This window comes from Bos javanicus, chromosome 3 (assembly GCF_032452875.1).
Source record: "Bos javanicus breed banteng chromosome 3, ARS-OSU_banteng_1.0, whole genome shotgun sequence".
Lineage (NCBI taxonomy): Eukaryota > Metazoa > Chordata > Mammalia > Artiodactyla > Bovidae > Bos > Bos javanicus.
The window spans coordinates 33,177,088-33,248,852 of record NC_083870.1 but is presented as its reverse complement, the minus strand read 5'-3'; the positions used below and the strand labels follow the sequence as shown (position 1 = coordinate 33,248,852).

Sequence of the window (71,765 nt, the reverse complement as noted above, 5' to 3'; positions counted from 1 at the left end):
CCTCCTCCCCTCGCCATCCTAGCAGAAGGCAATGGGTGGAAATGGGAGCCTGGGAGGCATCAGAGGGGTAAAGCTGGAAGCTGAGGCCAGCATCCTGCTGGGAGACCTGAACCCAATAGGGAAGGTGGAGTCAGCAGGTTGGGGTGAGGGTCTGCAGGGGGTTGGCTCCCTGGGAGCCGGAAACACTCTTCAGCTGAGTTAAAACACAAGGCTCTGGGCAGATGGGAGAGCCTGCTCTCAAGCCTGACTTGGCCACTTACTGTCTTGTGTGACGGAGGACAAGTGGCCTTGCTGGCACCTGCTTCACTAAGGGTGTCATGAGGAAGGGACGCCACACAGAAGCACACAGCAAGCGACAGATGCTCAGCAAAGGCTGGTGGCTGTGCCAGCGGGGCCACGAGTCAGGGGTAGGGGTGCGATGGCCCTTCTCTGTTCCCGCACTGTTAAAATGTGTGCGTCACGACCCCACTGCTGCAGTAGTTGGGCCCTTTTGGAGGCTGTCCCTACTCAGGCCAAGCCTGCAGGTGCGGGCAGGCTTATCAGGGAAGGGGCGGCCTGAGGGCAAGCGGCTCTGGGACCATCTGAGGGGAACTGCGTGTATGGCCCGAATTCAAAGCCCCTCACCAGTGGTGAAGGTACTCTCTCCTGTCCAGTCCCATCACCTTTGCTCCTGCTGATCAAGCGTTTCTACACAGGATTTGAGTCCCATGATGGTCCTACGATAATAAGGTATAGGTCATCCCCATTTAACAAATAGTGGGGGACTTGCCTGGCGGTCCAGTGGTTAAAACTTCATCAAGGGGTGTGGGTTTGATCCCTGGCCAGGAAATAAGATCTCGCATGCCTCAAGATCACCCCCCCACCCTATAAATACAGAAGCAGTATTGTAACAAATTCAATAAAGATTTTAAAAAATGGTCCACATTGAAAAGAAATCTTAAAAAAAAAAAAAATAGGGGCACTGAGATCTAGAAAAGCATGCGTGCATGCTAAGTCGCTTCAGTCATATCCAGCTCTTTGTGACCCTATAGACTGTAGCCCGCCAGGTTCCTTGTCCATGGGATTTCCCAGGCAAGAATACTGGAGTGGCCCTCCACCAGGGAATCTTCCCAATTCAGGGATCGAACCTGGGTTTCTTACTTATCCTGCTTGGCAGGCGGGTTCTTTACCACTAACACCACCTGGGAAGCCCACTAGAAAAGCATGTGACTGGTCAAAAGTCCTTTGGTCACTAAGTTATGGAGCTGTGACTTACACGCAAGTGTTCTAGCTGCAAAGCCAACACTTCCCCGTCTACACTGTAGTGCCACAATAGCAGATCCACTGCTGTCTGTGACCTAGTCTCATTCAGCCTGGGATGCTGCCCAGGACACAGACACACGGAGACATAGATCTATACACTGCCACAGTCACACACAGGCGCTCACTGCCACAGACCCTCGTAGACATACTCAGACACACACATCAACATGGCTACGTGAGCCTTCTCATCCAAATAGTCACAGATATGTGCTTACTACAAGGAAGATCACCAAGACACCTGTGCACACTGACAGACATCTGCTCATGTGCAAATATGCAGAGACCCACGAGTGGGCTGCCATGTACAAACCTGCAGCTGTACAGACTACCCACGTCCACAGATGTTTCTGTTCCAGGTATGCCCTGACACCTCCGCCCCTGTCTAGTCTGTCTACCTCTTAGAACAGGAGGATGTCCTGTTATTTAAAGTCACCGAAAGAAGACAAGGAGGGCTGGAGGGGCTTGGGAGCCAGTCACGTGGCTCTCTTCCTTGCCAGGGCGGGGTGGGCCCTGCATGGGCAGTGCGTCTCTCTCCCTGCAGGGACTGCTCAAGGACAGAGCTATCTTTTGAAAGAGACAGAACAACATCTTCATTCATTGAAATCCTGAGCAACAGCAGCAATGCTGAAAAGAGTGATCACAGGATAATTCCTTCTGGCAGGAATGTAAGGGCTTACAAGGTAACTGCTATTGACCATGAGACTGGAATTTTCCCCCTTGACACTGGCGAAAATACTTCTGCAGCCTTGTTCAAGGTTAGGGATGCACCTGATTTTCTCAGTAACATGTTACAATTCATCATTATAAATTTATTTAAAATCATCTCATCCCCTTTGCCACCCGCCCAGAAGGCAGCTTGAACAGCAGTTAGAAGCCTGGATTCTGAAGTCAGTGGGCCTAGGTTTGCAACTATGACCAACTAGTCCTATGCAAGTCACGTATTCTCCTTGCCTCAGTTTCTTTATCTGTAAAATGGGGACACTACCTATATCTTAGTTCTGTCAAACTGATTAAAGGAATAATCTGTTTGTAAAACACACAGGTTAGAATAGCACCAGACAGATGGTGAGTTCTACATAAAGGTTATATTATAAAGTGTTCAGGAGCCTGGGCCTGCCTGCCCCAGGGACTAGCTGCCTTGTCTTGGCCTGGTTTTGAGCGTAACTGGGGTCTTTCTTCAGTGCCCCAGCGTTGTCCGAGTGCACAGGCTTTCTCCTTCTCCCAGACTGTGCTCCCGTCTGGGTCTTTGTTCAGGTAAAGCCTTCCTTCTCCTTGATCTTCATACTCCATCAATTTCTAGACCATGAGGGATTTGCTTTCTTTAGGTCACATCTTGCTGTTCCCACTACCCTATCCACCTGTTCAGACCTCCCCTCTTGCCTGATTGCCATCATGGCCTCCCCATGTGGTTACTTCACACAGATGGACCCAGTCTCCCCTGCACAAGGCCTCTAGCAGACTCCTCCATACCCAGATCAACTCCCACCTTCCTCAGCCTGGCACGCATCCTGGGCCTTTTTTCTCCTGCTCTGTGGTGGGACCCCACCCTCATCTGGTCTCTGCAGCCTGTCCTGGGGCCTGTGGACACTTGTACCCTCCAGAGAACTAGAGAGGAGGGACCAGCTTGACCCCGCTCCACCTGGCAGTCACCCATCACCCCTGCCTGCTTCTCACTGTCCTCTCCCTGCCCCTAGGGCTGGGGAAGCAGGTCCTGGGGCTAAGTGTGGACACTGAACAACAAAATGCCAAATGCTAGCCTCTCCTTTTTGCTAGAACTCTCAATCTTGAGTTATTTTCTTGGGATCACTTCCCTAAAGAACCATCCCATAGCTGTGTTTCCAGGATGTATTAAGCAGTATGACCTTGGGCAAGTTATTTAATATCTCTGTGTCTTAACTGCTTTATCTACAAAGCAAGGATAGTAATAACATACATTATTATTATTCGAGAGATTTGGGGGAAGGATTCATATCCTCAGATTACCCCAATACCTAGAATGTTGCCTTGCACATAGAAGAAGCTTTGTAAATATTGGTTGAATAATTCATTGATCGGCACACAAAGGCGTGAGCTAGTGGCACGAAGCACTTGTGGTGAGGTGCACACATCTGGCTGCGTGGGGTGGGCTGGGTGGTGGAAGCTGCCCATGCGCCTGACGAAATACCACAGAGGCCATTGTCGGTCCTACTAGACCAAAGTTCTTCTGTTTCTGGATCTGTTCTTCTATTGGCTCCTATGTGGGACACTGAGCAGTGGGGCTCTGGGGCCTCCTTAAGCCCCAAGAAAGCTCTGGAATTTCTGGAGCAGGAATGAACATAATGGGTGGGGATCCCAGGACAGCTCGGCTTTCTTCTGGGGCAAAGACAAGGCTCAGTTTTAGCTGAGGGATTGAAACTGCTGTTCTTGGAAGGTTCTGAACTAAACAACCTAGGAATGTGGACCATCAGAGTGATGCATCTCCCTAAGAACACGCTGGGAAACAAGCCCCTCTGGAGAGCTCATGCTTGCAATTTCCCAAAAATGCTTCAGGAGCTCTAAGAGCTCCTGATGTGGCGGGTAAGATCCAGGGGCAGAAATTGACGTGTGGATCAAAGAGGAAAATGTGGCCAAGAACTCACCAGCAGGAGCAGTGGGTGAGGAGGTGCTTCTGGTTCGGCCTGAGTAGGCTTGGATGCTCCGCTAAGTCAGCTCTCCATGGCTGAGGGGATCTGCTGGTCTCCGGGCAGACGGGCAGACTGGCAGGAGGAGCCTGCCCAGCTGATGCCTGGGATTCAGAAATCCTATCCTATGAAATAGGATCACCCTGGCTGTCTGTGCCTCTGGAGGAAGCTTGAGAGAGGATCCAGGAGGGTTAGCGGGCAGGGTGCAAAGTGCAGGGCACCAGGGGCAAACCTGGCGAAATAATGGCCCTCACCTGACAGTGCGCGGATCAGATGCTGACCCCAGAGGCTGGATTAGTTCGACCCAGTGTCCTAAGAGCAAATGATAACATGTAGGCACAGAGGGGGATGGCGGTGAGTTTGTGTCTCCCCATATTATTCCCAGCTTGTAGGATATTTTGCCCATAAATGGGTGATCGAGTCAGGATGGTTTTGCTCAGTGACTGATCCTTGGCGTTGAGATTCTTCGACACGGCCCTGGACTCCATCTGGGCCTCCCCACACGTGGCCACCTGTGAGAAAGGCAAGGGTAAGGGCATAGCTGGGGGCTTGTCTCAGTACCACTGGGCTTGAGGAACAGAACCCTGACCTGACCAACAAGGGAAGGCTCCTTTCTCCAACTCCAACCAGAAGTGCAGGCACCTAGGAGGGCCCTGGCCTGGAGGAGAGAGAAGGTCTCACCCTCAAGGGGCCAATGCAGAGAGAGGGAACTGTCCCAGCTATTTGCCCTCATCACCTAAATAGGTGATCTATTTGCATAACAGCACGAAGAAGAGACAGAAAGGTGGAACAGGCCTGCACTGGTGTTAGAAGGCTTGGTGTCCAGTTTACATTTACCAGCTTGTCATTTTGAGCCTATCCCTTAATCTTTCTGAGGGACCACAGCACAGTGACTCAGCACACAGGCTCTGGAGCCCACTGCCTGGGTCCAAATCCAGGCTCAGCTACAAGTTGTGTGACCTTGGGCAAACTACCTAACCTCTCTGAACCTCCATTTCTTCATCCATAAATAGTTCATCTGTCACAACCCTGCTGTGAGATTCAGCTAAATTAATACACATAAAACAATGTCTGGCATGTAGTAGCCCAGGTGAAGTCCACCTTTTGGTTTCAGGCATTGGTGGATGCACAGTGCCTTTACTGCCCAAGAGGCTCTGCTGGTGGGTCTTTTGGGTGATCTTGGGATGGCAGATCTTTTTGTTATTTCTCATGGGGGGGCTGGCATAATGCTTTCTGAGCCTCCATTTTGGAGGAAAGTTGGTGCTTCATGGATCCTGGTGCTCTAAGGAACCTTACCAGTTCCTTGAATCAAGGTCTGAGTTCTGGCTCAGGAAGTGTTTGTGGCCCACCAGAAATGCCCTGGCCCCATCCCAGCTCAGCACCCCGAGACAGGGAGCTGAGGCCTTTCTCATCACCAAGGCCTTTCTCATCAATAGCTAATGAGTGCATCAATAAAGGATGCCCTTCCCACCGCACCCCGCACCTGGCCCCGCTGCAGCCTCTCTCTTCCTGTTATTGCTTCCCCTTCAGGGGTACCCAGGTGGCCTTGCCCTGTGAGGAGTGGACGAGAGCGTAGTCTCAGAGGGTAAGGGACTCCGCATGCCTGGCATTTATCCTGCTGCCCAGGGCTGTGCCTGCCCTCTCTGCCCCAGATATGCCCCTCCTGGAGATGGAGATGGGCTGCCAAGGAATACTGGGGTACCTCTTCCCCCAGGTAGCTGGGCTCAACCTGGGTGGGCTCACATCCCTTCCCCTGCGGGCTCTGACAAGTCGCTTCCGGACACCTGAATCCTGTCTAAGAGGGATGGGGAGTAGGGGCCACAGCTTCTCAGTTCCTCTAGTGACATGTCAGTTGGTTACACTGTTCACTTACTCCACAGCCAGTTATTGGTCACAGAACCTGTGCTGGGTGCTTGGATTGTGGGAGAACAAATGTGAACACCTTCCAAGGTGGTCATGGTCTAGGGGGCAGCCCAAGGGGACAGAAACGGTGGATCATATCCCAAAAAGAAGTGCTACTTTGCAGACAAGATCCAGGCCATGGAGAGGCTCACCATCCCTGAGGGTCTGATTCCTCTGAGCAGGGGGAGGGGTCTTGACAGGGGAAGACCGGGCTGCATGTGTTGGGACCCAGCGCGTGTATGAGTCAAGCAGCCCCGAGTCCTGCTGTGTGTGGGCAGATGGCTGCCGCCTAGGGTGCTTCTCAGAGGGGACTGCTCCCTCCACCTCCACCTGCCAGGTGAACAAGGAGGTTAGGTGCCAACAGGGTGATTGGGGTCACAGCTAAAGAACACAATGCCATAAACGCTGGGTAAGAAACAGGACTTTCTATGGGGAGAAAAAATGAGACTCCTGATTGCTATAAAACTATAAATAAACTATCTTTCTCATTTATTTTCTCTTCCTGACATTGCTTCTCTGCTCTATTCTCATTGGCATGAGAATCTGTCATTCTTGTCAAAAGAGTTACTTGGGAACAAAATGCAAACACATTTCAGATGCGTGTGCAAAAGTCATGGCGGGGAAAAGGTGCAGGAGATAGAACTTGGAATGGCTCACAAAAACTCTGGACAATGAGAAATATTTACGGCAGTTATCATTTATTGAGCACTTTGTGCCAGGTATAGGGCCTAGAAATGAAAATCGCTCAGTCATGTCCCACTCTTTTCGTCCCCAAGGACTGTAGCCCACCAGGCTCCTCTGTCCATGGGGATTCTCTAGGCAAGAATACTAGAGTGGGTTGCCATACCCTCCTCCAGGGGATCTTCCCAACCCAAGGATTGGGCCCAGGCTAGTGCTTTAGGTTTATCATCTCATTTGAATACCCCTCCCTAGCCCCCAGCAATGGCAGCAGGTACTATTATTATCTTAAGTAGGGAAACTGAGTCACCAGGAAGGTTTGCTTGCAGAGCTGAAATGTGAATCTAGAGTCCTGACTTCACTTCTGCAGAAGGTATGTGGATGTGCAGTGCAGCCGGTAGGTAGGTATGTGGGACTAACTTTGCCTGAAGAAGTCAGTGAGGTTCCCCAGGGAGGTAGCACCTGAGCTTATAAAGGAAAGGGGCTCCAGGCTGAGAAAAGATGCAGTTGATGACGTCATCCCATGGAGAGGGGACCTGCAGTGTGATGGCGGGAGTGATCCTCTGACAACTGGAGTGCAGGGCTTAGGAAGAGAGTGACCACACAAGGTAGTGTCTACAGGAGCCAGCCAGGCCCTCCAGTGATGGTGGGGACCGTTCACCAACCCGGGCGCCTGCTGGTGGTTTCCACACTCAGCTGAACCTGAGACTGGGCGACAGGAGCTGAGGACCAAATCCAGGGCATTTAACATCCAGGGCACGGTGAGTCCTCTTCCTCTTCATCTGCATCACAGCACAATCCTTTCTTTCTTCAAAGGAAGTTTTGTCTGCAGGCCCAGTATAAAACAGATAAAGAGAGGCTGTTCTGCTTGAGGTAGGGAAGTGGTGGGGGTCCTGAATTCTGCCTATTGGACCCCTTTATCCCTGCTCTGTGGAACCTCCCCAGCTCCCTGGAACATGATCTGACACCCACGAGCTAAGTCCTTACTGTTTCCAATGCTGCCCTCTTGAGGTTTGATGTCCCAGTCACCCTGCCCCTCCCCCACCTGGATGTGTCTGTGACCCTTTTCTCCCTGTGTGCAGGCCCAGTGATGCAGTCCAGTTTGGTTCTTGCCAAGAACCTGATCTCCTTGCTCTCTACTCTGACCTCTGGCTCTATTACCACCACCTGCTGGAGCAGGGCCAGGGGCCGGTTGCCCCCAGCTGTTTTACCAATTGGACATAGAGCCATGAAAAATGAACCCCCTATCAGATCCTGGGGCCTCTCAGGCTTCAGTCTGCACCCATCCTTGTGACCTAACCCCCTGTGCTCCAGTTTCTGGGGAAAAAGGATGAGCAGGGCTGCATGCATTTCAAGGGAACATCCGTCACCAACTATACACTTTCATACCATACTTGGCAGTGAGAGAGAGGGGCGGCCTGGGCAGGGGGAGAGGGAGTCAAGGCTGGAAGCAAAAAAGGAGTTGTTTTCTGCAGGTGGGAGAACAAGCCACCATCAGATCTGAATGGCTCAGGCTCAGGGTTCCAAAGGGCAGACCTGCTTCATCTCAGCATCTGAAAACGTTAGTGGTACAAGCAGGTTCTTGTCATCGGAGCACAGGATTGCTCAGCACCTAATGAATGCCCTGGCTCTGTGCTCAGTGCTGGAGACAGAGATGTGGTGGGGGAAACCGGGAAGAGCAAAAGGGTGCAGATCCATGACTGTAAAACGGAAATAGCAAGCAGTGCTTCATGTGATATGGAGAGGACTGGATAGATGCTGCATGAGCCAGCACTCAGCTCTGAGCCTGCTGCCTGGGGCAATAAAAGGAGCGTCTTTGCTAGGGGATCACAAGAGGTGGGAGCACTTAGATTGGGGTAGAGGAGGGAGAAAAGCAAAAAGAGGAGGGCAAGGTCTCATCTCTCAGGAGCAGCCTGAGCTGAGCCTTGTAAAATAATCAGGATCTCCCACAGCAGAGAAGAGGTTTGGTTTGTGGAGTAAAAGGAGGGATAGGGAGAAGGGCATTCCATGCATGCACAAAATAGCATGTGCCGAGGAAGGCACTGGTGCCTGTGAAAGCCTGGCTTACCTTACAAACTCCAAGCTCAGGAACGTCCTGCCTGCATGATGCCAAGGTCCCTTCCATGCAGTGCTATGTAGTGGAGGGCTGCTCTGGACTCAGACACACCTGGGTTCAGGCTCTAGTAGTGTGGCCTTGTGGGCATTTCTTAACCTTTCTGTGTCTCAGTTCTTCAACTGTCAAAGGGAGTTTGCAGTTTACCTTGCCAGGCTGTTGTGACATAAGGGTGAAACGATAACATGCCGTCATTGGACATGGTCCATGGGACTTTGTGCCTTTTCTATGAGATGCAGAACCTGAGACTTGGAATTCTGAAGTCGGGAGGTATCAGGAGTGGTCTGCTCCAGCCTCTTCTGAATGTGGGGAATGTGCTGCTCTAGCAGCCCTGCCGGGGGTCGACCAGACTGTGTGACACTTCTAGGCTTGTGCAAAGGTCACTGGCCCAGCATAACTCTGGCCATAACCATTTACTGCATCTCATGTTGACCCTATCCTAGAGGAGAATTAAAAAGGGAAAGAGTGGTTAGGAGTAGTGACCACTGGTTCATAGATGCAGAGACTTAGAGGGCACCTTGGAAGTCACTGATCCCAACTTCTGAGTTATCCAGATGCAGAAGCCCATGACTTACCCAAGGTCCCTGGATGAGTTAGCCACAGGTCTCCCAGTTTCCCTGCGTAGGGCCATTCTACAGCAGCCTTTGGCTGAGCTGGCTCCAGCCTAGTGACATCACAGGGAATTGAGCCATCCCTGCAGGCTCTGCCCTAGGATCTAGAGCTGCGTGCTTGGACGGTCCCACCCTAAGTGTCACTCTTATCACCATGGCTACCAGGCAGGACAGAAGGTTGTGAATAGGGTCTGGTCCCTTCGTGGTCAGAGACACTGGGGAGAATGGGCATATAGGAGCTGGCTGGTAGGACAAAACCCACTCACTGGGGTGGGATAGAGTGGCAGCAAGGTTAGGAAGGATGTCATGCTGAGTAATTCCAAGGGTGTGCGACTCCAGCTTAGAAGTTGGCATTGGAGTATGGGCACAGGTGGCTTGGTACCTCCACAGGGCAGAGCCCAGAGATCCCACGGTATTCTGCCACCAGGTAGGAGTCAACATTGGGGTATCTCTTACTCATGATTCTGAAGGGCAAGAACATGTTAAGAGCAAGGCAGCTAGGGGAAGCGGCCACTGGATAGGTTCCTGGACATGGGTTCAAGCCCTGGGAACCAGGCAAGGGTTAGTCGTGGCCTGGCTGAGGTTGCTAGCGGGGTCTGGTGGCCCAGCTGTGGGGACAGAAGCTGCGGAAGCTAAAACCATGCAGACCATGGGCAAAGCCTCCAGAGCACGGCTCATAGAGCTATTAGCTTCAAGGTGCAGCTGAAGGACGGGAGGGCACTCTGGGCCAGCTCTGCTACTCAACCTGCTGGGTGATCTTGGGCAAGTCCTTTGGTCTCCCTGAATTTCGGTTTTTCATCTGCAAACTGGGGATGTGATGCCTGCCTTACAGTACTGAAGTGACGAACTGCCTTCCATCTCATCATTGAAGTCTTTCATCTGTGGGTCCCCCAGTGTGGTCACCTGGCCTCTGGTGTCCTCTGAGTCCCCCAGTGTTCAGGACAGGACTGTGGCCCACCGTGCAGAGGGAGCAAGAGAGGAGAGCACAGCTGAGGCCAATCTGTGGGGGCCCTGGCAGCTAGTGAGGTTTCAGGGAGGGAACAGCCCAGTGATAGATGATGCTGCCAGTTCTTGCCCATCTGGCAGCCCAAGCAATTTGCATAAACACAAAGACAGCTCCAGTGGTATGAAATATTGATGTCCTGAGATTTCTAGAGTGGCATTTCCGACTAGCTCAGAGAGGGCCCAGATCCAGGCCCTCATGGTAATGGCGCCTCCTGCCTGTTGAGGTTGGTTCCAAGGGGCTGCAGGGAGGGCGAGTGCTCGGCTGAGAGGGCCGCCTTGTGGTCATCCATTAGTCTTGGGTTTCAGATGACCACCACTTTAATCAAACTGGGTTGGAAAAAAACACATTGGATCAGGTTGTAAGTAGCTCAGTTTCTAGTCGGCTGAAGGCAGATGGGAGCTCAGTCCCCTCAGCAGGTTCCGGCCTCCCTCCTTGACCCTCACAAAACAACCCCACCGACCAACTGGCAACCTTTCAAGAGTGACCGGGTGGGGAACGCGGTGTGCCCCAGCCTTACGGAAGCTCTAGGACGCGAAGGGGTGATTGCGGGGATGAATTCTCATCAGCGTCCTGCAGGTGGCGCACTAACGAAGAAACTCGCCCACACAGTCCAGCTGAGGTCTTGTAGGTCAGCCTCTGTCCCCATAATTCACAAAGCCCTCTCCTAACAAAGCAGTAGTGAGCAAGGCTGGAGGCCGGATCCCCCTGAATCCTAAGATGGAAAGGGGACGGTTGTTTAGGCACAGACACAGAATTTTGGGGGCCAGGGCTCTGTTTATTTCTAGTTTGGCTTCTCCCAGAAGATGGGGGTGGTAGCAGAAAATCTGAGCTCCCAACTCAGCTCTGTCTCCGCAGGCAGTGCCTTCTGGTCCAGACCCCTCCATCTCCATCTGCCAAAAGAGCGCGAATATGCAGCTCCAGCCAGATTCTGACCGCCAGAGCAGGCCAGTCCTAATAGGTCTCTCCGTGTGAGCGACTCCAGGCCGCGGGCCAAAGCTTAGTCATCTTTATGTCCTCAGCTGCTGGCACACAGGAGGCACCTGAAAAATGTTTGATGAAATTAAGTCTCCAAGTGGGGCGGGGCAAGGCCCAGAGGGCTGACCAATAGGATGAAAGGAGCATCCTCGGGCCAATAGCAAAGTCAGTTAGCCCCTGGCAGAGAGGTTTAATGGGGAGAGGGGTCTTCCGCTCCATGATGGTTGGTTGATGAGAATCAGTAAGCTTCCTCTTTGGCCAGGGATCCCACCTTTCCTCAGAGCTACAGCAGGCCAGCACTTTGAGCTGGCGTGTGTGTGTGTGTGTGTGTGTGTGTGTGTGTGTGTGTGAGCATGCGCACACACAAGAGCGTCTGCACACGCATGTGAAATTTTATTTTCCTCCTCTTTAAAAATACACAGTCTCAATAGAAAAATCGTAAAAAATAGAAGAGTATGAAGAAAATAGCTACGATGTTCTCAACTAGTTGAGTCATTTCTTAAGGAATATTTTAATTCTAAATATGGTTGACTTGGTTGAGGTAGGGGCTGGGAAGTACACGCCCCCCCCACCCGCCCCATCATTCTGTGAATATGTGCTCACATAATCTGCACCCAACTGCCTACCCCCTTGGCTCACAGACCAAATCCCTTGACCTGGTATTTCCCACTCCTCTGATTTAAAATTAGAACTGCCTGGCTGTTCTGAGTGGGTTCCGAAAGGTCTTTGTGAATGGACTGAAAAACCCGGGTCCCTTTGGGTCATTCTCTTTAGCTTTGTTTGGTGACCCAGCACTGGCAGTGCCCTGCCTGTTCACGGCCAGGGTGCCGACACCTCCTCACTCAATCTGGAGTGTGGAGGAGGAGAGGAGGAGAGAGGGGAGACAGGGTTACATAGAAGGTCATTCATCCTTCAATGTAGGATCCAGTAAGAAAGACTGTTAACCTAGGGCCTTTTCTTATACCAGAGATTTAAGGATCTCTTTCTGAGTGCTTATATGTGCTTGACACTGTTCTAGCGTTTTACAAATGTTATTGTCTTTAATCCTACATAACAACTCTTCATTTTAAAAAATTTAACTATTGAGCATTACTGTTGTCTTAAGTTAGAAACTTGGGTTATTTTTGACTCCCTCCCATGTTGCATCCTCTATGCTAAGTGATCACTTACTCCTATCATTTCCACCTCCCTGGCATCTCTCCTTTCTGCCCCACCTCCTTGTCTGCCTGGCTGTAGATGCTTTGAAGTGGTCTTTGTACAGGTCCCTTTTCTTTTCCCTTTCAGTTTTTCCTCCACAGAGCATCCTGAGTTATTGTTCTAGGAGGCAAATCAGATCTGACACTCCTTTCTTCAGAATTCTTCAATGACTCATCATCTGCCGTGGTGCAAAATTTAAACTCCTTTCATAACGTATGTGGCTTATTGTCCCTGAATGGGTTGGTACTTTCTTCTTGCTTAGCCCCGTCATTTTGGGGCTGGGTGAGAGTTTGCAAGAACAAAGACCACATTTCCCAGGCTCCCTTGTAGCTGGGTGTGGTCAACTGACTAAGGAAGGAGTAAGTGAGGTATTAGCTGGTAGCGTCCTACGAGTCCTGTTTTAAGAGTCAGCACTCGCACACTCTCTGCTCTTTTGTGTCAAATGGAATAAGATGTCCCTTCTTGACCCTAAGGTCAAGTCTACACACAGGGAAGCAAGATAGAAAGATCCTGGCTCCCTGCTGGCAGAATCCATACTAGTCCTGGATCATATATCTGGCCTTTATGTAAGAAAGAAATAATATTCTATTTTGTTTTTGTTCCTTTCATCAAACCTAATGCAACTAAGCCCACAAGACCAGTCCCACCTCATCATGCTCCCTGACCTTTCTGCGTGAGTTCTTCAACAATGCCAGGATGACGTGCTCCTTGGGCTCTGCCCATGCTGTCCCTTGACCTGGGGTGCTTCCCTCAGTTCATTCCTCTGAATCCTGTGCACTTGGCAAACACTTGTGTATCCTTCAAGTCCTGGCTGGAGCATCACCTTGTTTTCAGAGCTTTCTCCAGGTCTTACATACAAGCTCGCTCAGGCCCTCTTTCCCTTGTGCTCCTATAGTACCAGGTCTAGTCCTCTGCGTGGCAGTGGTCATGTTGTAATTGATTGTGCCTCCTCTTCCTATGTCCAAGGACACTATCTAGCTCATCTTTGCATTATCTCTGTCTAGCACAGTGTTAATAAACAGTATGCACCTGATCAATTCTTGTTGAATAAATGATCTCAGGTTTCAGGAAAGCTCCAAACAGAGTTGGTGGGACCCTGGGGAAGTCACAAGTTCTTGGCTTCTGGTAATTCTTCCCCTTGAGTTTGAATTATCTTCAAGCAGCTTCTGAAACTGCAGCCTGAGAGGTCAGTTTCAAATTTCCTGCATTTTAGGACAGCACTCCCAGTTTACCCTGGGCCATTCAATCTGTGGCCTGCAGGCCAAGTCCCTTCAGCACTGGCCGCTTTTAGAATAAGCTGCAACAAAAGGGATGGAGCAGAAAGCCCACTGCCAGGACATCCCCGCCCCCCGGGATGGTGAATTAAGGCAGGGAGCATGCTGCTTTCCCAGATCAGCCATGAGTGCTGGCTGCTGGCTGTGGTGGAGGGGCAGGTGGGGCAGGGCGGGGAGGTGCCAGACAAGGACCTCAAGGAGTCAGCCAGGGCAGGGGCGGGGGCTTACTGCTCACTGAGACAGGCAGAGGTCTGGGTTCTGATGGTGCAGGAGCATGAGGACCAACCAACCACAGGGTCCGAGAGGCAGAGAAGATGCCGACTCTGTATCAAGGTTCTGCTGGGGCAGGAGGAGTCAGAGCAGTTGAGGGGGGAGAGCGTGCATCTGGAGACAGAGGAATCGGAGTCCATTTTCCAAAATCCTTCAGAGTTTCAGGTTTGCTTGTTTGTGAAATAGATGCATAAGACCACACCAACTACCAATGTATGAAGTTTCTTTGAAGTTTCTCCTAGCCCTTGACTTTGGGTTCAACCATGTGCCTTTTTGGCCAGTAGAGGAACGTGAACGTTTCAGTGTGCCAGTTCCCAGCCTGGGCCTCAGGAGGTCACGGGGGTTTCTGGCTCGTTTCCTGCAGCTGTCACTGCCTTCAGAAAACCATGCCTTAGCTACCTTGCTGGTCCAAAGAGGGTGACAGCTGTGAAGACCAGAGCCTCCTCAACTGAGTACAGTTCAGAGCAGATGATTCTCAGCACACCCCCCAGATATAGGAGCAGGTCTGGCTGAGATCAGCTTACCCACAGATGCAGCAAAAGTCATAAATGATTGTGGTTTTAAACCACTGAGTTTGAGAGTTGTCTGTGATCTTACAAATCTAACTGATATAGTGTCCCTCCTCTAATCCCTAAACTTGGCAAATGAGTAGTAAACACCAACATACAATGGGTCAGAGTAGAGCTACAAAGATAAACTTCCAGAAAGAAAATGCCAATGAGACCAGAAAGACTTGATGGTAAATGAATTTACACACACACACACACACACACACACACATACAGGAAGTACCAGTCAGAAGGGAAATTAGAAACTGAAGCAGAAGGGGAATTAGCCAGGTAAAAGCAACAGAGTTCATCTAACACCCTGTAGTTATTGGGAGGAACTTTCCTGTCGTCAGGTGAAGCCCAATTGTTGAGACGAGTATGGCAGGATAAGAGAGCCTGATGCCATTAAACAAAGAAATGACTTAGTTAACTTGTCTTGGCCAGTTCCTCAATGTTTCTATAATTTGACTCCCATGGAGAGACTGGTCAGCTTGAGTAAGTTTCCAATTCACTTGACAGTTATATTTCTCATTGTGATTTAATTGGCATTCTGGTCTTATTCATTGGTCTTCTTCATGTAAGATTTGTTAGTGTATATCAGTATCCCCAAATCTGATCAAATTTTGTTTGGAATCTTGATAGAGTTTGAGTTTATCAATCTGTAAGGATGAGGGCTGGAATCTTGTCAGCAGAGAGCTCATCAAAATAAAAAGCTGCCTTTGATGTTCAGCCAGCCGGCCTCATGTAACCTCTGCATTAATATCCACCTTCCTTTCCAATTCTATGGCCGATGTTGTTATCCCGGCATTTATAAGTCTAGGGCAAGGTCAGGGGAGTGACTGCTCCTGACTGGTAGGGGAAGCTGGGGGAGAGAGGCGCTGAGCTTAGTCTACAGATGCAGGGACTCACTGCCTAACGGTATCCTCCTAGTCCCATATAGCTTGCTTAGAAAGACAATCATGGGATAGTGATTCAGGAAGTGTACTTCCAGATCATTTAATCGAAACTTTCACTCTATAGAAATGAATGCTCAGGCTCAGAGAGTTTGGATAAGTTGTCCAGATTCACACAGCCCCTCCCCATGGGTGGATTCACATTTGGGGGTCATGGATTTGTTCTCACTGGTATAGCTGGTTCCACAGAGATATGGCATGCCAGCCTGAGTGCACCTCTGAGGTCAGGAACAATGCTTGTGTTGGACTCCAAGAACCTGGTGTTGTGTATGTCTATTGGGGTCTCAACCTGTGCTGCTGACTGGCTGACATTTGGGGTTGGGGGAATAGTCTCTAAACCTTGTTCCCCAGTCCTGGGTTTGGCCTGCTGGGGCTTCCCGTCTGCCATCCACTCTTCCAAGCTGTGACCTTGGCAGCAGCAATTCACTTACGTGTGCTTCATTATCTGTACTCTCTTTCCAACTGGTCACACTCCCAGAAGGTAATAAGAAAAGCTTTCCCTATTGGGGAGTCATGGAGCTTTCTCTTTCCTTTGTTTTTTTCCTACATTTCCCTGTCACCCCAAATATTCTCTCTTGGCACTAATGTTAACTGAACACTGAAAGATCATGGAAGCTTTCTGGAGAGGAGCATGGTAATAATCTGTATGTGATTCCAGGTCTCAGAATCATGCAGTGAGAGCACAGAGCTGGGAATTAGAAAACCTGAGTTCTAGTGCCCTGGCTCTAGGATGTTAAGCAGGTCATTTGATTCTTCATCTGTAAAGTGAAAAAATGTTGAGCTACTTAATTGCTTTTAACACTAATACTCTGTGGTTTCATCTTGAACTCACAGAAATTTCTCATCTGCAGAGTTAATAAACAGCGCATTATTCCCTGATATAGTGAGCTCTGTCCTTGGTGCTGAGATTTGAGGTATTGCATCATTGGCCAGCTTTAGGAAACAAAAATTAGCTTCACAGAATGGAGGCTCTGTTGAAAATTTTTGAAAACTTTTAGGATTTAGATTCTAAAATATTGCTTCAATTAGCAGGCCATAGACCTGGGGCTCAAAGATTTTTCTTAAATCTACTGTTACAGAATTTGACTTGTATCGCCTAAGCCTGCAGAATGGTTTGGCAAAGTATCTTTGATAAGCACTCTATATTTTGCTGATATGACCATATATAGCCTGGGTTTTCTGGTATGGTCCCAATTTTCAGATACACTATAACATTGTTTTCATGAATCACTGCAATGTTCCTGAAATTCTAATATTTTGCCACTTCGACAATATCTCCAGGGTGTCTCTCGGTTATGGAAATAGTTTAATAACCTCTTGTCCAACCATGTGTCTAGGTTTCTGGTTGTTAGGAAAACTTGGAAGAAGGGGACACTGAGCCTGACCTACAGATTCAGAGATGCACCAGCTAAGGTATCTTTCCAGTCTCCTGTGTCTCACTTAGAAAGACAATCCTGGTCTGGGGTAGTGACTCAGAACCTGTGCTCCCAGTTCATTTAGTCCAACTTTATCACTTTATGATATGTCTTCTGTTGACATTAGAAAGCCATGGCAAGAAATTTCCATGATTGTTCTTTTTCACCAAAGAACTTTTGTGATTAGAGACCATTCCTAGGTTATGATACAACCTTTCATTCTAGGGACAAAAAGGCAAAGGAATACACATTTCTGTGTGGGTCATGCCTACTAAATATCACATAAGAGTTAACAAGGGTAAAACATAAGACAAGTGATATTTAGATGTCTGCATAGCACTAAAGGGCCCTCTGGCCCCACTTAAATGACCTGTTGCTTTGACACAATAGTGGTGGCAGAATGGGGATTGTCACACAGTGAATGAGCTGGTCATCAGTCTCCTGACGCTGGTGGAGAAGCTGGATAATGGCAGGAAGCCAGTAATGGCCCAAAAGCAATCTATGGACTCATGTGGAGGGTTTCTCAAAGTTACATGGAAAAGGGTCCCATCTCAGCTTGCTTCTGCTTTCATCAAAGGCTTTGTTTCTCTGCCTCCCTAGAGATTGAGTTTCATCACTCTGCATACTAGAGAACCCAGATCAAAGTTGATACTGGATATTTAATTCAGGAAGTGTTTATTGAGTACTTACCATGTGCTTATCATTGTGTCTGACCAGGAGGTAGGTACAAGCCTAGGACTGACTGGCAGTGAAGAGTAGTAGGTGGGAGTGGACATCAAGAGAGTGGTGGAGGAGGTCTGGGAGGCAAGAGGAAAGTGAATTCCTGTAAACTTCCAGAAAGGAGACAGTGGTATGGGATTATGAGTTTGGACTCTAGAGCCAGTCAGCCCCAGGTTCAAGGCCCACTTTAGCTGCTTAATAGCCATGTGACCTTGGGAAGGTCAACTGACTCCTCCTATGCCCAAACCAAATAATTTGTTTGAGGGGTTGTTGTTGTTTAGTTGCTAAGTGATGTCTGACTCTTTGCAACCCTAGGGACTGTAGCCTATCAGGCTCCTCTGTCCATGGGATTTCCCAGGCAAGAATACTAGAGTGCATTGCCATTTCCTTCTCTAGGGATCTTCCCATCCCAGGGATTGAATGCACATCTCCTGCATTGCAGGCAGTTAGATTCTTTACCACTGAGCCACTAGGGAGAGGGGAGGAGGCAGTAAAAATAGCACCCCTCACAAGGTTATTGTTGGAATTAAATATGATAATTTATGTAAAGGGTTTAATTATATGCACATGAGAGCCCAATAAGAGACAGCCCTCTTTATTACATACATGTGATGTATACATGACATGTGGATTGCTTGAGAACAGTAACCAAATAACTTAAGATCCATGTTGTCATCTCCCTCCTGCCTCCTTGGACTGTGAGGTTGTTGAATTTGGTCTTGCACTTTCTGTTTTTCCTCAAGGATACATTGGCAGTCTTGTCATATCTTGTCATCTTCTAGGTGGTTGCACATGAATTGTTTGGATGTTTGTTCCACGTCTTGCCTGGCGCAAACTGAGTTGTTGGCTTTGTACCTGGAGGGTTACCGGGACTCTTGGTATTTGGGTTGTTTCCACCTTCACTCCATCACAATGCTCAGAGATGCCTCAGTACTCACCCCATTGTGGACCTTATGGATGGCTCCCATCCTCTGTGACCCTAAATAAGCCCTACTGCTTTGGCTAAATAATCACAATTTCATAAGTGCCTTTGGGGTGGAAGGCAAAGAGGCCATCTAGTTATGAAACAGCATCTAAGAGACATTTCCTATCCTAATCATGTATGACTTTTCATCCTTCCATCAAACAAAGCACCTTGTTTTAGTATAGTTGATCTTTTCAAACAAAGATAGCAGTTAAAAAAATATTTCTGTCTTCTCACTGTCTCCTGTTATTCTGTCCTTCAGCCGGTGGGAGGGGATGGCTTCAGGGCGGGGGGAAGTGGTGCGACTTCCCCGTTTCTCCTTTTTTTCCCTTTTATATTTGGGGGATATTTTTCTGTTTCTATCTTTCTATGGCAAGATCTTTCATCTTCCTTGTCCCAGCTTTTATCACTACACAACTGAGTATGTTTCTTTTCTATCACTCTTTTGGTCTGATGAAAAATTAATCTGGCAGCATTTCTATCTAATTTTCAGATCCTTCAGGTGTCCTCTGTCAGCTTTAGATAGCATCACCCTGACCTGAGAATTGGTGCTGCAGTGATACAGCCAACAACAACAATGAACATAAATAATAATAGCTGCAAATACTGAATCATGGTAACTATGCTGGCTACTCCTTCTCATTCTTCTCTGCTGGTTACTCCCAGGCTCTGTGAGCACTTAATGTGGGAGGGATCAAGGTCAAGAGGCCAACTAGTTATGAAACAGCATCTAAGAGATGTATTTCCTATCCTAATCACGTATGACTTTTCATCCTTCCATCAAACTAGGCACCTTAATTGTATTATTACAGTTTATCTTGACCTTGAACCCTTGATCTCCTCTTTTCTATCTACCTTGGTTGCCTTGTTCATCTCATCCAGTCTCATGCTTTAAATATCTTCTATATGCTGATGATTCTAAAACCATTTTCAGCCAAGACATCTCTCCTGAACTCTAGGCTTGTGTATTTGTTTACCCTTTGTCTCCATTTGGATGGTTAATAGGCTTTTTAAATCCAACATGCCCAAAATGAATACGATATTTCCCATCAAACCAGCTTCTCTTGGCATCTTTCCAAGCTCCGTAAATGGCAATGAAATGGCAAATATACCTTTTCTAGTTGCCCAGACCCAAACCTTGGTGCTTGCTTTGACTCTTCATTTTCTCATTTTCTACATCCGATCTATAGCAAGTCATATTGCTCGACCAATAAAATATATCCAGAATCTGACCTCATATCACTACCTCCACTCTTCTACCTTAGTTCAAGCCATTATCATCTCTCACTTGGATTATTCCAGTAGCTTCCTAACTGATCTCTTTGTACTTGCTCTCCATCCTCCACAGCACAGTCTCTGAGCAGTAGCCAAGGTGAGCTTGTAAAAATATGAGGGGACTTCCCTGGTGGTCCAGTGGCTAAGACACCATGCTTCCAAGGCAGGGGGCCTGGGTTCAATTCCTGTTCAGGGAACATCACACATGCTGCAACTAGATCAAAGATCCCAAGTGCTGCAACTGACTTGGTGCAGCCAAATAAATAAATAAATATTATAAAAAGGAAGAGAACAAAAACAATGCATGTCTCTTCTCAAAACCCTCCAATGGCTTCCACGACAGCATACAGGTCAAGTCCTTTCAATGGCTGTAGAGTCTTACCTACTCTGTGCATGCTCAGTAGCTTCAGTTGTATCTGACTCTTTGCTACTCTGTGGACTGTAGTCCACCAGGCTCCTCTGTCCATGGAATTCTCCAGGCAAGGATATTGAAGAGGGTTCCATGCCCTCCTCCAGGGGATCTTCCCAACCCAGGTATTGAACCCAGGCCTCCTGCATTGCAAGAGGATTCTTTACCGTTGAGCCACCAGGGAAGCCAGCCCCCATTATGTCTCTTTGTCAGGGCTCTCTCTTGCTCACTCTGTTTCAGATCAGCCTCCTTGCTCTTCCTTAGACATGATCACAGGCTTCCTCCTCAAGGCCTTTGCACTTGCTTTCCCCTCATTTGGAATGCTCCAGGTGTTTGCATGGTTACTTCCATCAGGCCATCCCCGGTTACCTGTCCAAAACTGCAGTCCCCATCCCAACCCTACCCTCTCCTTATTTATCTCCTTAGCACTTATCACTATTGCATTTATCTTCCTTCTTTTTTTAAAGATTTCTTTGATGTGGACCATTTTTAAAGTCTTTATTAAATTGTTATGATATTACTTCTGTTGTGGGCTATTGGTTTTCTGGCCATGAAGCATGTGGGATCTTAGCTCCCCGACCAGGGACTGAATCCACACTCCCTGTGTTGGAAGGTGAAGTCTTAACCACTGGACTGCCAAGAAAGTCCCCAGCATTTATCGTCTTATCAGCCATTTCCTCTGCTCCATGAAGGCAGGAATACTTTTGTTTTGTCTGCTAGATCCCCCAGTGTCTGACACAGAGTAGGCACTGGGTAAGTATTTGTTGAGTGACCTGCTCTGAGATCACTGTATTCATTAACCCAATTAATTCCCACAGCAACATCACAAGCCCCTGTTTTGTACTTGAGGACATTGAAGCACAGAGAGGTTAAGTAACTAGCCCAACATCACACAGCTGGTAGTGACAGAGCTGATATTTATTTCCAGGCAGTCTGTGTTTTACCACGAGGCTCCACTGCCAGGGTGTGGTGTGTGGTTTTCTGTCCCTGTGGCTGAGAGCCGTCATGCTCCAACGAGTCAGCACGGGTTGGTCATTATCTTCACTGAAGCTGCAATAACAGAATACCATAGACTGGGTGGCTTAAACAACAGAAATTAATTCTCTCATGGTTCTGGAGGCTAGAAGTCTGAGATCAGGGCGCCAGCTCAGTCATATTCTGATGAGAGTTCTCTCTGTGGCTTGCCAATGACCACGTTCTTGCTGGGTGCTCACGAGGCCTTCCCCCAGTGCACGCACCTGGAGAGAGAAAGAGAGCCTCCCTCTTCCTTTTCTTATAAAGCTACCAATCCCCTTAGCCTAGGACCCCATCCTTATGATCTCATTTGACCTTAACTAACTCTTTAAAGTCCTGTCTCCAACTATAGTCACAATAAAGGTTAGGAGTTCAACATGGATTTGAGGGTACACAATCCAGTCCATAGCAGTCATTCTCTGAGTTGAGCAGCCTGAAGTCCAGGAAAGAAGATTCTTATAATCAGGCAGTGACTGTTCTTTTTCACTTGGTTTCATAACAATAATTAGTGGGAGGCTCCTATTAGCCTTGAAACGGGTTGGGGACAGTGTGAAGACATCTCAGTAGATATCGGCTCATTACTATGGTTTACAGTGTGCCGGGCCTGGGCTAAGTGCTTTCCACTATTTCCTTTAGTCATCTCAACAAGCCTGTGTGTGGATGCTGCTCTTATCCCCATTTTGTGAGTGAGAAAACTGAGGCACAGAGAAGTTAACTACCCTGCCTCAGATCACATAGCTGGTAAGTGGCAGAACCAAGCTGTGGACCCAGATCCATTCGACTTCAAAGCCAAGGCTCTTTAGTTCAAGACTTGTTTGTTTTGGAAAATAATAAGTAAGTTACAAGACTACAGCTCCTTTTCAAATATATTTCTTATTGTAATATCTGCCTTAAATCAAACACATCTTTTCTTTAAAAAGCAATTTCTTATTTGTCAGTTTCTAGTCTCCAAAATTACTGCAGACGGTGATTGCAGCCATGAAATTAAAAGACAGTTACTCCTTGGAAGGAAAGTTATGACCAATCTAGATAGCATATTCAAAAGCAGAGACATTACTTTGTGAACAAAGGTCCGTCTAGTCAAGGCTATGGTTTTTCCAGTGGTCATATATGGATGTGAGAGTTGGACTGTGAAGAAGGCTGAGCACTGAAGAATTGATGCTTTTGAACTGTGGTGTTGGAGAAGACTCTTGAGAGTCCCTTGGGCTGCAAGGAGATCCAACCAGTCCATTCTGAAGGAGACCAGCCCTGGGATTTCTTTGGAGGGAATGATGCTGAAGCTGAAACTCCAGTACTTTGGCCACCTCATGTGAAGAGCTGACTCATTGAAAAAGACCCTGATGCTGGGAGGGACTGGGGGCAGGAGGAGAAGGGGACGACAGAGGCTGAGATGGCTGGATGGCATCACTGACTCGATGGACTTGAGTCTGAGTGAACTCCAGGAGTTGGTGATGGACAGGGAGGCCTGGCGTGCTGCGATTCATGGGGTCACAAAGAGTCGGACACGACTGAGCGACTGAACTGAACTGAACTGAACTGAGTCTGCATTTATTAGTTATGAAAGAGAATAGGGTCAGGATAATTGGACTTAAATGTTTTTCTCTGAAATGTAACATTTGCTAAAAGATTACCCAAATTAGGAGAAGATCAGGGTAACATACCAGAAAGAACTTGCACCAGTTCAGATTTGGGTGGTTTATGGCTCTAGTGTGACCTTAGAGTAGTCACACACAAACACCCCTGGGCTTCCACTTTCCCATGATGAAATGAAGGGCCTGGAAGAGCTGACCTTTGATGTCCCACTCCATGCTCCAGGCCCCAGAAGCCCTGCTGGAGTCAGGTGGGGATGTCAAGGTCTTTCTGAAGCTGAGTGTATAGGGGGCAGGAGGAGGGTCCTCTCATTGGTTCTGCTGCTCTGAGGTGGGTGGTGGTGTGGAAGGGGCAATCAGAGAGCCAGGCAAAGGAAGGAATGAGAAACTTGTCTGTTCTCCCCTGGGTGCACAGGCCCAGGGGCAGAAGCTGGGAGGGTGAGAGGTGAGTAACTTACGCTTCTATTCTGGAAGAAGTGAAGAAGTGAAGCCTGTCCACCATGCACCAATGCTGATTAGAGAAGCACCTGAATCACTGCTCCTGCTTTCCTTACATTCCCTGCCGGAGGTTGTCCTCAAATGACCATATATGCGAAGTACATTGTTGTTGTTTAGTCACTCAGTCATGTCCGATTCTTTGCGACCCTATGGACTGTATAACACCAGGCTCCCCTCTCCTTGGGATTCTCCAGGCAAGAATACTGGAATGGGTTGCCATTTCCTTCTCCAGGAGATCTTCCTGACCCAGGGATGGAACCCGCATCTCCTGCATTGACAGGTGGATTCTCTACCACTGAGCCATCTGGGAAGCCATCTGCAATGTATGAATCCTCCAAATTCCTCTCCATCATTACCTGAGATCCTTACCCCTAGCCTGAGAGTGACGAACTGCTGGCTTTGATCTACACCCCAGAAGCTACCAGCCTTCAGCCAGGCTGGCACCCACATACCTGGGACCTGTCCTCCAGCCGCCAGCCCGGGGGGCTCTGGCTACCTTTGGCCTCTCACTATGTGCACTGTGCCTTAGCAATCCTTTCTTAACTCCCTCAGCCCATCTGCTGACCTGGTGCTTGAACTGGAGTGATGCTGTACTGTCCTCTAATTTAAAGATGCATTCAAAGAAGACAAACATAAAATCACTTGCTTTGAATGGCTCAGTTTCCTTTGAGAAGCAGGATGTGTCCTGTGTCCCCTTCAGACCCCAGGCTGGAAAGAATGTGAAAGTGGGAGGGAGGCTGGGGCCCCCTGGCCTGCTTGCTGTGGGTACTGACTCATGTCCTTCTGCACTGAGGACAGCCCTCAGCTTCCCGGGGACGAGGAATGGTAGCCCTAGTGAGCAAATCTGCATAAAGGCATTTTCCAGGGTTGAAAGGCACCTGGGTGGCCTGGGGATCTGGCCACCCTCCTACCCCTGCCAACTCAGGTCACAGAAATGGCAGCCGAGCTGTCTTGTATGTTTAGATCACAGACCTGTGCTGGGGTCAGCAGAGCAGGAGCGCCCCCTGGCCTGGGGCAGCTTCTTAGGGAGAGGGGGAGAATGGGGGGCCTAGGAAGAGGATGACAGAGGGGGCAGGGTGTGACCTAGGGCAAAGAAACTGGCAGGCGAAGAGGGAAGCTTGGAGTAGAAGGGCCTCTGGTTCCCTCCCTTGGCAGCTCTGGCTGGATGGGCCTTTCCAAGCTTTTTTGTCCAACTGTGGGGGTAGGGGTACAGGGAACCACAGCTGCGCCTCCTCTCCACTTGCCTGGCTGAAGCCCACATCTGAGGGGCCTGGGCCCAGGGTGGCCAGATTAAATGTTTGGTGTCAGTGGAATAAACAGTGAATGATTTCTTTAGAGTAGTACAGACTAAATATCTTATGCAATACTTACTAAAAAATGGTCCTTTGTTTATCTGAAATTCAGATTGAGCTGTATGCCCTGCATTTTGATCAGTGAAATCGGAGAGTTCTATCTGGACCCCAACATGAGCTCTCATGGGTCTGCTTCTCTTGGACAGCCCCGACAGCAGGCGTCAGTGCGAACTCCCCTCGACTATACTAAGTTCTTACACAGCAGAGGAAGAAGGCTGGCTCCACAGTGGGACTCCAAGACCTTTCTGACCCTGAAATGCTTTGTCCATCTGGCAGGTGGTATCCTGAAAATTCATTATCAGTCTTTGGCAATTAATAAAAAGTAGCAGGAAGCCAAGTAGACTGGAAGAAAGAAGCTCTGAACAGGAATTTGACTGCAATTGATAACCTGGTGGGAAGAGTGTAACCTCCCCAAACCTGTGCGCTCCCTCACCTGTTGAGTGGACATAAGAAGACCCATTTCATAAGCTTCAATGTAAAGGGAGAAAGATATAATGCATGTACAGGCCATTTGGCACATAGGAGGTGCTTAATACATATTGGTGTTGCTTAGCTGCCAAGTCATGTCCGACTCTTTCGAGATCCCATGGACTGTAGCCCACCAGGCTCCTCTGTCCAAGGGATACTCCAGGCAAGAATACTGGAGTGGGTTGCCATTTCCTTCTCCAGGGGATCTGCCCAACCCAGGGATGGAACCCACATCTCTTGCATTAGGAGGCAGGTTCTTTACTACTGAGCCACCAGGGAAGCCCTTAATACATATCAGTTGATGTGAATTTAGTGCAAAGAGTAGAAGCTATAGAGAACCTGGAAGGCCCTGGGGAGGGAAGGAACCCACCAAGTGGAGATGGAGCCGAAGGAGAAGGCAGCGTCTGGGAATGGCTCTGCCTCTCACACAGTCCTCGCCTTGCTGCTGCTGTTCTGGCACCCCTAGGAGGGCTCAGCGTTCACTCCACCTCCTGTTGTCTAGAAGCCAGGCCACCAGGTGTGAGGGGGAGATTGGGAACAGGCAGACTAGTGTGGGACAGAGATATGGAGGGACTGGAAGATTGGGGCGGAGTGGCAGAGAGCTCAGGAACATCAGGACTTGGCTGTGATACCTGTGGGGCCAGGAGGAAGGAGACAGGAAGGCTGCAGGCAATCATGGCTACCAGGAAGATGGTAATAATCCCTCTAATACACGGATTATTAATCTGGGTTCAACGGACTTACTGAAATTATATGAAAAATCTTACTGTCCTGTATATGTCTATTTTGGGGGGAACAGGTTTATAGTTTTCATCAGATCCCCAAGGTGATCCAGAAAATCTAAGTACCACCACTGTAAACCACTCTGTTTACTTTTATGGGCAAAATTGGTCCTTTCTGGGTCTTTTCCATGTCTTTCCAGGATGTGTGCGTGTGTGCTAAGTTGCTCAGTTGTGTCTGACTCTTTGTGACTCCATTAACTGTAGCCCACCAGGCTTCTCTGTCCATGGGATTTCTCTAGCAAGAATACTGGAGTGGGTTGGCATGCTCTCCTCCAGGGGATCTTCCCAACCCAGGGATCACACCCACATCTCTCACAGTCTCCTACACTGGCAGGCAGGTTCTTTAAAGGCTTCCCTGGTGGCTCAGACAGCAAAGAATTCAGAGTTGCAGAAGCTGCTTTATCTCTAGGTGTGTTTCCTCCCCCCGCCCCCATTCCCCACCTCCACTCCCTAGCTGGCCTCTGTCTACACAGTGCGCCTTTGCAATGATTATTCTGGGGTGTGGTGGGACCTATGTGAGTTTACTGAAGCTCTGGCTTAGGGTATGCGGAGAAAGACCCCTTGAGGGAGGTGGGAAGAGCTTTGCTTTCTCTTTCTAGCAGGAAGATGTTCAAAGGTGTTTTTCTGGTCCCTAAACTCACCTGTCAAGCAAAACTCAGGACAGGAGCCAGATGGGAGATGGCAAATTTGGATTTGGCCATCATCATCCAGGCCCCACCTGCCTGGTGTGCCTGACAGGTGAGCCTAAGACGTGATCTCCTCGGGAGGGGATCCAGAAGACAGAGGAAACAACAGCAGTTCTCACCATATGCTTTGTATTTTCCAAGAAATTAAGCAGAGTTCCTTCCTCCCAGTGAATTTCCTTAACGAGGATATTTTAAAGCCTTGGAAAACATTCTTGTCCTACTTTAATCATATAAAGACTGTCAGTGCTGGGAGGGAAAGATGGAAGAGAGAGAAAGAGAGAGTGAGAGAGGGGTAGAATGAGTGAGTGAGGGACAGAGAGAGAAAATGAGAAGAAAGAGGGAGAAGGGAAAGGAGAGATAGAGAAGAGGGGAGATGAGGAAGGAGGAGGAACAAAGAGGAGGGGGGAAGGAGGAGACGGGAGGGAGGAAGGGGAGGGAGGAGGGAGGGAGGGAGGAGGGGGAAGGAGAGGGGAGGGAGGAGAGGGAAGGGAGGAGAGGAGAGGGAGGAGAGAGGAGGGGGGAGGGTAGGGAAAAGGAAGAGGGAGGGAGGAGGAGGAAAGGGGAGGGAGGAGGGGGAGGGAGAAGGGGGAGGGAAAAAGAAGAGGGAGGGAGGAGGAGGAAAGGGGAGGGAGGAGGGGGAGGGAGAAGGGGGAGAGAAAAGGAAGAGGGGAAGGAGGAGGGGGAAAGCAAATAGAGAATGTCTTTAAGGAATTACAGAGCAGTTCTTTCCTTGAATGAATTCCTCTCCCATTTTCTTCTCTCCCCAGGGTGCTGCTACTCTGGCTGCCTCTCCAAGATGAACCACCTGAGGTCTCCAGGAAAGGAACCCTTTCACCCCAGGGTCATGCTCCCTCTGGTTCCAGCCCTCCTCTGTAGGGGGATTCTTTGGTGATGGGGCATCTTCCACAAGGCTCCTCATCTGAGGGGAGGGAGTAAGGCAGAGCAAAGCTTTGGAGGACGCAGAAGCTTGGACTGCGGAGCCCAATGTGGGTAACTGCCCAGCTGGAAAGTCCACTGCTGAGAGATGCTAGCCATCTCTCTCAGATGAGATGAGATGCATCTCATCTCTCCTGCAGACCTCTCTCAGCTCCACATCTTAGCTCTCTCCCCGTACCCTGTTGTGACAACTTTCCAACCTCAGCATGTCTCCTCACCCCTGCTCAGAGCCAGAGCTGACCCCTGTCCCCAGTCTCCTTGTCAGTCCTGAAGTCAGGGCTTCAGGAGCTCTCCCAGCCAGTGAGGCTGGCCTCCTCTTAGAGAGGGATGAAGGGGCACCAGAGATGGAAGCAGAGGAGTCTTCTCTGGGACTTCTATCTGCTTCTGAGATGGAGCCTGAATTCTTCCCCTGCTATTGCCCGGAAATCTCTGCTTCTGAGGAAGAAAGTCACCCTGTGGAAACTGAGGTAGCTACGAGCTATTCATTGTACCCTGGGCATTCCCTGATGGCTTCTTTCTTTGGCTGGTGTGCAGGCAGAACTGGCCAGAAGACCTCATTTCAGCCTCTGGTCAGCACTGACTGGACACCTCTCTGTCCTTCCAGACGAGAGCTTCCAGAAGTCCCTAGGTCACCCCCAGGAGGGAGTGGTGCCCCGTGTGTCTAGCTGTCTCACATTCCTTGGCTTTAGCGCCTCAAAGGACAGATGGAGAACTGGGTCGGGGAGAGCAGAAGGGAGGAAAACATTGGGAAAATCTACCAGACAGAGCTCTGAAAGGGCAGGGATCCTGCCCTAGTTAACTCTGGGTCCTCAACACCCAGCACAGTAGTGGGCAGAGAGGACATATAGGAACTGTTGACAATGGAGTGAACGCCTGAGGCCTTGGTCTGCTTATCTGAAAACAAAATCTCTGGGGCTCATGTAGCATCAGCACTCTCTGATTTCATAGAAGAGCGTTAGGAAGGGGAGTCTATTTGCCTAAAGTTCTGGGAGTAGATTTTGAAAATAAGCATGATCCTTCCTTGGGAAAGTGAGAGTTTGTTTATTAATTCATTTGACAATGGTGTATGAAACATCTGATTTATCAGGCATTGTATGAGGTGCTGGGGTTACAGTTTATAGTCTAGTCAGGGGGACATGTTTGACCAAGTAATCTTATAGATGAATAGTTTCAAACTGTGATCTGTATGTCAAATGCAAACTTAGAGGCCTGAGAAGGGTGAACAAGGAGAATAGGAGATTACCAGGCTAGTGTGAGGGTTCTTTTCTTGAGGAAGTGTTTTTTGAGAGAGGGGTTGAAGGGCAAGGAAGAGTCAAGTTGGAGAATGAGTCAGGTTGGAGAATGAGACAGGTGAAAAAAAGAATTCCAGGCTGAGGAGTTTTCCCCTCAAATATCGGCTCACAGTTGAAAAATGGTTTCTGAAGTTCTGGACATCACATCTAGTTGTGACTATATCCGGGAAAGAAGAGGGAGTATCTGTTTCTCTATCTCTTTTTAAGTAACCTTTCTCAACCCCTCTCTAACTACTCTCCCCCCACCCCCCAACCAAACTTCCTTCATGTTACTTGCCCAACACTGGTTAATATGATGCTACTTGAATAAATACTTGCCAAGAAAATGAGATGATCAGAACTGGTTGAGAAGAATCAAGATTACTATCACTGTCTTTGATTGCTGCTGCTAAGTCACTTCAGTCGTGTCCGACTCTGTGTGACCCCATAGACGGCAGCCCACCAGGCTCCCCGTCCCTGGGATTCTCCAGGCAAGAACACTGGAGTGAGTTGCCATTTCCTTCTCCAATGCATGAAAGCGAAAAGTGAAAGGGAAGTCGCTCAGTCATGTCCGACCCTTAGCGACCCCATGGACTGCAACCTACCAGGCTCCTCCATCCATGGGACTTTCCAGGCAAGAGTACTGGAGTGGGGTGCCATTGCCTTCTCCGGTTTTTGATTAAGGGACCATTTAACAAAACTAGGGATCTCTTACTAAGAAATCAAGAATGTGTTTTTTAAGAAGTTAACCCAAAGTATCTGCTAACCATGAGCCAATTCCCAAAATTCTTCCAAGGAGGAACAAAGACAAGGAAAAACCCTTTGGAGCCACTTTCTGAGAGGAAGGTAGGCTGCTCCAGGCTGGAGACCAAGGCTCAGGGATCAACCGAGGCCTTTGTGGTCAGCTTGTCTAAGGTCATTGAATCTTGGAGCTGCATGCATGCATGCTAAGTCGCTTCAGTCTTATCTTACTCTTTTCAACCCTATGGACTGCAGCCCACCAGCTCCTTGGTCCATAGAGTTCTCCAGGCAAGAATACTGGAGTGGGTTGCCATTTCCTTCTCCAGGGGATCTTCCCAACCTAGGGATTGAACCAGCATCTCTTATGTCTCCTGCACTGGCAGGTGGGTTCTTTACCACTAACACCACCAGAAGACCTGATAAACACCTAAAGCAGTGGTTATTAAATCCTGCTGGACAGCCAAGTAAACTGAAGAGGGTATTTAAGTACAAATGCTCAGACTCCACGGTGATCTCATAGATCGGAATTCCAGGAAGTGGGGGTCTAGAAATCTGGATTATTAAAGTGGTCGCTAGGTATTATGGATGCTGATAGTCTAGAATCTGGGAACCACAGTGTAATAGTGAAGCTCAGAGAAGGGACTGATTTGACCACGGAGAGTTGGTTGACCTCTGCTTGGGGATGAACTTCCCCAGAGGGCCCATCTTTTGGGCACCCTTATGGTTAAGGGAAGGGAGCTGGGGAGGAGCAGCAGGGCCAAAGCCCAGAGTACCCAGGGTCACTATTCCAGCAGGGTAGGGCACCTGTTTATCTGTGCTGGGCTGGGGGTGGGGAGCATGCAATGATGACCACCTCCTGTTAGCCTGAACCTTAACCTCACCACATTCAACCCTTCCAACAATTCTGGGGCCAAAGAATCATCATTTCCTTTGCAGAGATCAGTAAACCGATGGTCAAAGAGGCTTCCATCAGTTTAGGACGAGCAGAACTGGGGCTATTCTGCTGGGAAGCCTGTGCATCTTGGTCCCTCCACTGGCTTTTCTTCTCAGCCGCCCTTTAGAGATAAACCAAGGCTCGCGTTTTACCGGACTGGCAGGTCAGGCTGAGGTGGCTCCCGGCAGGCGTCTGTAACCTCCTGGAACAGCCCAGGGGGAGAAGGGGCAGACTTCTGCGCTGTCCCGGCCCCGAGGCAACTTCCCAGCCGCACAGAGCCGGCCAGACCAGCAGAAGGCGCTGCCTGGGTACGGATGCGGCTCAGACGCCGCGAGGAAACCGGAACCGATGGGATTTCGCCCGCGCATCTTCAGGTGACTCCCGGAGGCCCAGTCCCTAGGCTGGGCGCCTGGAGGTCTGATTCTCCTCCTTTAACCAAAGGGAGGCCCAGCGCTGTGGGCCGGGCCGCTGCGGGTGTGGATGGAGCCGGGGGCTGAGCGGTGGTTTCTGTGGGGACCGCTGCCGGCTCTGTGGTCCTCGACTCCGCAGCAGCCTGCGGGTCCAGCCCTGGCCAGAGGCCTCCAGCGAGGGGCTTCTGCTGCCTTGGCCTCCAGCCCGGGCACTACCGTCGGATCACATCCCAAAGCACGTGTGTGCGCGGCCGGTGAGGGGGGCTGCGTAGGGGGAGTGTCCCTTTCTGGTCAATTCTGTGGGCTAAGAACTGATGTTTAGGGCAAGAACACCCCAGAACACTAGAAGAGGTGATATGCAGACTCTGTTACCACTTCTAGCTGATCATCCTAGACAAATGATCCCACCACCCTCCTCCATCTGTCTCCTCAAGGGTGCAAGGATGATAATAATAGCTGCCTCCTGGAGCTACTGTGAGGCTCACCGAGTTACCTCTCTATGTAAAATGTTAAGGCAGAGTCTGGCATGGGCTCAGAACTATCTAAGGGTTTACTACTAATAGTATTAAGCCCTGCTTCTGCCCCTCCTTTCCTCAAGCTCAAGGCTGTTCATAGAGCTGTCTGTGGTCCTCACCACAGCAGGGCCGGGGCCATGAGCTCTCAGGGTTCCTCCACAAGCCAGTGCCGATGCCCACCCACTCGCAGGCCTACCAGAGAACCGTCCTGATAGTGCATTCTCTTTATAGCTCAGTGAGATTCAGGGGTCTTGCTTCCAATGATGTTGTGGCCCTTGTGAACCCTCAGTGCCCTTCTGTGTCCTCAGGGTCTCGGCGAGGTCAGAGGAGATCAGAGCCTTTGCTGAGTGGTGCAGTGAAGTCCTGTGTGTTTGGTACACCCTTGTTTCCTGTAGATGGGTTCATCCTCTGACCATGTCCTTGGATGACTCTGCAGGTTCCTCACAGCCTCAGCTGTGGCTCCCCAGGTCTCCTTGGTGCCTGGGTCTCCTGAAACGGTTCTTTGCTCAAAGCCATTTGGAAAAGGGGTAGCAGTTGGGGTGCCCCAGCAAGCATCTGACAGCATCTCCCAGCCCCCGGGTGGATGTGGGCTCCTTCGCCTACCAGGAGCACACAGCTCCACTGCAGACCAGATTTATAAGCTCCCAGAACATCACCAGTCTCACCAGCAGAGTGTGGCAGGAGGAGCCCTGGGCTGAGAGGAGAGTGGCCTGGGGTCTGACCTAAACACTGCTGCTTCAGGACTGGGTGCCCTTGGGCAAGTCACCTCACCTCTCTGGTCTCAGGATCTTCATTTATCAATGGACATAATGATGGGTGTCCCGCCTGCCCCCAGAGGTTCTGGAGAGACAGTGCACTCAGGTCTTGGATGGGAAAAAGGGCTACAAGTAGGTTGTGCTCCTACTTCCATTTCCTGTTGTTGGGTCGTCATTAGACCCTGGTCAATTCTCTGGGCAGCCAAGTGGTTGCCAAGCAGAGGCAGGGGGAGGCACAGATGAAAGACTCCCTTGATCTTGGGGGATCTCCGCCCCCTCTTTTACTGGAGAAATGGAACACACATTCCTGAGGGCAGAGAATGCACAAATATAGACTTCAAAGAAACCCCAAAACATGGTTTTAAATATCCATCTATAAACACACAAAAATTTCCAAACTAACAACAGCTGGAAGTTCAAGTGCTCCAGGATCCTAAATTCATCAAACTCCGGGGAAGTCAAGGGAGGCTTCTTGGAAGAGGAAATATTTTTTTTTGTTTGTTTGTTTGAAGGAAGAGAGTACAGAGCAAAGGGTAGTGGGTGATGGTGATGAAGCTCCAGCCAAGATAACCACATTTACAATCATTTTAAGGTAGGAGAGATTTGGTAGTGGCGCTAGTATTCTTGCCTGGAGAAATCCATGGACAGAGGAACCTGGTGGGCTACAGTCCATGGGGTCGCAAAGAACTGGACACAACTGAGTGACTAACACTTTCACTTTCCTGGAATATAGCCACACGGCAAGAATGAATGATGGTAAAGGAATGGAGAGCAAGTCTCCTTGGTGGGACTGTCAAGTCAGAACAGGAGTTTAGATGGGAGGGTGGATGACTGGGTAGTCTTGTCAAGGCAGCTCCTTCCTAGGGCCCAACTCAATATAGCCCATTGTCTTAGGTGAGTTTTCCAAGGGAGAAAGATTCTGAGACAGAACACTGCATGCAGGAAGATTATTGGGATGGGCACTTGGTATCAGCACTTCGGAGACATTGAGTTGAGGGGGAGGCTGAACTGTGTTCAGTTTTACAGAGATCTCAGCTGATCTCATGGGGAGCTCTGGACCTTTCCAAGAGACTCTTATTTGAGGCGGGGGAGCCAAAATCTCTATGTCCTTCCATCAGTCACTGGATGCAGGCTGCCCTGGGGTATAAGCTTAGGGGAGGCAGGTCCCTTCCTCAGAGGGCAGGGCTGGAGAGCAACTCAGCTCTGAGCTGTCAGCCACTGTGGGAATGAGCGCCTCTATCATGCAGGGGAGATCTGGTGATGTACCACAACACCCCCGTCACCCACTGCGATGGGGGCAGGAAGGGACCCCCCCGCCAGTGTCTGATGCCCCTTACTGGGCTCCAAGACCAAGGTTAGCACCTCAGAATCGTTTGAGGCAGGTTGATTTGGTTCCTTTTTCTAACTGCCCCTTTTAAAGAATGTTAAAGTTAGAACTGAATTTTGAGACCATTGGATACAATAATCTTCTCCCTGGGTGAAGGATACACTTCAGAATCATCCAGAGGCTTTTGCAAACTGTCTGTAGATTCTGATGTGCTCTGATCCTGTACTGCTCTAAGACTAGACCATAAGTTCAGTGAGGCTGGGGCTCTCTGTCTTGCACAGTTGCTGAAACCCTGGGTCCCAACACAGCACATGACTGTGACACTGCCTCCTTCTCAGTCTCCTCTTTTGCCTCTCCTTCATTTGTCTCTTCATTTGCTTCAGTCACTGTGCCCTTGCCTTTGCATGGACTCTTCCCTTTGTCAGGAACCCCCTCCCCCTGGAACAGGTGTCCCCCTTCTGACCAGGTGAGCTAATGTAAGCACTGGGCTCAGAGTGGTGCCAGATGTGATGAGCCCTGTGGAGATGCTGGCATTGCTGTCACCCGATTCTCCATTGGCATGCTTTGCTCATCACTGTTCCCAAATGGACCAACTTTTTGTTTCAGTGGTTTGTCCTCAGCAACAAACTAGCCCTGGGTAAGCAGGCACCACATTCTTTATCATTGTATCCACAGCAGCTAGTACAGTGTCTGGCACAGAATAGGTACTTAATGAACACATGTGGGATGAGTGGAAGAAGTAGGCTCTAGGGGATACAATTTGACAAAGTCGACTTTGAGAGTCTTTTAATAAGGGGGCTAGCTGAGTGAGAGTAATGGACACTAGCCAGGTGTGGCCTCATTATTAACCTACTGAATAAACTCTGAATTTTGAGTGCATAACTTAGTACATGGATAGAGTGTGGGCTGGACAGGTAGATGGGTAAATGGATAGATGGTGAAGAGCTATTAATAGATGGATGACTGGATGGATAGAAGGATAGATGGATGTTACCCTATGTGGAGGAAGGCCAGGGTTTGAAGAGTCCAGGGGGAAGGAGGATGGGTAGGAGAGGGCTTCTGATTTCACACAGGCCAAGTCAGCCAGATTTAAATTGGGGTGGGGGAGTCTGATCGTGCTCAGGTAAGGTGTGGGAAAGAGCTGCTCCTCTGTGTTTATACCTGCAGGGAAGGCACTAGGTGGGGGGCCATGACTCATTCTGACACAGCCTGGAGATCAGTCTAAAGGCAGGTAGAATTGAGGAGCTTCCAGTTGCTGACTCAGGGGTGGAGATGGGCTCTTGGGGTGTGGGCTTAACTGGAGGAGGTCTGGGGTCTTAGAGCCAGGGCCAATGGCCTCTGTCCCTCAAGGGTGGTGGCAGAGAATTCCCAAAGGAAGAGAATCAAGGCAAGTGAGAACCCCCCTGTATGAGATGGTGGAGGGTCTGTGACCCCAGAGAGTATGGCTGACACAGATCTGTGCTCAGTTTCAGGGAATACTTGTTCCAGAAAGGCTTGTGTCTTCTATCGGTTAGCTAAGCAGGCACTTGGTCAGTCCAGTTGCCCATCCAATTAGCTGGACGGTCAGTCTTGCATGCAGAAATTGTCTGTCCAACAGTCACCTGGAGGGGGCATTGAGTCGGCAGGTAGGAGCACGTTCTGTGTGCACCTTGCAGCTGACAGGAGTTACTAGGTGCTGTGGGCAGAGGGAGTCAGAAAGAGAAGACAGCGACCAGGTCTCTGCTCTGGTGAGCCTCTGGTTCTTAATGGGGCAGAACTTCATCCTTAGAGACCACTGGAAATGTACTTGGGGGTTGAGTGTAAAAGAACCTCAAAGGTAGGTCCTGCGTAAGGAAGGGCCAGGGAGGCCAAGTATCCTGCAATGAAGGATGATCCTACACAACCAAGGATGATCTCAGTCCAAAAGCCAGTAGGGTCCCCTTTGAGAAATACTGTGTCCAGTCTGTGAAATGAAAATATCTCCTGCCATATCAATAACCAAGAAATGTCACAGCCATCAGCAATTTCTGGCCTCCAAATATGAATGACGGCTCCCAAAACTGTTACACAGTGGATACTGTTGCCCCTCACCCTCCATAGTGATTGCTGAGGAGCTAGGGGAATGCAAGAAATAGCCATCTGCCACTCCTTAAGGTGAACGAGGAAACAGGGTTGGCCAGAGATAGCTGAGGTGCATATAAAAGGGATGAATTCAGTGACCCCAGAGGCTTGCATCTTCCCACACAAAGAATGCTAAATTCTTTAACTTGATACCTGATCTTTGCTGTTCAGACTGTCTGCTCCCTTTGTTGCAAACTTGTATACAGCCTGACTTCCCTCCTGCCTCCTTGAAGCAGTTTTCTCAGAGCTACTGAGATGTTGTCTCCTGGGCTCTGAGTCCTAAACATTCCCACCAAATAAAATAACTCTTTACTTTCAGGTTGTATGTATTTTTTTAGTACAGACATCGAATGAAACATTTTATACAAATGATTTGCATGGTTTTTCTGCAACCCCGCACCTTTTCTTCAACCCTGAACCTTCTACTCACCCAGCCCTCTAGTGACCTCTTCTCTCTCTCCTCTGGAAGATGCTGTGGTTGCTAACTTGGAAAGTTCTCAGAGTGCCATGAGCTGTGGAGAGGGAGGTAGCAAGCAAGTGAGAAGCAGAAACACCATCTGCTTATGGGTTTGACTTCCTCGGCAGGGGGCGGGCGGTTGGACCACAAGGCCGGAGGGGGTGGGCTTCTGGGAAGTACATGGGGGGCGGGGTCCTTCCCTGTCCACAATGCTCAAGGGCTCCAAAATCTACCAGCAGAAACCAGAGGCCCACAGGAGCTGGGTGAGCGCCCCAGCTCAGTGAGGAGAGAGGGCAGTGACCCAGATCCTGCCTGTTCACTGTGGGTTCCAGAGACATACTGCCCCCATCCCATCTTGGTCTCTTCCCTCACCTCAGGACTGAGCTGTCTTGAGCAGGCGGGCAGGCGGGGAGGGAGCCTGGCAGGAGGCTGGAAGGACAAATGTGAAAATATAAAAAGCCTCTGGTCTTGAGGCTGGATCACACGGATCACACGGCCGGGGTGGCCTGTCACCCTGGCTGTCAGGTTTTTATCGTCTGAGAAGGTTGAGGCGCTGACTGCAGCCAAGACTCAGGGGAGAACTGGGCTTTGGAAGAATGATACCTCAATCTGCAGAGTTCATCCTCACGTGCTTTCTGGGATATGCCTGCCAGTACCAGAGGGTAGGCCAGGTTTTACTTTCATATCCATCTCTCAGAAGGGAAAACTGAGGCTTGGGTCCATGGCTGGCTAGTGGTTGGTGCTGTGACTCAGACCCATGTCTGCTGAGTCTTGGCTCCTTGATGGCAGGATTCAGCTCTTTCCTTGGCCGAGGAGCTGGAGTAGGGAGTGGTCACCCACAGGCCTTTTTCCTAGGGCAAGTTCTGCAAAGGTTGTGCTGCAGCCCAGTAGAGATGCTTGTAAGCAAAAGAGGTCTGCCCTTCGGGGCCACTCCACAGGCTGGATTTGGTGCCCTGCAGAACTGGGAAATTTTCATATTGTGGTGCTGGAGAAGACTTTTGAGAGTCCCTTGGATTGCAAAGAGATCAAATCAGTCAATCATAAAAGAAATCAAACCTGAGAGGGGCGGGGAGGTGTTGGGGAGGAAGAGGCCTTTTGCGGCAGTACGTAAGTGGAGGCGTAGGCGTTGCGACAGCAGCTGGAGGGCAGAGGAGGCGGCTCGGCCCGTCCTGTCCTCGCCATGAGGCCGCAGCAGGCGACACAAAAAAATTAAGAAAAAAAAAAAAAAGAAATCAAACCTTAATGTTCAATTGGAAGGACTGATACTGAAGCTGAAGCTCCAATATGGTGGCCACCTGATTCAAAGAGCCAATCCATTGGAAAAGATCCTGATACTGGGAAAGATTAAAGGCAAAAAGAGAAGTGGGCAACACAGGATATGATGGTTAGATAGCATCCCTGACTCAATGGACATGAATTTGAACAAACTCCAGGAGATAGTGGAGGACAGAGGAGCCTGGTGTGCTGTAGTCCATGGGGTCTCAAAGAGTCGGACATGACTTAGTGACTGAACAAGACTTGGGACCACAGTGACAGTCATCTCAGAGGGGACAGTGGACCTCTGTAGTGACAGGCAGCTTGCAGGGGATTTGGTGGTCTCAGCAGGCCACGTCCCTGGTGTCTGGGTGGCAGCCCGTGAGGGAGAAGGGGGTGCCTTGGCTGGGCTTGGTAAAGCTGGGTCTGGGCTGTTGGGCTCCTTATTGAGCATCTGCTCACCACTCCCTCCCTGACGCCGGGCACCCCAGGGAGCCAGGACAGGGGCCACACTGCTCAGGCCACCTAGGGTTCCCCTGACAGTCAGAAGCCTCTTCCTCTGGCTTCCTCAAGAGCTCTGCTTAATGCCCATAGATTGCCTTGGGGCTCCCCTGGGTCTCTGCTCGGCCCAGCAGCCCGGGCCAGGATGAGAGTGAGTTGTCAATAATTCATGTTCTACTCCCACTCACTTCCCCTGCTTGGCTGCCTGTAGATATATCACAGGTTACAGAGGGCAGAGCTGGCCCCGCGGAGACTCCCAGGATGGGGATTGAGGAAGCCACACCCTTTCCCAGAGGCTCCAGACCATGCCCTGGGCAGGAGAGGAGCCCGGCCTGAAGCTTCGGGGGGATGGAGGGGCTGCCCAGAGATACACAGCAGACTGGTCGTGGTGTGGCCGGTGGGCATGCGGTACTGGGGCACGCCCTTCATGGACCCACCCCCACCCCCGCCCCTACAGACAGGTCCTAAGGAGGGCTGCCTGGCAGGGAGTGCTGCAGCCCTGGGTCCAGCCCTGGAGGCTGTCTTCAACTCTGCCTTCTCCCTGGACTTCCACATCTTTCGGGGTTTAGCCCCTCCTCACCCTGTGCCCTGTGTGTCACTCGTCCAGCTCCAGGCCTTGATCATCTTCCTGGACCGTCGGCCCAGCCGCTCTGGTCACACCCATCCGCCCTGTGACCACGCCCATCCGCTCTGTGACCACGCCCATCCGCCCTGTGACCACGCCCATCCGCCCTGTGACCACGCCCGCCCCGGGTCTCTGAAACAAAAATCCGACCCTGCCAGTCCCTTGTTTCAGGGCCTCCCGAGGCTCCAGGTGGCCCTCAGGGAGGAATCCACTTTTCCCAACAGGCAGAGCAGGTACACCAGAACTTAGATCCCCCTTCTCAGCCCCTCAGCCTGCTCTCTCTGCTCTAGTTCAGTCCTGCCTCACTGTTCCACACCTCATGCTCTCTCCCACCTTCTGGCTTGTTCTAGTGTCCTTCTGCCAGCGGTGATAGGGGACCAATCTCATGGCTCCATGCATCTCCAAATTGGTCCAAGGGGGTCCTGGGGCCAATTTCCAGCGCTGCCAATCTCTTGTCTCTAGTTGTGACTTGTATCATATTCTGAACCTTGATGTATGGATCTATAAAATGGGAAAAGTAACACTGACCCAGAGAATAGTTGTGAGGCTTGGAGATAAGGTTTAGAAAGCACACAGCCCAATTCATGCATGGGACTGGACTCTGGCCAAGCTAGCTGCATTGTTAATCTGCCATCTGGGGACAGCACCCAGCAGGGTTTCTCTCAGGGTGGGAGAAAAACAGGCTACCTGTTCTGTGGACAGGAACCAAGGAAGTAGCAGAGGGCCAGTGGTCCTGAGAGCTCTCTGAGGGGTCTCATGGTAGGTAGTATATCTGGGAGACCTGGGGGAAAGTGAAGGAAGGAGGAGAATCCAAGATAAAGGACACTACTGTAGGGAAATGGGGCTGGGCCTCACCGATACCGTCCGGGGAGACCATAAGATGTGTCTCACAACTGTCCACATGATGGTGTGCGTTTATCCACGGGCTCTTCTGTCCCATTGGTTGAGTGTTGCCTCAAAGGGCATTGGTTTCCTGAGCCTATGGACTCCACAGGCATGTGTGCTGAACAAGGTCCTACTGGTGTCCACAAAGGCATGGAAACCCTGGGGCAGAGAGGGGAAGACTTACGGAGTACTGGAGGCAAGTCCAAGGCCACGGAAACAGAGGAGGGGGCAGCGGGAGACCAGGGTGCTTACCGTGGGAGGGAGGTTGGGGAGGTGGACATACGGTTAGGAGTCAGGGGGCGGGGCATACTGTGACCTGCTCTCTGCCTTTTTCCCATCCCATCCCACCCATCACACCCATCCCATCACACCCATCCCATCCCATCCCATCCCATCCCATTCCATATACCAACAATAGTTTATTGACCATCCACTAGGTGCCACAAAGCAACCAGATCCATCTAAAACAACCAGCTCCTCTTCTGCTTCTACCCTGGGCTTGGAGGTAACTTGGAGCCAAATCAGCACCTGAGGCAGATTTGACAGGTGGGTGGCCCCCTCTTCAGGCTGTGGGGAGCAGTGGGGTGAGGTCTCCCCTCAGGTTTCTTCTTGGAGCTGGAGGGGCCTTCCTTCCTTTTCCCGGGGCACCTGCCTTCCCGCTGGCCGTAAAAGGACAGGCACTCCCCTGGAGAAGCTCTGTCTTCCCGACATCAGGTAGGCGTCCTTGGTAGTGCCGGCGGAGGCGAGATTTAAGTCCAGTCTGTGGACTTCCCAGAGTGGATGTGTGTGGGCTCCTCCCTCACTGTCTGCATATGTACTTAGAACTAAAAAGGGTATTTTTCTTTCCTTCTTTCATTTTCTTGAAAACATCTCCAAAAAACTGGTGTGAGTAGCAATACTTGAAAATCTATCCATCCACTCATCTAGACAGAGTTTCCCTGGCCTGGGGCTTCCTCATTTTGAAATACCCAGCCTGAATTCATCATTGGAAACATCCTCAGGCCTACTTCAGCCATTCCCTTGCCTTGTGTCCCTGGATGAAGTCATAACACTGAAGCCCAGTGTGCTCTTCTGTAAGCCAGAAGCTGTTAGTCATGATCACAGTGACCTCACAGGGTTGCTAAGGGGCTGAGATGAGAGTCTGAATGTGTAAGATCTCTGCTAACAATGAAATGGTGTACAGATGGAAGGCATACCTCTCTTTATCCCTTTTATCACCTTCGTTGTCCTTACCATGGTCATCCTCAGCAGCAGGGAAGAGTAACATTTCTTACAGCAGAGTGGGCTTTGCTGATGCCCTTGGAAACCCCTGTCTGAAGTAGGCCACACATGGGCTGTCTGGAGGAAATGGATTGAATTGATAATCAGCTTCATTAGGGGTCTGCTTCAGAGGTGGGTCCACGGGAACCTTAAACCCACACTTCCGCTGGGCTCTCCGCTGTGATGGCCTAGGCCTCCCCGGCTATACATAGCTTGGTGATGTGAAAGGCATAGAGGCAGGAACTTCAAAGGAAGCTGCAGCTAATGAAAAATTCAAGCTAATTGTTCGTTAAAAAGCCCTGCTGCTTTGGATGGGATCCTCTAGGCCGGGGAGGGGGATGTGTGGTGGCTACCGTCAGCTTGTCAGGAGGACCCAAGAGCAGGGGCTGGAGAGGATGGGGAGCTTCCTGGGCAGGCAGCCAAGGGCTGCATCTCTGGTGTCTGCATTTGCGGGAGGGGGAGGCTCCACGGAAGTTCTGGCTTCCATTGTGCTAAAGCACAATGCCTCTGCCTAAACAGCTATGTCTGTGTGGCTGGCGGGTGCCTCGTGTGTGTGCTGAGAGGTGTGCAGGCGAAGAGGGAAGATAGAGAAGTATCCTGTTTAGTCTCCAGGATAAGTCAAGACCCAGTGGGGATGGGTCAGTGATTGGAGAAATACTTTCTCCTACTCTGGTATAAAGAATGTCCATTCTCTGGGCAGTGGGCTTTGCCTGAGGTGTGCCTGCTCTGAGGTAGGGGAAACAAGAAATGTGTTTGGTAGTGAAGGTAACTAGGCAGGAGTTAACTCAAGGATATCGGTCCCTGCTGAGGCCCCCTGGCTGGGATAATGTGAGCACCGAGTTAGAATTATGTGACAGGCATAGTCGAGATGAGCGGGGGCGGCCAGGATATGTGGGGGAGGGCTGCTCATTGTGTGGATCCTGGGAGCAGTCCCAGAGGCATGGATGGAGAATGGGGAGATTAGCTCAGACTACTTGATAAACGGATTGAGCTTTCAAGAAGTGGCCATGAGGATCAGCTTGACAGTTGAAAGCAGAGAAGACAGAGGCGTGTAGGGGGATGCCTGTGGGTCTGGAGAGGAGAGATGGCACCATGGAATATGAGATTCCAGGGGTCATATGGAGAGCAGTTCCAGCCCCAAAACTGCACTTGAAGTATAGTGAGGAAGGGCTACACTTTCCCAGGCCAAGGCTAAATGAGAAAGCTGCTCTCCTTGATGGTGTTTCCCAAAGTCAAAGCTCATTACGGGGCATGTTGTTGTTGTTCAGTCACCCAGTCGTGTCCCACTCTTTGTGACCCCACGGACAGCAGCATGCCAGGCCTCTATGTCCCTCACCATCTCCCAGAGTTTGCCCAAGTTCATGTCTATTGCATCGATGATGCCATCCAGCCATCTCATCCTCTGATGCCATCTTCTCCTTCTGCCCTCAATCTTTCCCATCGTCAGGGACTTTGCCAATGAGATAGCTGTTCATGCCAGATGACCAAAATACTGGAGTTTCAGCTTCAGCATCAGTTCTTCCAAGGAGTATTCAGGGTTGATATCCCTTAAGACTGACTGGTTTGATCTCCTTGGGGGCATACTTTTGGGTAAAACTCTGTCAAGCTGGTTTTCATCTATTTGCCTGACACTGACCTCTCTTGTTGAGTATAATCTGTACCCCAAGATTTCCTCACTGTAGAGAAAAATATTTTTCAATGTGGCAAGTGGAGACGGCATGAAGCCTGGAGGCACACAGATTGGAGTCCAAATCCTGACTGTAAACTGTGTCCCTAACACCTTGGAACTGATCTTTGGTGATGTCCCCTTTCAGATCTGGGTTTTCTCATTGGTAAGATGTGGACAAGCAGTAGTGCCCACCTTGGGACCGTGGTGTGGCCTGAATGAAACAAAAGTTCCTGTGTGGTATCTGGCATGTAAGTACATGCTCATACCCTGTGATGAATGGATGGCTTTCTGAATCTGGCATCTTCTAATGGTGCAGAGGAAAAATTCTCATCCCTCTGGTGAAGGTAGTGAAAATGACCAAGGATTCTGGGAGACCTTCTCTTTGAAGTGGCCTGAAATTTTGCAAAGTTTCTTCACTTGAAATGTCTACCTCCTGGGTTTTGCCAGCAAAGGCTCTGGAGCTGGCCTTCCTACAGGAGGATTCCAGGGGCAGGGAGACCTGGTTAGATGCAGAGACGGGAACCTGTCCTGTCGGGAGGGGAGGGATCAAAAGTGGGAGGAGGTGGAGGTGGGACACTTCTGTATGAAAGTCTGGAGAGGTCACTCTTCTGTGTGGTTTCTGAGGATTGAACAAGTGGAAACAGGCCTAGGTTCATGTGCCATGGAGGCTAAGGGTGGACTTAGAAGAAAATTCCTAATGAATTGGTGGCTCATTTCCATCCTGGGAGATTTTTCCTAAAATTGATGCAATTCTTGATAGTCTGGTTCAGGAGAAAACACAGCCATGAAGACCTCTCCATTGTTCTATTTTATTGCTTTCTAAAATAAATAGGGGGCTCCCCAGGTGATGCAGTGGTAAAAATCTGCCTTCCAATACAGGAGATGAAAGAGGCGTGTGTTCAATCCCTGGGTCTGGAAGATCCCCTTGAGAAGGAAATGTTGACCCACTCCAGTAGCTCAGTCGGTAAAGAATCTGCCTGCAATACAGGACACCTGGGTTCAGTTCCAGGATCAGGAAGATCTTCCAGAGAAGGAAATGGCAACCCTTTCAGTATTCTTGCCTGGAGAATCCCATGGACAGAGGAGCCTGGCAGGCTACAGTCCATGGGGTTGCAAGAGTCGGACAGGACTTAGCGACTAAACCACCACCACCAAAATAAACAGGTCATAGAGGAATACAGTTTTGCAAAATATTCAAACAATACATACATTAGTAAATAAAGTAAATGGTGAACACATTCTTGGTTTCCAAGCTACCTCTTTCATTCCTGCTTCCTTCCAGAGGGATCCCACTGTTCACAGTTTGATGTGTGTTCTTTCAGAATCTTCCCATACATTTATATGTATATGTTGTTGTTTAGTTGCTAAGTCGTGTCTGACTCTTTGCGACCCCATGGACTGTAGCCTGCCAGGTTCCTCTGTCCATATTTAAAACAGATATAAAGCTTTTAAGCATGATATTTGTATTGTTCTGTAACGTATTTTTCTATGAAATATGTTTGAAGATCTTCCCATATTTTACATACAGATTGGCCTTAATTAAAAAAACGCCTTCAAAGTATTCCATAATACAAATTATAATTTTAAACCACTTTTCATGATGATTTGGTGTGTATTCTAATTATATATGAAGTGGAGCATCATAAAAATGATTAACCATTTAAATTTATTTTTCTTTTGCTGAATTGCCTATTCATAATTTTGCCCATTTTTATTTATATTGGGTGTTTGGTCTTTTATACTTGATTTTAGGTTATTACCTAAAGTATAGACATTAATATCTTTTGTGTTATATATATTGCAAATATTTTCTCCCATCCTCTCATTTCTTTTCTTGGTTTATAAGTCTTGCACAAATTTGTAAGTAGTTAAATCTGTCAGCTATGTTTTTTATGGCTTTCCAGTATTGTGTTTTGTTTAGGAAGCCCTTTCTCAGCCCAAGATTAAGTATTTTGTATTATCATGTAATATTTTAGCTTCTCTGGTGGTTCAGAGGGTAAAGAATCCTCCTTCAATGCAGGAGACCCAGGTTCAATCCCTGGGTTGGGAAGATCCCCTGGAGAAGAAAATGGCTGCTGCTAAGTCACTTCAGTCGTGTCCGACTCTGTGCGACCCCATAGACGGCAGCCCACCAGGCTCTCCTGCCCCTGGGATTCTCCAGGCAAGAACACTGGAGTGGGTTGCCATTTCCTTCTCCAATGCATGAAAGTGAAAAGTGAAAGTGAAGTCTCTCAGTCGTGTCCGACTCTTCACGACCCCATGGACTGCAGCCCACCAGGCTCCTCCATCCATGGGATTTTCCAGGCAAGAGTACTGGAGTGGGGTGCCATTGCCTTCTCCAAGAAAATGGCTATCTACTCTTAAAGTACTGTTTTACTTTGGACATTTTGACATACCTGGAATTAATTTTGGCCAGTGGTGTGAATATGTTATTTATTTGTTGTTAGAGCATGTTAAGGTTATAGATGGACAAAGGCAAATACTGGCCAATATAATTCCAAACAACAAAGAAATGTTTAGCTTTGAAATTGTGTGATTATACGTTTACATTTCAGAAGGCCAGTTTTTAAAAATTTCAAAATATTTGTTATAATAAATTTAAACAATGCAGAAATACATAATGTAAAAAGCAAGATGCCTCAAATTTCCCCATCCAATCCTCCTTTGAATGAATTGAATTTTTTATGACAAACTTATCTTATAAAAGTAGGACGTATATTTGTCAGCTATTTAAATTTCTTCTTCTATGAATTACCTCTTTGTATCCTTTATCTATTCTTTTCTTCTATTGGGATATCTTTTTCTTATCAGTTTGTAGGCAATCTTTTTATATAAAGACATAAACTGTTTGATTATCATACATGTTCCCAGTATTTTGGAAGTTCCAGTGTGTGATAATTATCTATTAAATCACAATGCTTGGAGTCAATTTTTGTTCCATTCATTAATTTATTAATTCATTTTTGAGAAGCTGAACAATATAATGAGAAAGATGATGAAACTAGGAATAAAAAGATCTAGGTATGTGACTTGGCATATCCACAAATTAACTTTTAGTGTAAGTCACTCAAGGTCTCTGTATCAATGTTCTTGGAAGAACATTGTGCCAAGGAAGATATTGTGCCAAGCTCTAGAATCTCTGAATTTTATAGTTTTTATTATTCAGCTGCTGTGTTTGCAATGGCCTTATTTTTTGGACAAGGATAGGCAGATTCACATCCTGAATATTTTGTGCTCAAGTTCATATTAGTGATTCTGATTCCCTAGCAGATATGCTGACCTGAAAACTGGGAAGGTGAGTAGCAGCTGGAGAGCAGAAAGGCAGACAGTCCCCAGTCACCAGAGATGACACAGAAGGGAGGGAGAAGCAGAAGATGGGAGACCTGGTATCTTAGACAAGTCAAACCCGTCTTAGCCCCAGATGATGATCTGAAAAGTGGGATCGAGGATGATGAGTGGCTAGGGGTCTCTGAGCTTCCTGCCATCTCTGCAGTCCTGTGGTGGCTCAAGGAAGTGACAGACAGTGCTCCTGTGGCTGCTAGGCTGGCAGTTTGACCACTTCCCCTCCTCCCTCCCTGTGGGGCCACACCCCTCTCCCTCTCCCTCCCTAACGCACTGTGCCCAGCAGATTCTGTGTGAGGCATAGATCTGATCTGCCAGTTAGTGCTGCATCTGTCTGAGCAACCTGAGAACAGGACTTCTCAACAACTTTTTAAAAACCTTAATAAAAATTCTAATTTCCCCACACCCTGTTAATTATTGTATATGCTCATTGTAGAAAAAAAAAAGTTCATAAAGTAGGTACAGCATCCTCATATTTGGAGACATCTACTGTTAGCATTTTGCCACTGTTCCCTCTAGTCATTCTATGTTTTTTCTTTATATATTGTATACACAATCTTGTATCCTGAATTTTTCACTTGTAGTGTAATTATTTGTTTCATTAGACATTCTCCATAAGCATCATTTATAGTCACTATATATCAGTGGGGTGGGGCATTTTATTTTTTTAAAATGTCTTCACATGTATATGAGCTTTGTCCCCAAAACAACACTGAAGAAGAGAAGGTGTGGTTACATCTATTGCGGAGAATGACAGTGAAGCTCAAGGCAATTACTACCATTTGCCCAGGTCACAGAGCTGGTCAGCTGCCAGGTGGAGCAAATCCGTAGCTGACATCTGCATTGAGCATTTACAGTTCATTGTGTTTTCACACTTATTCACTTCTTCCCAATTCTGTAAGGAACGTGGCCGGGGATTACCATTCCCTTTACTGACTGCTGGGAGAATTGAGTGACCCCCCTTGAGGACACAGAACATCAGTGGTGGGACCAGGACCGGACCCTCCTTCTCGGACTCCAGATTTAGTGCTCTTGCATAATCAGGTGAGGACTCTTTCCACTAAAGTCCCAATGCAACAGGAAATTTGAATGATCCTGGTTGGCAGCAAGATTTCAGAAATGAGAGGTCAAGGTTGTTGCTGGAAAGAAAACCAATCCTCTAATCAATCCAGACATCATTTATTTATAATTATAGAGGCTCAAAGAAGGTGCACGTCAGCAAGGCAGAGGAGGGGGAGGAAGCATCAGAACTCATCTCAGAAGGAGCTGAGGGTGTCCTGCTGCAGGGAGGGCTGGGCACGGGGAGGTTGGGAGGAGCAGGGATGGGTGCACACAACTGGTGGGAGGACCCAGCCTGGCACCTCCCCTGGGCCAACAGGATAGGCCTTGGGGAGTGCTCCTTCTTCTGTTCTTTTGTATTAGATTCTTTAAAAGAAATGTGCTTTAGCCACCTCGCCCCTTTCTCTCCACGCCCTTGACTCCTCTGGACAGAAATAACCTGAACGAAACTGCACTGTTGGCCAGAGCAAATGATGGTTTTGGTGTTTCTCCAGAAAGCACTGGTATCAGCTTGATTTTTCAGAGCTGACCCATCAGTCTGATTTTCCCTTAGCCCTGAGACTGCTCAGTTCCTTGGCCTGGGCCCTCAGGAATGGGGACTGTGAGAGGTTGTCCCCTCCTAGCCCATTCACTGATCTCAGAACAGCAGATGGGTCTCAGGATGAGGTGGGAGGGGAGCACTGCCCTCGGGGCAGTCAGGGAGCCTGGGTTTCTGTCCAGCTCAGCCCTGCACACTGAGTGCTCTGGGACTATCTTTTCTGACAAGCCCTCAGAAAAGATACTGTTTTCATACTGTTCATGGGGTTCTCAAGGCAAGAATGCTGAAGTGGTTTGCCATTCCCTTCTCCAGTGGACCATGTTTCGTCAGAACTCTCCATCATGACTCTTCCATCTTGGGTGGCCCATCTTGGGTGGCTCATAGTTTCATTAAGTCACACAAAGCTGGAATCATGTGATCATTTTGGTTAGTTTTCTGTGATTGTGGTTTTCATTCTGCCTGCCCTCTGATAGATGAGGATAAGAGATCTGTGCAAGCTTCCTGATGGAGTTGGACCATAAAGAAGGCCGAGTGCCAAGGAATTGATGCTTTTGAACTGTGATGCTGGAGAAGACTCTTGAGAGTCCTTTGGACTGTAAGGAGATCAACCAGTCAATCCTACATCAACCCTGAATATTCATTGGAAGGACTGATGCTGAGGCTGAAGCTCCAAAACTTTGCCACTTGATGGGGAAGATTGACAGCAAGAAGAGAAGGGGGCGACAGAGGATGAGATGATTGGATGGCACCACTGACTCAATGGATATGAGTTTGAGCAAATTCCGGGAGATAGAACAGGGAAGCCTGGTGTGCTGCAGTCCATGGGGTCACAAAGAGTCAGAAATGACTGAGTGGCTGAACAACAACAGTTTCCTTATGTAGTAAACGAGGGGGTTGTAGTAGATGGTGTTCAGGGCCTGTGTTGGCTCTGGTGTTCCTTTATTCACCTGGAGATAGTACAGGGTATAGGACAAACATGTGGATTCTGAAACCTGGGCTTGCATCCCACTCCATCATGAGCTATCTGTCCTCTGACTCGTTTGGAGCAAGTCACTCAACCTTTTCTGCCTCTCTTTCCCCACCTATGCAATGGGATTGTCTTTTCCTCACTACATCATTAAGCGGGCGAATTTGGTGAAACTCATGGAACAGTAAGTGCTTTTAAATGTCTTAAGTAAATACATATTACTGCTGAGTTTGAGGGAAGATCAGGGTGGGTCCTACATTGCCCTGCTCTCTTGGACAAGGCGCACAGCTCGTGGTGTGTGCTCAGCTGGTGTTCAGGGTTGTTTCTTCCTGTCTGAGTACAGCTGAGATTCTGTAGAGCATCATCACGTCACCTGGGAGCATCAGGATTGATCAGAGGATCTGCACAGCCAGCTCTCTTCCCAGAAAATAATGCCAGTAACTATTTTAGACACTTCAAAGAGCCTGCGTTCTACATGTTTTGGTTGAATCCTCTCTCAACCCTGGAAGGCACTTGGTGGTGATCCCCCTGAGCTCATGGGTAAAAGCAGAGGCTCACAGGAGTTCATGGCTAGGAATGGTGGTGTGGTACCCAGCTTGCCCTGTCTGCCTCTGTGGCACAGGTCTGGAGCCGAGGCCTCCTGTCCTCCGGGAACCTGTGCTTGAGATCACCCTGTGGAGCACAAAGGAGCTGAGGCTGGGAGGGGAACGGACTGTGTGCCAGGCCAAAGGTCTTGGGTGCCCTTAAAAACTGATTCTTACTGACCATATAGAAAAGGTATAGACTTATCATGCTTTTAAAATACACTTCTCTTTTGTTGAACATTTGGGCTATTTTCCATTTTAAGATACTATGATATACCTATTAACCTAGTAGGAAATAATCATTTCAGAACTTGAGAAACAGTTTCATGTATACTGCTGGTTGCTCCTTAAGTTGGTCCCCTTTTTCAAAAGAATAATCCAGTAATATTTAAGAATTCTTCCTACCCTTTGACCTGATAATTCTGCTTCTGAGAATATACCCCAAGGAAATAGCCTCAATGAGAAAAAAGAAAGTAATTTGTACTTGCTTGCTCTTAGAAATACTATTTATAAAAATTGGAAGCAATCCAAATGCCTAGCCGTCAGGGCTTGGCTTAAAACCCATGGTATATTTACATTCTAAAATATGATAGAGCTGTTTAAACTGACAAATATGGGAACTATGTCAAGGCCTGGACAAATATGTACATACAGAACAAAGATAAAAAAAGAAGTAGTATGTTTTTTCTGATGAAAATTATGCAAAACATAGACCAATATTTGTTCCATGAACTGACAAAGATTAGATGCAAGTAGGCTTCAATTTTAGTAGTCATCAGATAGTTTAAACTTACAGTAAAAATGACTTCTTTCATACATGTAGATGAATAGAACCAATGACATAATTTTCAGGGCTCATTGCTTAATGAAAATGTGGGGTACCTTGTTCAAAAATTAAGAATTTCACAGGGAACCCTGCTCAACATTCTATAACAACCTAAATGGGGAAAGGAATCTGAAAAAGAATAGGTGCATGTGTGTGTATAACTGAATCACTTTGCTGTACACCTGAAATTAACACAATATTGTTAATCAACTATACGCCAATATAAAGTTTAAACATTTTTTAAATGTTAAATAAATAACTAAAACCACTTTGCAAAAAAAAAAAAAAAAAGAATTTCAAGATGGCGACAACAGGGCTTTAAAACCACGGAGTCCTGCGTGACTGCACTGTGTCGTTCACTAGGTCTCCCCTGCTGCTTCCTGCGTTTCATTCACTCGCCCACCCACTCCTTCATCAAGCATTTATTTCTTGTTCTGGGTGCAGTGCTGGGTGATGAGGACACAGAGAGAAAGAAACACAGAAGCTTAGGTCCTCTCACAAAGACAAAGGAATACCTGATCAGGAATACCTGATCCTTTAGTCCAAACTGTAACAGGTTTGGACTAAAGGTTTAGACAGCACAGAGGGGCCTGGAACCTGGGCTCTTCTGTAGCAGTGGACTGACACCTGAGTCAAGAGAAGGCAATGCCTTGATGAAAACAGTGAAGTGTACTGTGGCACCCAGAAAACATCTTGCTCTGAAAAGCCCGGGTAAGGATGATGTGTTTGGGAGCAGCAAGCAGCAGCTTTGCAGAGCAATACCCCAAGATCCCTGGCTCAGAGGAAAAGAATCTGTCTGTCTATGCAGGAGACACAAGAGATGGGGGTTTTATCCCTGGGTTGGAAAGATCCCGTGGAGAAGGAAATGGCAACCTACTCCAATATCCTTGCCTGGAAAGTCCCATGCACAGAGACTGGAGGGCTACACAGAGATGGCAAAGAGTCAGACATGACTGAGAAACTGAGGACACACACACATCCCAAGATCCACTGATATGAAGACAAGTCAATGAAAGCCCCTAAGTCTTTGCCTGAAGCAACTCTGCCAAGCTAGCTTTTCCCATTCTGCGATTCTGTAGCTGAACATGTTACTTAGCAGCTTGTTGTACCAGCCTACAGAATCTTTCAAGATGGACTCTGACACCTCTCCTGGCTCTGCACTGTCTCAGGCTGAATCTGCCTGCTAGCCATTTCCTTAACCCAGTGGTCAGTGGGCATGCTCATCAGAATAGAGTTCGCACCTGAGCTCGGAGCAGCTCCCCTGCTCCCCGCTGGAGCCTTCTGTAAGGTGTCCACAGGGCTTTGTGAGAGGCTCTGTTGACTGTCTTCCTGACACCAGGACACGGTGATTTTCTCGCCCGTCACAAAGGAATCTTGAAAGTTGGGCAGTGTTGTTTTTAGAAATACCACTTGGTTTCTAGTGGGTTCTGCTTGCTGTTCTAAAAGCTCACAGACAGACTAGCTGGGGACGCAAATTTCCCACCTTCCAGAAATTTCTACTTCGACCAAGTCCTGAAAACTGGCTATTGTCCATAGTGAGCTTAGACACATAAAAACACAGAGTTCCTTTCTTCCTCCACCCTCCACCCACATGTTTGCTGGACATCTAATCCCTGGCCCAAACTTCAGCACTGCTAGATAGATGCCTGGTGCCTGGTTTGGGGAACCCTGTGTTTCCCAGGGCTCAAAATTCTATGTCCTTGACCACTGATTTCCCTCTAGGGGGCTGGTATAAGTGCCCAGGGAAACTGGAACCAGACAATGACCAAGGGACTGTTCAACCTTTCCTAGAATTTTCAAATGCCTAGAACCTTAACTACCCAGCTGAGTTCATGCTTACTACTCAGTTTTTTAAATTAATCATACTTTTGTGGCACATATATACAATGGAGAAGGCTTCTCTGGTGGCTCAGACGTTAAAGAATCCACCTGCAATGGAGGAGACCCAGGTGTGATCCCTGGGTTGGGAAGTCCTCTTGGAGAAGACAATGGATACCCACTCCAGTATTCTTGTCTGGAGAATTCCATAGACAGAGGAGCCTGGCAGGCTATAGTCCATGGGGTCGAAAAGAGTGGGACATGACTGAGCAACTAACATATGCACACATATTCAATGGAATATTATTTAGCCATAAAAGGGAACAAAATTGTGCCTTTTGCAGAGATGTGGATGGGCCTAGAGATTGTCATACAGAGTGAAGTAAGTAAGAAAGAAAAGAGTGAATAGTGTATGAAAAAGAAAGTGAAAGTCGCTCAGTCATGGCCGAGTCTTTGCAACCCCATGGACTGTACAGTCCATGGGATTCTCCAGGCCAGAATACTGGAGTGGGTAGCCGTTCCCTTCTTCAGGGGATCTTCTCAACCCAGGGATCGACCCCAGGTCTCCCACATTGCAGGTGGATTCTTTACCAGCTGGGCCACCAGGGAAGCCCATATGTGGAATCTAGAAAAATGGTATAGATGAACCTATTTGTGAAACAGAAATAGAGACAGAGATGTAGAGAACAAACATACAGGCATCAAGGGGGGATGGGATGAATTGGGAAATTGGGATTAACATGTATATACTGCTATGTGTAAAACAGATAGTTAGTGAGAACGTACTGTAGAGCACAGGGAACTCTGCTCAGTGCTCTGTGGTGACCTAGATGGGAAAAAGTCCAAAAAAGAGGGGAGATATGTATATGTATGGCTGATTCACTTTGCTGTACAGCAGAAACTGACACAGCAGTTAAGCAACTATACCCAATAAAATTTTAAAAAGTTAATATTTTGTAGTTACATGTAAATAATTGTTAGTAAAAGAACATATATGATTGAAAAAAAATTACCCAATTCATATTACCCCAAAAGAGTCCTCATAAATAATCTGGGTAAACACTTTGGTCGTATGGCTATGTGTGTATATCGAGAGGAGTAGATGAAAAGGCACTTAAATAAATAGGGGAAATGATTTCACTAAGATGGAATCATACTGTGCATGGCATTTTTACTGAAAATGTATTAAATGTAATTGGAATTTTTAATAGGACAGTAAGAAACTCAAGGAACTGACACAGAATTTTGAATATCAGATACATGTTTTTTCACCACATGAAGTATTTGTTTTTAAAATTGCCTTCAAAATGAAGAGAAAATATATAAATGTTAAAAGAGTTGAAGAAGTTTTAAACAAAACTTCAATTTGAGACACTATCTTCTGACTCTCTGTTATAAAAGGTGAGGAAATTAGAACATTACTTGTTTCCTCTCACCTCTCCCACAACATGTATTAAAAGCATTGCTTGTCCAAAGTGATTTGGACAAGTAATATTATTGTCCAAAGTAATAACATTGACTTTGTTCTATAACTGTAATTTCTACTTAATCTTAACCTATGAACTGTGGGCTACTATGGAATGCTCACTGCTACTTGTTGGGTTTTTAACCACAAATTTTCTCTCTGAATTATTTCGATTCACTGTTTAGTTGGCTAAACTTATTGTCAAATGGTTTTTCTGAAGAGAGCGCCTTATACTACATCCATGAAGTCTGTCTGTTGGTTGCTGTTGTTTGATACAATGACAAATGCCTATTTATTGTATTAAATACAAGCGTGAAATGTTAAGTAGATATCACAGAGTCCAAGGAAATGACAGTTCAGTTTCCCCAAATGTCCTGGTTATCTATTGGTTTTGAAGTTGTGGATTTCTTTTTTCAGAATGTTGTAGGCATTATTTCCTTGTCTTTAAGGTTGAGTGTGGCTCAGGAGAATTCGGAGGCACTTCCTCTTGGAGAGCTAACAGGCTCTACAAAGTTAACATGACCAAAACTGAACTCCCCCAAACTATTCCTCCACCAGGGTTTCCTAGTATCGTCACTAGAATCACTGTTCAGCACCACCCAGTTGTCCAGGCCAAGTCCCTGGAGTCATCATTTCTCTTGCACCTCACTTTCAGTCCTTCAGCAAAAAAAGTGAGTCTACCTTCAAAATATACCCATAATTCTGACCGCTTATTTCTTCCACTGATTCTGTCCTGATATAAATCACCAGTTTCTCCCTTGCTCTATTGCAATCACCTAATTGACTTCTTGCAGAAGGCAATGGCACCCCACTCCAGTACTCTTGCCTGGAAAAGCCCATGGACGGAGGAGCATGGTAGGCTGCAGTCCATGGGGTCGCTAGGAGTTGGACATGACTGAGCGACTTCACTTTCACTTTTCACTTTCATGCATTGGAGAAGGAAATGGCAACCCACTCCAGTGTTCTTGCCTGGAGAATCCCAGGGACGGGGGAGCCTGGTGGGCTGCCGTCTATGGGGTCGCACAGAGTCGGACACGACTGAAGCGACTTAGCAGCAGCAGCAGCAATTGACTTCTTGCTTCTAACCTTTCTTGTTTTTTCCAGTCGCATCCCATCCTGTCCTGTCCTGCCCTTCCCCGTCCCATCATATCCTACTTTGTCCCTCCCACCCTATCCTATCCTACAGATAATTCACACAGTAGACAATTATCCTTTAGAATCAAATCATGCTACCTCCCCTGTTCTCGGCCCTCTAAGGATCTCCCATCAGTTTAGAATAATTCCTATAAGACCTTACAAGCACCTGCCCAGATTGCCTCTCTGCCACCGTTTTTGCCTATCACTCATCCACTCACTGTGTTCTAACCACTGTCTTCTTGCTGTTCCTTGAATCATCATGTGTATTCCCACCTCAGGATTTTTGCACTTGCTCTTTTTCCTTTCTGGAATGCTACACCCTCAGATGGCCTTGAGGACTTCCATGGTGGCTCAGATGGTAAAGAATCTGCCTGCGATGCAGGAGATGAAGGAGATACTGGTTCTATCCCTGGGTTTGGAAGATCCCCTGGAGAAGGGAATGGCTACCCACTCCAGTACTCTTGCCTGGAGAATTCCATGGACAGAGGAGCCTGGTGGGCTACAGGGGGTCACAAAGAGTCTGACACAGGTGACCAAGTGTTAAAGTGAAAGTAACACTTTCACTTTCTTTCACAGATAGCCTTATGGCTTCTTCTTTATTTTCTTTAGTTCTCTCTGTTGAAGAATATCCTTATCAGAAATAGGAACTTCTCTGGTGGTCCAGTGGCTAAGACTCTGTGCTTCCAATGCAGGGGATACAGGTTCTATCCCTGGTCAGGGAACTAGATCCCACATGCTGCAATGAAGACCTGATGTAGCCAAATAAATAAGTATATATTAAAAGAAAAGCAACAGATTAAAAAAGTATCCTTATCAGAAATACTCTTCTTGGCCACCTCTATAAAACAAAGTCCTTTACCATTTTTTTTCTACATCTTGCCTCATCATTCTTCATAGCTCTCACTGACGTTATGTGTTTTTATTGACTGACATTGTTTTAATTATCTCTTCTTGCTAGAATGTAAGCTCCATGGAATTCTGTTTTAGTCATCACTTCATCTCCGGCATCTGTAACAGCGCCTGGCACATTGTAGGTGCTCAATACAGGTTTATAAAATTCATGAATTAACAAATGAGTATTTTTCACTATAGCAAGTAACTTTTTTTCTTCCTAATGTGGCTGTGGTTCTTTATTTTTAAATTTCAATAACTTTAGTAGAATGTTTTGGTGTAGATCGTTCCTCATAAATTTTTATTTCTTGGAACACTATGTACCTTTTCTTATATTAAGGCTTTTCAAAAAAGTTTTCTATGATCATATCTTTGAATCCTTCACCTGTTTAGCTAGATCTGTTCCATTCTCCACAAACAGCAATGTTGTTCACACTGGGTTTTCTTTGCCATTTGTATTTTTATTGTTTTGTCTGATAATTTCACATCTTTATTCTTTTTCTCATTGTTTTGTAATTTCTTCTTTCCTGTCTGCTGTTGTTGACAATATTTTAGTTACATGGCTTTTATTTTTAATTCCTCTAATGCAGCTTTTATACTTGTGATATTCTAATTTTTCTCTTTTATTTCTGTGCTGAACTCTGCCAACTTACTTTTTTCTTTTATTGTTTATAATCTCTTATTTGTTTTAAAAAATATTTTATTAAACTTAGCTTTTAAATATTACATTTGGTAAAATTCAGTAGCTGTGGGATATAGTTCTGCAGATTTTTGGAAATGCATGGAGTTGTACATTGATCACCATAATCAAAATGCAGAATACTCCCATCACTGCACAAAATTCCCTTGTGTTGTCCTTTTTACAGTCAACTTCTCCCCTCTTGGAAACCACTGAACTATTCTTCAACCTCATAGTTTTGCCTTTTTCAGAAAAATCATATAAATAAAAGCATATGTTTTATAACCTTTGGGTCTAGCTTCTTTCATCTAGCAAAATGCATCTGAGATCCAGCCACATCATTTTGTGTGTATCATGCATTACATTTTATTACTGAATAATACTCTCCTGTTTGAATGTACAGGTTTGTTTATCCAGTAACTGGCTGAAGGACATTTGTGTTGTTCCTGATAATTGTGAAAAAAGCTACTATAAAATTCACATAGTGGTTCTTATGTGAACGTAAGTTTTCATTTTTCTTAGGTACATGACTAGTAGGTTATATATTAAGTGTATATTTGACTTTATAAGAAATTACTAAACTGATTTCCAAAGTGGCTGTAGCAATTGTCAGCCCGTCATGTATAAGAGTCCAGTTATTCCACATTCTTTCAAGCGCTTGCTATTGTCAGGATTTTTTATTTTAGCCATTCTAATAGATGTGTGGAGGTATCTACACATGTGGTAAATCCATGCATATTGTGGTTTTAATGAGCATTTCTTTAATGACTGGAGATGTTGAGCATCTTTTCATGTGCATACACCTTTTTTAGTGAAACATCTCTTCGAATCTTTTGTCCATTTTGGGAGAGGATTGCATTTTCTTACTGTTGCATTTTGAGTGTTCTTTATATATATACTGGATGCAAGTTAAAGAACAAAGTCAAATATGTAATTTACAAATATTTTCTTTTGGTGTGTGATTTATCTTTTCATTCTCTTAATAGTCTCCCTCACAGAGCATAAGTTTAAAATTTTGATAAGTTTAATTTGTTATTTAAAAAGTAGATTTTGCTTTTGGTACCATCTCTGAGAATTTTTTGGCCTAATTCAGGATCGTAAAGATTTTTCTTGCCAGTTTTCTCCTAGAAGTTTCATAGTTTTATGTTTTACCTTCAGGGCTATGATAAGTTTTGAACTAATTTTTGCATGTGGTGTGAGTGTGCATGAGGGTTCGAAGGTCATCGGCCTGGAACTGGGATATCAGGCCTTCCCCAGGGGGATGGAGCTTCTTCTAGGTGTCTGAGGATGGACAGAAAGAAGAAACTAGGTTTCCACGCCAAGCATTCTGAGGGGTGGGAGTGACCCTAAACCTCTCAATTTTGGATATAATATTTGAAATGGGGACATTACCTCCAGAAAGTCTAGGTGAAGAGAGGGCTTTTTAAGAAACAAGTGTGAGAAGAGGACTCCAGAAAGTGTTCATATGGGAAAGCTGCTGTGGGTAAGGGAACTGATGGGCAGAAAGACCTGGGCTTTTAGAGGCATAACATTGGAAACACAATCCCACCCAGTGGTAGGGTCTATCTCTTATTGAATAGTTACTCTGTGCCAGGAACATTGTATACATACTTTCTAATTCTTACAGCTACCTGGAAAGGAGGGAGTTATTTTCATTATACTGATGAGGGAACCAAAGTTCAGAAAAGTTAAGTTATCTGAACATGGCCACATAACTATTGAATGAGAAAACTGGATTTCAGGTCCAGATTGGACACTGAAGCTGATGCTCTGTCTACTCCAAAATGCTATCTCCTGTGACTTGGGACTCAGGGCACAGTGGATAGAGGTAGACAGAGGCTGAGGCTGCTCAAAGGTAGATTCCCATGACGCCAAAGGACAATTGACTCTTGGACTGTAGCTGAGAGAACCCATGAAGTTGTTCTCCATAGGATGTTTTCTAAAAAAGAGCTTACAACATCTCACCCAGGAGGAAATGAGGGCCAAGAACTGGACAAAATGGCCCCAGTGTCCACTGAGGAGACTCATGGATGGTGGCCCTGATGGCACCATCTGTGCCTGCTGTCCCAGATGCTTCCTCCAAGGATGGCTTGGCATTTTAAGGCCAGCCCCAGCCTGGGAAGCATCTGGATGACTAGGTGACAATAAAAAACAAATTCTTGCCTTCCAGATGGGTACCTATGCCTCCCTTTGGCACCCCAGGTGGGGCACAGCTAGCACAGACCGTGACCCATCATTGGCTGTCATCACTGTGGAGGATATCTAAGAGCCCTGTCAGGGAGCAGAAGGTATCTACCCTGGAAGAGTGGCCCTGGCAGAGGACAGGAATTCTGGACCATTCTGTTGTTCTGCGTAAAGGTTTTCTTCCTTCTGCCAAACATGGAGACTCTTTGGCCTAGGTCGCTGAGCTATTCCTGGAAGGTAGGCAGCATGCCAGTGTTCCAGGCGGGCCTTGTTCTTGCTCTGTAAACAAATGCAGTGGAGTCACTGCCCAGCAGCCCACTATGCCCCAAAGCAGGGCTCCCAAAGAGGTTAGGGCCAGAGAGGCAGAGACCTGGAGTCCACCCATGGCCACTATTGGTGGCCCCAGATAGAGGCTCCACCACCCTTGTTTGCCCCTCACTGACAGAAATGGTCAAGGAAACTCCAGAGGCAGCCCTGGGGCCTTGGGCTCTTGAGCCTGGATAAGAGAATCTGAGGGAGCAGAGTCTGTGTGAGCTTGGCCAGCCCAGGCCTGACTGGAGGCGCAGGCTGACACTCCAAGAGAAATGAAAACCAGCTCAAAGGGAACGGGTCTCTTTAGACCAGAAAGACAAAAGCTAACTAAGAGAGGATGAAAGGCGAGGCAACACAGGAGGAACCTGAGCAGCACGAACAGCCTTCTCTCTCCTATTAGAATACAGGGCTGAGAAGCAGCCAAGCTGAGGTGAGGGCCGGTCCCAGCTCCCCGTTATGGCCCTGGCAGATTAGTGCCCAGAGCCTCAGTTTCCTCAGCAGCAAAGGGTCAAGGGTGCTGGGAGGAGTAGTTGAAGTGCTTTGAATAGTGTCTGGCATGTGGCAAATGCTCATCAATCAGGAACAATCATCACCATCTTCCTCCTCCTCACCACCATCATGTCATTATCAGATACTTTCATTAGTGCATTTGGAATCACAGTACCTAAATTTCAGATTACCTCCAACATTTGGTTATTATATGACTCTGGTGAAGTTACTGGACCACAGTGAGCTCATTTCCTAATCTCTAAAATAGGACCAATAATAATAATGATGATAATAATACTTTTCAGAAAATTGTTAGGGTAACTGAATGACTTTATGTAAGAGCATCTGGGACAGAAAGGCTCCAAAACCTTTAATGTGAATGGAGACACTCTCATAAAGCTTAAGAAGGTAGGTTTAGGACCCTTCCCTCAAAGAAGTACAATTTTACGTGACAGGATTCACCTCATGGGGTTTATTATCAGAGATGCTGCAGATTAGTGACTAAGACACGATTATTTCAGATGCCAGTGAAGAAATGCAACCCAAATCAGCTTGAGAAGAAAAGGAAGCCCAGGGGGTTGTGCTGGGCTTCAGGCATGTGTGCACCCAGGCACTTGTCAACAATGGCATCAGCATAGTGTCTCTCGTCTCGGGCCCTCTTTCTCATTCTGTGGCTTCTTTCTCAGGCAGGCTTCCTCCTCCTGGTGGCAAAGCTAGCTGCTGTTCTCATCCCGCCGCTTGCTTCAGAGAGAAGAGCGACAAGCCTCTCCCTGAGCAAGCATCACATTTTTCCAAAGGACTATTTGGGTCACATGACCACCCTTGGACCTCTAACCAGATTGGGTTTGGGTCACATGCCCAGCCCTGTGGCAGGGCCTGAGGGTCCCCTGACTGACAGCCCCCATGAGCCCTTGGAGGTGGGGGCCTATTCCCATAAAGCAAAGAATTGTGCAGTTACCAGAAGGGAGAAGGCTCGCCGGGCAGGCAGATGCAATCGCTGTCAATTAGAGTTAAAACTCTGCTCTAGGTAAATCCCTGGATGACCTAATGCATCACTTTAATGGGCTGTTAAGGGGAGTGGGATTTTGTTCTACGGGTCTGTCTGTGACCAGGCAGGGAAAGATTCATCACTGGGTACCCACTGGGCTGTTTTGTCCTCTGCATGCAGCTGATCCCCATCTTGCCCCAGACCCACATCCATACCCTCACCTCTGCCTTCAAGGCTGCCTGGGAGGGCAGATGTCTCCCCTGGAGCTGAGGTGTTCCAGGCGGCATGAGGGACTGCAGGCTGCAAATTCACACTTAGATGAGCGCCTGGGAGGCGAGTAGAGTGAACTACAGATGGGCCTGAAAAGAACCCTGGAGTTGGGCTCCAAGCCAAGTTGTGACCTTGGACATACCACTGCCCTGGCCATCCTCCTCTGCCAAATGAGGGGCTGGGCTAGATGATCTCTGACGTCTCTCACAGTGCTGACATTCTGGGAATCTATGAATGTTATTAAATTCATGAATCGGCTTCTTTGCCTGGAACAAGTCAGCTTAAAATACATGCAAATTGCACTAAGTATAGCTGTTCCCTTGCTGAGGAGGCAGCCTGGCATATTTACATAGTTTGAAATTGGCTGCTGCATGCATAGAGGGTGGGGTGGGGGGAGTGAGGGGAGCAGTAACAGGCTCTGAGGCTGCATCTTAATGCAAGTGAGGTTTTGGATGATTCCCAGCCTGGAGTCCTAGGGTCTGTTGTTAGCAGGGAGGGGGATGGGAGGTGCTATGTGCTGGAGCTGGGATGTGCCAGGATCCTTTCTGGATCCTCAGTCTCTCTGATCTTATTTCATGCTGACAGCAGTCTTTGAAAGCAAGGGTGGCTGTGTCCATTTAACCAATGAGGAAACCAAGGACTATAGCTTGCCCAAAGTCACACAGCAAGTAAATATTGAGGTTAGAACCCAGGTCTGACTGACACTAGAATCCATGCTCCCCCAACCATGCTGGGCCAGTGGAGCTTCCTGTACACACGCCTAACTCAGCCAGGCTCACTGTACTTGGGCCAGTGCTGAGAGTCTTCATTCATTCATTCAACCAGCATGTATGAGCATCTGTTGTGGGCCAGGCTCTGTTCTAGGGGTTCTACAAGAAACTAGACAGACATCGTCTCAGCCCTTCTGGAGCTTACATTCTAGTGGGAGAGTCAGAAAATAAACAGGGGGACAAATAAATGAAATGAACTGCTGATTATGAAAAATGCTCAGAAGAAGATAGAGTGCAGACACGAAGAATATAAGGAGCATGGCTTAGATGGGGCTGTTTGGGAAAGACCTGCCTGTGATGGCACCATCTAAGCTGAGAACCGAAGGATGCCAGTGATGAAGCCTGAGCGGCAGCTCCAGTTCCCATCTCAGCACTTCTTGCTGTGTCACTCTGAGCAAGTTACCTACTCTCTCTGAACTTCAGTCTCATTTGTGAAAAGGAAGTGATGCTGTCTCCCAAGACTGTACGCAGTGTATATAAAGCACCCAGCGCAATGCTTAGCATGTAAAAGACACCCCATTTTACTTTCTGATCAGGCTGGGGCCTGCATTATGCTCAGCAGCAAGGCTGCCTGATCAAATCCCTCTAACCCCAAGACCAAGACCTGGTTCCAATCCTGGCTCTGTAACCTGCTGCTCAGTGGCCTTGGCAGGTCAGGGAGCACATGAGGTCTTGGTGAGTCCCCTTCCTGCCTCCAGGAGGGTGTGACACAGCAGTTGTACAAGCGCTTTGAGTAGCTCTGCTTCCAGTTCAGCTCTCCATCCAAACAGCTGCATGACCTCGGCAAGTTTCTTTGTCTCTGGGCCCCAGTTTTCTCATCTGCCAAAGGGAAATAGCAATGCACGCTGGGCTGCCAGCGTGAGGCACAGAGAGATGTAGAATGTGAGAGTGCTCTGAGCCCCGAGTTTTGCACCTGAAACCCTCGTCAGGGAATTGGGTGTGTTGTGGAGAAAGTGGGGCTCACAGAATCAGACCCATCTGGGTCCAAGCAGCATGCTATTTGGTGAGCCTCTCTGAGCCTCAATTTCTCCTATTGTTAAAAGAAGATAAAATATGTAGGCATTTTAGAGGTATTGAACTTCAGTTTCAAATGAAATGCTACATTTGAAAGAGTGGTATACAAAGGTAAAGGACGCAAGGGCACATTATAACTGCATCCCCAGGCATCCTGGAGTCCGGAGCACTGTGATCTTTGTCTAGTGAGATTGGCTCACCACATGCCCAATCACTCCATTGTCAAGCTGAGAGGAGACCCTGAGGGGAGGAGAGGAGAAGAAAGGAATGTTGGAGGGAGTTGCTGGAGGAGGGGAGGGTCACTCTGGGAAGTTCCTCAGCTGCGTGAGGTCTAGGATCTGGGGAGAGGCCTGAGAGGGTGCAGAGGAAGAAGCTTACGTGGCTCTGCTGGTAAATGATGTCTGTGGAGCCAGCCTTGGACTGGGAGTCAGGTGACCTGGCCTCTCGGTTTTGTCAGGTAGTTAGAATAGGAAACAGGAGTCCAGAGTGGAGGTGGCTAAAAGACAAGGAAGGGAAAAGCCCTGGAAAATAGAACAAAGAAAGGTCCGAGGACCGGAATGAGGACCTCAGGTAGAACAAACAGCACTCCTGGCTAGCCCGATTTACATAGGGCAGGCCCAGGGGGAGAAAACATATAAAAAGAGGAGCCTAAGGGCTGGGGCTCTCCTCTCTTCTCTTGTGTCTTTGGATTGGCATCCCCTCATGCCTCGAGGCGGAGAAGGCAATGGCAACCCACTCCAGTACTCTTGCCTGGAAAATCCCATGGATGGAGGAGCCTGGTAGGCTGCAGTCCATGGGGTCACTAAGAGTCAGACACGACTGAGTGACTTCACTTTCACTTTTCACTTTCATGCATTGGAGAAGGAAATGGCAACCCACTCCAGAGTTCTTGCCTGGAGAATCCCAGGGACGGGGGAGCCTGGTGGGCTGCCATCTATGGGGTCGCACAGAGTCGGACACAACTGAAGCGACTTAGCAGCAGCAGCAGCATGCCTCGAGGATGTATTTTCCTGCTATTTTCTAAGTAAGATTGAGTTGTAGCATGGAGCTGTAATACTGATCTGTCTAAGAGCTATAGTACAGCCTGTTTGAGACCCGAGAGCTGTAACACGGTCTGTCCAAGACCCGAGAGCTATAACAAGGTCTCTCTGAGAGCTATGACACATTGTGGGCCCTAACGTCCGTTGCTTCAAATTTTTGTTGAGACGAGACAGAACTGAGGAGAGTACACTCGCCTGAGAGTTTTCATCAGCATTTACTCTGAACTGTTGAACAGTCCTTTCCTATTTCTGGGCCTTAATTTTCCCATCTGAATAATAGGTGAGATGACCTCTAAGTTCCCTGCCTGCCCCTGATGTTCTGTTTCTTCATAGCTGAGCCAGCACCCCCAAGAGTTGATTTACAACTGGGTAGAAACAAGAGGTGTGTTATTCTTGGGATGGGGGGACCCCAGAGGGAGCCACCTGTGGGCCTGAGTGAAAGCTTTGGCTGGAAAATCATAATGTATTGGGTTGGCCTAAAGGTGCATTCGGGTTTTTCCATAACATCTTATGGATGGACTGTGCTTGGATCCATTTTAGAGATGTGGAAATACACCTGTGTTCCAGTAAGCCCATTTGGAGAATAGTGAGGAGTTGCTCAGGGAGGAATCAAAAGTGGGTACCTCGTTGTACAGACTGGAGCTATCGGTCTCTTCTGGATCCTCATAGGAAGACCTGGGCAAGTGTGACCCTACCCTGACCCCTGAACAGTGTTTGGAATCTCCTGGAGTTCCAGGTATCCTGGGGCTGAGCCCGGGTGCCCAGGAATGCAGCCTTCTTCCCTAGTGTTCCCCTAGGCTGGGTAAGGGGTACCTGCTTGAGTTTCTAGATCAGCACTCAGGACTCCCTCTCCTCACCTTGCAGCTGGATTGGGTCCCTAGCAGTCAGCTCCACTATTCATGGTCCTCCTCCTTTCCTAGGAGCCCCAGCTGTCTATATTTCAGCAGGCTCTGCACCCTAAATCCCATGGCCTAGGGCTGGCTTGGACTGGACTCTACTCAGACTCCTGGTGGCCAGTGGCAGGGCCAGCCAGGCCTGCTGGATGGGACCCAGGCTGTGTGAGGCTAACTCCCTCTGACAAGCCCCAGAGCTGTGCCCCAGGGGCCAGCCAAGCTCAGGCCCAGGGGCACTGCTCTTGGCAAGGCAGCTGGTTGGATTGATCTCATAATTAAATCAGGGCCAGGCTTGGCTGACCATCTGGACTCTGACCCTGCTTGGGCTCTGGCCCTTGGCTCCCAGGACAGGCCAGGGTTTGCTTCTAAGAAGGCACAAGGTTTACATTTGGGATGTGGGGTTGGGATAGTGTGGGGTCTCATGAGAGGGGCCATCTTGATTCTGTTTGTGGCTAAGAAAGACCCCTTCAACAGTGCTCATTTGCCCACAGTTAAGACTGCAGGGATGCTAGAAGGGAGAATCCTTAGATGAACACATTGGGTAAGTGAATTTTGATCAGCTCATACAGATTTCTTCATCACAAGAAATGGCAGGTCCATTATACCAGATGTTCAGGTCAAAAGGTTGGAGTCATTCTAGATGCTTTTACTTTCTTACACTGCACACTGTCCAGCAGTGAATCATACTGGCTCTGTCCTTATGCATAGGATGTGTAGGCTGGATAAACAGGTGAGCTCCAGAATCTAACTATTTCTTACCAGTTCCTCTGCTGCCACCACCATCCATGCTGCCATGCTGTCTTACCTGCATTGTTGCGATAGACTTCTAACTGACCCCCCTTCTTCATTCTGGCCTGCTACAGTCTGTTCTAAACACAGCATCTGGTGTCATCCCAGAAAACATGTCCAGTCAATTCTCTCCTCTGCTGAAAGCTTCCCATGGCTTCTTGTCTTACCCCTGGTAGAATCCAGAGTTCTTTCCATCATCTGCAAGGTCCTACATGATCTGCAAGGGCTCCTCCCCATTCCCAGCCTCCCTGTCTTCATTTGCTACTGCCTTCCCCTTGTCCATTCTACTCTAGCAACACTGAGCTCCATCTCCTGTCGGGAGCACCCTAACCCTACTGCTCCCTAAACCTGGCGTATTTTCCCCACATCAATCTGCACGGGCACCTCCCTGGCTTCCTCAAGGTCTTTACTTGAAACTAAGAGACCCACCCTGCCCATAAAAGACCCCCTTCCACCACTATCACTGTCTGTCTCCTCAGCCTCCATGAGGGCAGGAACTCTGAATGTTTTGCTTCCTGATGTGTGTATTCCCAGACTAGCAAAGAATTGGGGTATAATTCTCTGCATCCTTCATAGAATCAAGGGCAGTGTCGGACAGGAAAGGGGTTTATTCCGGCTACCTGACTTTGTGCACCTCCCCCTTAGCTAACACTTTTGTTCTTGATTTCTTTCCAAGAAGAGCATGGTGCAGTTGGCTTGACTGGCATCTGGCATCCCAGTTACCAACGTGCTGTGTATCCTTAAGGTAAACTGCTGTCTTCCTCTGGGCCTCAATCTTCTCATCAATGAAATAAAACAGTGAGCCTAGTCGACCCCTGAGACCTTTTCCAGATCTGACAATCCAGGATTCTGTTGCTTTCAGACTCCCACTCCTCCCCTCATTCTTGTGACAACCAATATAAGCTCTTTATTTGTTTCCAGTTGAGTGTCCTTGGCAAATTACCATCCTTTGAGTGCCTTGATTTCCTCCTCTGTAAACTGGGAATAATCATGCCTGCCCAGCCTACTACCACACATATGTTTAAAGGAGAGACTGCTTTGGAGTCTGGATCATAAATATGAGGGAGACTTAGCAGCATGGATTTTGGAGCCAGAAAGTCTGGATTCTAGTCCTGATGCTGCAGGTTATATAAGCTTTCCTCTGCCTCAGTTCCCTTACGTGCAACATGGGATAATTAGTGTTCACCACGTACAGTGGCTGTGAGGATTAAATTAGTGAGATGTGTGAAGCCCTAAGAACAGGGCCTGGCATAGAGCAAGTGCCGCGTAAGCATTTGCTTTTATTATTCACTCATTGGATGATTCATTCATTCTGTGATCATGTATCAAGAGCCTATTCACGTGCTATCAGTGGTTCAAGGTTCATGTCCTCACCTTCCCTTTTTACTCCATCTTTTCCTTCTGGGGGAGGAGCAGTCTTACCATGTGAGCTTTTTGACACAAGGGCAGCATCTTATCTAGCACCAGTCCTCAGAGCCTAGCACAGTGCCAGGCTCACACAGGTGCTCCAGACATGATCCCTGAGTGAATTAACAATTTGTGGGAGAGCCTAGAATTCGGCAGCATTCATTAAATACTGATTACTTGTCAGGGTCCCTGAGAGGTGTTGTATATAAGGCCCTTATCCCCACAACGACTCCACAGGTGGGCAGTTTCACCTCATTTTATAAATGAGGAAGTTGGGATTCAGCGAGCTCACAAACCAGAGCTGGGATGCCAGCACAGAGCTGGGCTTCCGGCCTCATGGGCACTTCCTCCCCCAGAAACAGAAGTGCCAGGTAACTTCCAATATGCATTTCATCCTTATGGCTCCCCCATGAAGAGGATTTACCCGCCCATCCCACCCTGTTTCATAAGTGAGGAGACTAGGTCCGGACACCAGCAGGAGGAAGACTGGTGGTAAAGCCAGTCCCTTCATCCAGTTCCTGGGCCCTGAAGATGCAAATGAAGGGAAGGACTATGGAGGAGTTGCAGAGCCCCTCCCCTCAAGTCTTCCTCCCTGACTCTGTCTCTCAGGAGCTGGGGCCCAAAGGGGGAAAGCTTTTTCAGGAAATTTTAATATAGCGATTGCTCATTCACACCTTGCAGCCTCGTGAATCCCATAGACAAAAATACCTAAGGAGGGTGATCCAATTCCATTGCACCTCATAATCCCTAGACTTCCAACTCTTCCCCAAGATTCCTCAACCTATATTTTCCTGGAGGCTCTCAGAGATCAACAGGGTTCAAGGACAGTTGGAGTTCTTGGTGACTTTTGCTGCAATGTTGTTGAGAGACCCAGCTGGAGTTGACCACACCTGGGCGCTTCTGGTGTCTTATCAAGGGCACTAGAATTTGCTTTGATGCTTCCAACTATTTTGGATCTGAGTCCCAGGGCTGCCTCTCATTTGCTGTGTAGGTTTGGGCAAAGACTTTGCCTCTCTGAGCCTTAATTTCTGTATCTGAAAATGTAGATAGTGACAATGATCTCAGAGAGTTGCAGTCAGAACTAAACGAGGTAAGACGGGCAAACTCCCCAGCACAGTGCTTGCATGTGGGTGCTGGTTCTCACATCTCAGTTGATGGGAATCATTTATTCCGTCAGCATAATAACCCACTTTGCAGGAGGAGCCTTTCTCCTTTTTTGATTCAATAGCATGAGATAGTACAGTCTACAAAGGTTAAGGCCTGAGGGAGGCTAGGCTAAGAATGATAAAGCAGGTCCTAAGATTTTGTGAGGATTTGCCTGACTATGCATGTGTGTGTGTGTGTGTGCGTGTGCACGCACGACCATGTGGCTATTTCCCCCCAGGGAGTTCTGTCCCCATGTCACCCTCTGAGAGCCCCTCCATTCAGGCACAGCCACCATCTCAAGCATCTTGGCTGGGAAGGAGCACTAGGAACAGATAGAGCAGAGGGGGAGGTAGAGGTGGCACAGAGTGGCTAGGTCTGGCCCCAGCTTGAGCAAGGATGCTGGGCATGTGAAGGCCTGGATGGATGGGGTCTGTTACCTGCTGCCTTGGACACTCAGACCTTTGGGGCTGAAATGGGGAGTGAGACCACTCTTCCTGGGGTTGGTGCTTCTCCCCATCACATAGACTTCTGATGCTGTGTCTCAGGGCTCAATACGACCAAGCTTAGAGGAAAGACAGGTCATTCCTATCCTGGCTCATCCAGGCTAGCTGGGCTGTTTTGACTATATCAAGTCTCCTTAAGACAGATGAAGTTTTCTTGTTTTCTTACAAGACTTAATCTATGTGACCTCAACCACATGGGGCGAGAAGTTGGTGGTGGAAGGACTAACAACCATGATTTGTCATCCTTCTTAAGAGCATGGGCTTTGGACTCACAAAGGCTCTGCCGGTTATTAGCTGTGTGACCTTTGGCTAGTTATATAATCTCTCTGAGGTTTGATGTCCTAATATGTAAAATACAGATAATAACTCACTTTGCAAGACTGTTGTTTAGTCACTCAGTCGTGTGCGACTCTTTTGGGACCCCATGGACTCTAGCCTGCCAGGATCCTCTGTCCATGGGATTCTCCAGACAAGAATACTGGAGTGGGTTGCCATTTCCTTCTCCAACACACAAGACTGTCATGAGAACTAAGTGACATAATGCCTGTGAAGCATTTAGCAGACTATCTGGTGCAAAGTAAGCCCTTGACACATAATATATATGTGTATATGTTTATGTGTATATTTATATGTGCATTATATATATATATGTATGATGCTTTTTGAAAAAAATTTCATGACAATCCTGTGAGGCAGGCATTTTAATCTCAAGTTGAAACAGAAAAAAAAAGTTTGGAAACGTTACTTCCCTTGTTAAGGTCACATAGATATACCATCTACTATACACTAGAGCCAAAAATGGAACCCAGCCTTGACTCTGAGGCCCAGCATTTCCCAAGACACCTAGATCTTCTCAGTTTTAGAATCTGGTAGATTCCAGTCCTTTGGGATATGGGAAGGGTTTGGCCCTGAGGCTGGTGTGGGATTGGGCAGGGTTTGTTTGGAGGGCATCCTCTCTGGGAACAGTGGCAGTGGGTGCTGGGGAGAGGGCATTAAGAGATGTATGGCCGGAGGAGCCTGATAGGCTACAGTCCATGGGGTCGCAAAGAGTTGGACACGACCGAGCAACTTCACTTTCACTTTTTCACTTTCACTTTCATGGCATCTGGACCATGAACCAGTTGGACCCAGACCGGGAGAAGTAGGATTCAAGGTCTCTTATAAGCCCAGAGAGAGAGATACAGGAGAAAGTGGTGGGGGTGGGGGGGTGGGGGAGGGAGGGGGCGGGGGTGGGTGTTGCTAGGGTATGGCTATATCTTTGTTGTCCTAAGAGTATGGATATCTTGGCCACCATTGTGATTTTGTGATGTAGATATTCATTCATTCAATAAATATTCATTGTGCCTAGCACTATGTCAGATGCTGGGGATTCAGAGATTAATAAAATACTTGGAGATACCTAGTTTAGGCTGGGAGAGAGAAGGCACCAAATGCCATTGAAATAGAGTGGCTGTGGCTTTACTTCTCACATGGTTGTTGGTGGTTCCCAAATGATCTGTGAAGAGTGTAAATCTTCCATCAAAACAGACCCAGGGAAGGGCAGATTTTCCTGGGTACAGGAAACCCTGCAGATGGGAGAGTTTCCTTCTAACTTCACCACAAACCATTAAACATGGAGCCCTGGCTTGTGTTCAGGTTAGAAGAGAGACAGAACCAAAGAGCCTTCATTTCTGTGGATAAGCCAGTGATTTGGGGGTTATTTACTGCCCTGAGTGAGGGAGGAGGCCACGGGAAAAGAAGACAGAAGATAATCAGAGCTGACAAGTCAGATTCAAAAATGCCCCAGTCCTTGAATCAAAGAGACGCAGACCTACCTCATTTGCATATTATTTCAATAGCACTAATTTCACATCAAAATATGTGGTCCTTTCCCCATTGCTGTGCTAAACCTGCCTGGGGAAACTTCAGGTCTGGATCTGGAGGCCTGAGGCCCAGGCACAGCTGCTACAAAAGGAACAGATTAATGGAAAGAGATGTCCCAGGAGTAGTTCTGCCTCTAAGTCAGCTACTAACTCACCACGGGTGCATTTCTGTCTTGCCCTAGAAGACCCACAAGGGCAAAGTATCCTAAGGACCAAGTACGAATCTACTTTTTGAATAATGAAAATGACTCAGAGGAAATCATTTTTTCTTCCTGGACATTGTGGAGAAGGTGATGGGTCTAACTTTGACCAGTCATTCTAAGTTTGGGGGCCATGGACAGCTGTGGACCCTCTCCATGGAAAGATGACCATATGATAGCACGTTGCATGTAATTTCAGAAGTTTCCTAGAACCTGTTAAATAAATTCTTGTACCTTTTAGCCCAGATGAGGAACCTCTGGATCAGAAGAGGTGGAAAAATCCTCTAACTTTTACATCTTAGATTTCTGAGAATCCTGGGCCATTATTTCTGGAAGTATTGGCTATTGCTATTGGGCTCCCAGTATGTGCCAGGCACTCATTTAATCTTCAGCAGATAAGGTAGGCATCAGATTCCTTTTACAGAGATGAGGAACTGAGATCAAGGAGAGTGAGGTAGTATGCCGGGGTCTCAGAGCTGATGGACAATGGAGCTGGGATTCAAACCCAAGCCTTTGGCTCCCGAGCCTTTCCCCTCTCACTGGGATTAAATTAGCTTCTCAGTCATTCCAAAGCAGCTTCACTTTTCCAGTCCACCACACTGACCCCAGGAATATATGAGCTGTCTCTCTCGCACCCACCCCACCAAGCACCCCCCTTCATTGGAAGGAACTAGGTGGGCAAACGCCAGGGTTCCAGCCTTTGTGGTGGGGAGTACACAGGGCAGGTGCCCCAGGCCTACTGAGGAAGGGCCCAGTGTGCTCAGGTGGCCAGGCTGCTCTGCACTTGAAGTAACTGAGCCCTGGCCCCAACACAAGTGAAGAAGGGGAACCTTGAGGCTGTAGCTTCCATGCATTCTTGCCCCCCTCACTTTCCCCTTAAAGTGTTTATCTGACAGAATCTAAACACTCAGGGAGAGACGAAGCTCTCCTGAGCATTCAGCTCTCAGCTCCTTGGAGGTGGGAGTTCCCTGTCTAGCAGGAGGGACTGACCTTGGAAGCCTGCCTCAGCGTCCCATTTCTTTGGGGAGAGGAGCCTCTCCCCACAAGTCTGCTTGGGGCTGTTCTGCAGCCATCTAGAGCTCTCTGGGGGTACTTCACGCTCCCCCTTCACGCTAGGCGAAATGTCTGTTGGGCAAGGGTGCCAGCAGCAGCCGTTGTTGTCCTAAATGGATCTCCTTTCTTTCTCACCCTCTCCCTTGTCATCTCAGCACCTGCTGCCCAGAACAGAGCTTCTCTGAAGGTGAAGTGGGAGGGAGCGGGAGGGCCAGGTGCTTCAGCTGGCCTGCTTCCCGGGGGCAGAGTGTGGCGGACTGGAATAGGTATAAGTGGAAATCATTAATGAGAGACTTCTGTGAGGGTGGGGGTGGGGCTAGGGGCTAGCAGTGTTGGGGTGGGGGGAAGACACTATATTGTCACACCCCACACCATGGCCACTTTTGAGCTCTGTGAGTGCAGGAGAGCTCAGCTATGAACTAAGATAGCCCTCAGAGGAAATGCCTCAGCAACGTGTGGGTGTGTGAGTGTCCAAATCTTCTCCAAGGAGGTGCCACTGCATGGCTGGAAAACCAGGCCCCTCCTCCTTCAAAGGCATTGGCAGGAATGGGCAGAAATGGGGGTGGGTTTGAGAAAAGGACCTGGAAAGGTGGGTGCAGCTGGAGTTCAGTGACTCCCAGGGGTCTGATTGCCTCTGGTTTTCAAGTGGGGTTCCCCTTCCCCACACATCCCCTAGCTCCACAAAAGACACAGGAAGCACTCATACAAATGGGAATCTCAAGCTCTCCACCAACTCCCATCCCCACCTTCTGCTTCATGTGCATTGAGCTCTCAGGACACAAGCAGGTGAGCACATGGCCAGGGCAGTCCCTGACGCCTCCAGGAGAGCCCTTTTCTGTCCTGCCTTGGTCTCTGGATGGGCCCTCACAGCCGCAGAGACTGGACTGAGGGAGGGGCAAGCACATGCGCTTGGTGGAGAGATGGCAATTCAGTCGGGCAAGAAAGAAGTGGAAATCATCAGGGTCTGTCAAAAATTTTATTTCTTTCTTTCATTTCACACAGAATGATGTTAAAATAAATCCTCAGTAATATATATTTATATACTTATTTACTTGTGTTGATATTTACAAAAGACCGTGGAGCTCCATGAAGTCTATGTACACTTATGATCAGGTGGACAGGCAATGTTCATTGAGGCACATATGTACACATTTATGTATAACCTATGTACAAATATCAGACCCTACTGACACAGAAACTCTCAGCTGCAGAAGTCCTGGGCGGGGCAGTGTTGGTGG

At 48.1% G+C, this 71,765-nt stretch overlaps 1 long non-coding RNA gene across 1 annotated transcript; it reads left to right on the top strand.

Annotated features, from left to right (window-relative positions):
* The first annotated feature begins 38,569 nt into the window (after positions 1-38,569).
* Positions 38,570-46,756, top strand: LOC133245306 (uncharacterized). Its single transcript, XR_009735630.1, has 3 exons — positions 38,570-38,720; positions 39,810-39,918; positions 46,546-46,756. It is a non-coding gene; the product is annotated as an uncharacterized LOC133245306 (long non-coding RNA).
* The last annotated feature ends 25,009 nt before the right edge of the window (positions 46,757-71,765 follow it).